Source organism: Seriola dumerili, unplaced genomic scaffold, assembly GCF_002260705.1.
Source record: "Seriola dumerili isolate Sdu_G_001 unplaced genomic scaffold, Sdu_1.0 BDQW01000161.1, whole genome shotgun sequence".
NCBI classification, from domain to species: domain Eukaryota; kingdom Metazoa; phylum Chordata; class Actinopteri; order Carangiformes; family Carangidae; genus Seriola; species Seriola dumerili.
This window is the reverse complement of record NW_019174416.1, coordinates 2,640,666-2,709,754: the sequence shown is the minus strand read 5'-3', so window position 1 is coordinate 2,709,754 and position 69,089 is coordinate 2,640,666. Positions and strand designations below refer to the sequence as shown.

The window sequence follows — 69,089 nt, the reverse complement described above, 5'->3', positions numbered from 1 at the left end:
TGTGTTTTTCTCTGAGTCAAACTCTGACTGCTGCCTTGCTTCGAGGACATCAAAGACTTGGCAGCTAGTCAGGGTTCAGAGTTTAAAGGTCAGAGGTGAGACCAGGGATAGAGAGGAGAACTGCAGTGCATTGTGGACCTACTTCAGAGCGTCACTCTCTACACCTGCCTCCAGCTCTGCTAGTTTTCTGTTCAAAGATGCAGCTGCTGCTGCTCCTCTCACGTCCTGTGCGGTTCAAAGGCTCTTGTGCCACACAGAGAGTGAGTTCAGGTTTCTCAAACAGGCTGATTGTCAGATCCTCTGACTCTTACTTTTCTAACAATATAATGTGTCACTGAATCACTTGTTCTACTCAGACAGTGAGATGTGACAAACAGATAAAGCAAACCTCAACCCTTATACATGTTTTTCACATAATCCATCAGTCACCACCTGCTCTCTCTTTGTCTTTCTCTCGAAATGCAAGTCGTGACAAAACCCCTCACTATTTTCTGTCTGACGTGGGATGATAGGTATCCAGCAACATGCACACAATCACACTGCTAAGATTAAGACAGTGAAAGCACGACGGAGTGTTTTATGAGCCTGAATGCATATCTGTGCATAGAGTGCATATCTGTTCGGGTTCATATGAGTCCATGTGTGTATTTGTATGCTGGCATGCAAACTTGTCAACTCTCACTCCTCTCCGGATGGGTAGAATAGATAAAAAGGACACTGATTCTCAGTGACGCTGATTTAGCTCACTACGTCCGCCTGTTTCTTTTTTTACTCTCTTGCTTGTAAAGCCACTTCTCTCATACTTTCACAGTACGCCTCACACTTTTGGGTCAAACAGGAGGTGGGGAACTTTGAGCCTCTGCTAACTGTGTCCTCTTCACCTCCAACACTTCCTCCTCCACCTCTTCACCCACCATCACAGTAAGTGTCTGTAGACATACTGAATTTAGTTCATGTATAAAGAAAATGTTGCTTTAGTGCTTTAATGCCTTTTTTAACAGGGTTAGGGTTAGCACACCATTTGTAGATTTCTACATCATATAGAGTGAATCAATTCTTACTTGCTGGGCCTTTTTGCATCCAAATAAAGTAGCTATAGTAGCTGTTCAATAGGGTTTCGAATTCAAAAGGATTTACAAACACTCAGAGAGAACAAATTATGGAAATAGTGAATTTATTTGAAGACAGCAGCACAATATTTCTGAACAGTAAAATATTTTTCACATTGTGAATATTACTTTGTCCCATCCAGTTAGCTGAATACATCGTATAAAATATCTGAGGAAGTCAACAGTTGCAAATAAATAAATAAATAATGAAATAAATATACATAAATAATACTAATAAATACATAGATGTCATTTTTGAAAAACGTGTGTTATTATTATGTTAAATATGTATTGAATACATTAATTTGTCATTTCATTATGTGAAAGCTACTGGAAATATCTCCAACTGTTATCAGCTTAAGCTGCACTGCAGAAAACAGGCGAGAGTCGAATCTTCATCTTTTACTTGACTTGTTTAGGTTCCTGAGGAACTGCAAGTACGGTTCGAAAACATCTGAATTGTTTTTGTTGTGTCTCATTTTGCATTTGTTGTTAACCTGGAAAAGGAACAGAGAGGGATTGGTATTATGTCCTATTTGGATACCTACTACTGATGCAACAGTCATAAAGTAGACAGTCAGAGCTCAGTGCCTTTTGAGAAATCACACAGTCGTAATTTTGTTGGCTTACCAGGTGGTGTTGTTCCAGAGCATTCACGTTTTTCTTAAGTGCTTTGAGAAAATTCTGATTGCCATGCATGTCCACCATCTTGAGCAGGCCATTCAGCGCCCTTTTAAATTCAGCTACACAGAAAAGCTGCAGTGCAAAAATGACAAAATTGTCAGGCAATCACATCAAACAACATACATGTCATCACGAATGAAGCTCAACATAAAGAAAAGAAACAAAGCTAAGTCAATATCAGGGCAGATGGTGTTAATATGATACTTACCGCATTTCTGCACATATATGTTGTTGGCACTTGCACTGTGTCTGTCTGTGGGAACAGAATATTCATTTTAATGTCATATTATGACATTAACTATCATTGAGAGTGAAGCAGACACATGAGAGTGTCAAACAAAAAAAACGTGTGATGATATCAACACATTATACTCACATATGTGATATTGACTTTGTTGAGTATGTAGAGTTCTCTCAGCTCCATCAGGCTGTCAATAATCTCATTGTTCAAGTTCGTGATACTGTAGCAGAGATGCAACAGGACAACAAGGGAAAATACGCACTTCATCATGCTGCAGCCTTGTTTTGCTCTTCCTTAACAGTTTCTTGTTCGACGTCTTAAGTGTGACTACTGATGTGATCGCTATCTTTATATAGGCCAAGAAAAAGGAAGTTACTGTCAGCATTACACCTACACCTATCACACATCTTTTTTTATGCAGTGTAATTTGCCAGTCGAGACAAATTAAGCCATTTTAAAAGATTTTTTTTTTAATATCTAGTTTTCCGCCTTTTCATCACCTCTTTTATGAGTGACTACTAACAAACTTGTTCTGTAACAAGTGAATCTTGAGATAGATAAGTAGTTTGTCCACAAGACAAAAGAAAGCATAATATTGAGGGAATGTGTGCCCAAATACAAATACAAGAGGCCTTTAAAACTCTGTATACAACATTCACAAATACACAATGTAACACACTTGCCATCATTGTGTTATTGTAGTAAATCTATGTTATTTTTGTCTTAATGACTCAGCATCTGTGGTCAGGGAAAAACTGTTCATGATTATGTATCACACTACAAAGTAACTGGCGGGGGATGACTTCATAGTTTCTGTTTAATCCCCTGAACAAAGTGAGGCCAGTGATGACATGTAGACTTGAGTTGTTCTCAACCAAAATGGTGACAACATAAAAGTTCCTGTCACTAAAAAAACACACCTAAAAAAACAATGAAATGAGTTTTTAAACATTGTCAATGTTTTTAAAGATCATTTTTATCATTTCATGATATGAAACATTTAAAAAAATTACGGCTGGTTCCCAACCTGTAGGCTGGGGCCCACCATAGAGCTGAAAAGGTATTGCAAGTGCGTGAATGGACCATAGCCTTAGGCCATCAACTAACAGGTATCAGACTATATCAGAGATAATCAAAGTGTGCACAGTGTAAAAGGGCTTTCAAGCAACCAGAACCACAATCTCACCTCCATTGACCTTAATGTGGAATTACCTTAGCCCTGGATAGACCATCGACCTCCACATCAGTCTTGGCTGACATGCATTTGACTTCAGTGACATAAGGCTGCCCCACATGAACTCTTGGAAGAGTATGCAACTGATCTTTGGTAACCATCCTCTCCAAGCAGGAGAGAGGACAGCTCTGACTTACACAACACACATCCACTGCAAGAGAAAATTGCAGACTCAAATCTGGAGTGTTACTAAAGGCTGGGGTATGCTCAAAGTAACTAGTTTTTACAACATCTGAAGGCTAAAGTGTTATAGCCACACTCAAAGTCGAGGTGAAAATCCTGCTGTCATAGAGAGACATGATAATTGCTCAGATATGAATAACAGTGCACACTTGTACAATTATTCCTCAAATGTATTCATGATTGAAGTAATTGTAGGGCTGCCTGAAATACCATTTACCATTATGTGTGACTGCTAACAATCTAGTCTCACTGCGTTCTGTAATGAGAAAACCTTAATCAGACAGCAGGGTGCTATATGTAACAGGGCAGACCATATGCAAAAAAATATCATATTGCAGATATTGTAATTACGATGAATCATGATTTTTGTGGGAACGGTAATTCTGCATTCTATTCAAAAAATGATGCGACCTGTCATTATCATTCAATCCCTATCAAAAAATTGCAACTCTTGCAACTTGGACATTGCACATTGTCATTTTGTGATGTCTATGATGTTTCCATTAATTCTTCATCCCTAATATATAAGTAGTTTCTAATCTTAAGTACCTTCTACAAGACAAAAGAAAATAAAAAGAAAGAACAACTTACAACTCATCAATATTATCATCATTACAGCACCCCTTTTTGCATTTGTTCTAAATTTGATGCTGTTTATCCGTAAATACTCAGCAACAGTGTCCAGTCAACAGGGCTGTTGACTGTTAAAACTTAGCAAGTAGATCAGTTTGCTGTGTTTTTAAACATAGATTGTGGTAAGAAAGTGAGTGCTCCCTCTGCTGACAATTTTATCAAGAAATGGTCATTGACCATATGAGATTTTCAAATTTCCTCTTATTTATAACTTAGTGCTGAGAGTCATCAAATTAGGTCAATAATGTCAGGTTTCACACCAGTTATTGTTTAATTATTATACATGTACGATTTACACAGTTAAGAATAAACTGAATGCAAAAGATACCTTCCCACTACTACAACTATTACGAGAATACCAGGGTAAACTGGTGTGCCCATGTACCAGGGGAAGCACCATCAAGAGCAAAACAAAATGGTTTGGTATGGTATAAGGAAGTCCTGAGATAGGCCCTCAACTCTTCTGCTTTTTCTCCTGTCCCTCCGCCTGAAAACAGCTCCATGATTCATGTTATGTTGTTTATCAGATTGCTATGTAATTATCGATTTCAGGCAACATGAATAGTTTCTGTTTCGTCACAGGCAAAATGTGCCAGTTGTAATTTTTTCTGAGCAACAGAGGTGGTAAAAAGTTTGGGGGGCATGCGGGGACCGAAGCCCCTGAAGGTATGTATGGTAGGTACAGTTGATGTTGGCACAGTTTCACTAATGAAGTACTTTGAAACTGGGGAATGGGTAATATTAAATATTTTGTTTTGCTTGAAAATCAGCAGTCACTTCCAAGCCATTTCAAAGCCGCCACTCTGCACTGCTAAAATTCAAATATTATAACTGTGACTTTGTCTGTCAAAATCACCTCATAAGTTAAAGTAGCAATTTGTACGTTTTGCTATTGCTACATAGCTTCGGTTATCATTAACATCTGTTTACTTATCAGTCTAGAAAAACTAGAATTCAGTATCAAGCTTCATTCCTCTTCTCGCTAAGAGCGGTCTCCTGCAGTGGAAAGCAATATTAACTCGTATCTATCACATATTTCTTCTGCTGAATTTAGCATGCTAACTAGCTAGCCCCACCCGGCGGAGAATCACGCTTGTGTGTTTACACTGGCTGCGTCTCTGCAGCATTGCTGCTGCTGCCAGCTCTATCTTTTTACATAGAGTTTACAGGTTACTGGAGTGTTGGATTTCTCTTCATTAAAAATTGATTTCTTATGTATTTTTTGACAGAAAACATCACTAAAATGCCACTGTCTCCACGTGCTGATGCTAAAATGTTTAAAAAAAATAGATTTACATTTTTTTCACTTCTGTGTCACATTCAGATTCAGCCTAGACAGAGACAAGGTGTCAGTTGTATGTAATGTTGCTGCTATGGTGTGAATATGATATCAGCAAGTCTTTTCTCTGTTTATTTTTGCTGAGACACGTGTGAAAATTATGCAAGTGTCTCTAGATCATGCCACACAGCCGAGACACATGAGACGCACATGTCACACAGCCAGTGTGTCCACCCTAACTCGTTAACATGTGCGCCAAAATGAAAATCAACACGTTCCGCAGCTGTTCATTCAGCATAGGGAGATGCTCACTGGGCAGTACTGAGTACTCTGTGGGAGGTAGCTAAGGCTAGTCACTGTTTTGAAAAAGATTCACTAAAGGGGTCTGAAAGGTGAATTTAGGTGCTAAGTCAGGAACCCTGCATTTGCTCCAAATGGGGAAACGACAGATGACAGATGTTAGGCCTTGTCGATCGTTTGTTCATCAGTTCATCTGGTTGCTGTTTCACTATCCATTAAGTGTAGTGATCGTGTACTGAAAATCTGATATTGTGAAAGTGCTACTTTGATGCTTCATGTTATTTGGGTCAGCGCTAAGTAATTGCGTGAAGACTGAAAAAGAAAAAGAGAGCTTGAGAGAGAACTTAAAGTTATGTCCGCTTTCTCACCTCCAGACCATGCAGCTGGCCAAACGTTGTCTGGTTCAGAAAGGTACAGAAATTGTTGCAGCCCCCTCAAATTTGACAGTGGAAAAGCATGGTGGGAGGGGGTTTTAGACGAAAAAACCCACACCAAGTACCAAACCCACGAAGTACTAAACTTACTTTAAGTACCAGGTAAGCTGTGTTTATGGGTATGTGGAGCATTTCTCATTTCTATTATTTGTCAATTTATTTTTTTACTTTTTGTCAATGTTGAACTTGTTGGACTCTCCCATATTTATGAGCAACTATTTTCTTTTTTCTTCTCTCTGCTACTATCTGTTCTCGGCACCATCTCATTGCTTTCACACAGGTATCACAGTGTTGCAGTAAGATCCCAATTACTGTACATATTTGGGAACCAAGCTAAACAAGTTCATCCCTAGGTGTCGGCAGGGTGTTATAGACCAATTAAATTTAGTCACCAAAATAATTTCACTGATGAGAGAAACCCAATTTTAGCAAATTTTTTTATGTGCATTTATTAAATCACAATGTTGTCCCACATTTATGTCCAGACCCTCAGGAAAAATTCCACGATTTACCCTGAAGAATAGCTAATTGTTTAAACATGTATTTATTCACTCCCTGGAAGTAGAGCAAAACAGATGAGGACGAAACTCAAAAATACTCATCTCAGTGAAAACACCAATGATGAAAGAGTCTTCTTTGTGCAATTTTGGGAGTCACGGTGAGTCATACAGAAAGCATACTGTCATTGAGATTCATTTCCAGACTTACAAAGTGCTGTTAATTGACCAAATTTTTGTCTTTTCTCATATTAAAACAAGCTTTATTCTGTGAATAACCTCACATTGTACTGAAAATGAGTTCAGGTTGGTGCTGCTGTCATGAGCAGAGAGAAAATAAACGTTATGATCACAAACAGGGACCACAGTGTAATTTGAATATCACACAATTTCTAAAAATATATTTTAAAAAAGTACATTTCTTCTAAAGAGTACCTCTAGTTCTTTTAGGAGCTGTTACTTCATGACTCACACTGTCTGGTGTGTATGTGGTTGCAACATATGTCATCATGGAAGTTACTGGGGTTCTTTTGTCTGTAACACCATCAGTGGATGAAGAATCAGATGAGTGTGTATGTGTGAATTTGTGGATGCTTGAGAGGAAAATTGTTGAGTGCACAGCAGGGGAATCTTTGCACAGAGGGAAAGTCGCAGAATGGCATCTTTTGGTCAGCTGTCACAATTCCAAGACCAAGTTCCACAGCTTCATTCAGAGATGCTGTTTTCTTTAGCTATGTTGACATTACCAGTGTTGATCAGAGACCTGATGAAGCTTGCAGCCAGCTGCTCAGGAATATCAGCGTTTGATTAATTGTTCAAGGGTGTGAACAGTCTATGCGGTGATGGACACCTGGGCACTGATGCCTCGAAGACCCCCTATCCTAAATAGCCTACCCCCCAGACAGACACAATTTATGAAGGGGTCACAATGGTTTCGTTGTTATGACGTCTTCAAAGTGAAGATGTTTTGCAAAATGAGTTTTGACTAAACCTTTCGACTCTCCACCATGCAGAGGCGCGGCTCTAGGGACATCCATGGCGATGCCTGTGGACAAAACCCAAATACATCAGTGGTGCTTGTTAACACTGACCAGTGACATCACCATCCCAACCTGATCGATTATGATTCATGCGGTTGGACTTTCTGCTCATATGGGGAATAAGTCACCTTACACCCATTGACAAAGGAACAGGCCTTTGCAGTGGTGTATCAGTATTGGCTCATGGAAATTTGTTGTGCTTCTGTGTGTCTGATCTCTCAGAGTAAATGTAAATGTAATGTGGGTGAACCTGAGACTGCTGACTGCTGAGTGCGGAAAAACTTTGGTCAACTCATGAAAGATCGTGTGTTGATAAAACATGAATCTTACATTTCCGTTGAGAAAACATTGAACCTTGAGCTTGGCACATTCAAAGCTTAACTTGTCCACATCATTACTGTATTTTAAAGCTATGTACCCAGAAACTGCGCAACCGTAAATGTGTTAATGGCAAAGCATGTATTCCTGTTAAGTCTTTTTCACACCTTACCTGTCATGACATATCAATAGTCTGAGTGCGTTTGTGCTGCAAAGGCAAACATTTTCTATTCACCATAATGTCGTTACAAGGTTATTTTTAAGGATAAGAGCTTCAAATGAAGGATTCTGTACTAATAAAGAGAGGGAGCACAATAGAATTAAAACAAAAAATTAAAACTATATTACATAAGTGATAACACACAATACTGTTTCTTTTATGGGCAAAGGGAGGCAGAAGCTACATTGTGCTAAGTTCGGTTTGTTTGTTCAGTTTATCTCATAGTTAGTTAGCACAGTGGAGGAGTTTTCTAGCAGCCACAGTGACAGATCACTATTTCCCTTTGAACATGGGCAAAAATGATCATGTTTTCAGAAAAAAAACAAATGAGTGAAACCCTTTTGTGTTAGTGATGTTAATTTTGTCGTTTGTTCCACATGACTGGACTGTGGTATCTGCTCAAATGCAGGGAGAAACGAGAGCATCCGGCTTAGGATTGTAAGGTTCCCGGTCCAGACCAGCAGGCGGAATCTGGAGGGAGAACGTAAGTACAACTGAGGTGCCCTTGAGCAAGGCTGTTAACCCCCAGTAGCCAGCAGGTCGGGTTGTACTGCGTTGTAATTGTGTGATTGTGATTAGGGCAAAATTTAAACATGAAAATTTTTTAAATATTCCCACTTTGCTGAATTGAGTTTTTCCAGCCATCGAATGTCACTTACTCATCATCACATCTCTAATAATCTGTTTGAACATAACATACAGAGAGATATAACAGGGCTTCGCAGATCTGCAATAATGATACATTTTTCTTTAAGTCTTCCGGAGATGTAGTTGCCCAGATATTTCAAACTATGACTCCATATATGATGGAATCTGGACTGGACATGCTCCAATCCATGCATTGTAAGATGTCATATCGAAAAATCTTCACATATGATCCAGATTCTTGCAAGAACCTAAAAAAAAAAATCTCCAGATTCTTGGGTTTTGGCGCAGTGATGGTTTCTTGCATCAATAAAATACATGAACAACACAATACCTACAATCCACAAGACACAAAAATGCAGCATCTCAGGCCAAAACAAACAAAAGTGTCAGATTTATTTTATTTTGTTGCTTTTAGACACACCTGTTTTGCCGTAGGTAGATTACTTATAGTTTAAAGTCTGATTTCCATTTTTATTTCAGTTTCTCAACATGCTTCTTATTATAGGTTTTTATCTTCATTTTTATTTTATTATATTTGAATTTATGGTGTGTTATCTAATATCTTTGTGGACAGCTGGATATACCACATACTTCCTTTGAACACATAACTGCATGCGTATTTAGCCTTTATCTCATTCTGAGCAAGAGATAAAAATGTAAATGTATAGCAACAATGTTGAGTGACAGCTCAGCCTGAAACTCAGGAAACTGCGAGAATACATACATTATAAAGCATATATAATCGATATGAAGAAAGCTGTGAATCCAATTTAAACAGTTGAACCCTCTAGTGGAGCTTTTCTATCATTTTTGAAAGTCATGATGTCATATCCAATCTTTACGGGTGCTATTTTTATTATAATAATTTCACAATGTCTCATGGTGTATAGTAAATGCACAGTAAGACAGGAAGCTCCCAAATGGTCTGCTTCCAGTTTTTTCTCCAACTGAGGCAGTAGGTTCAAACATATTCCTTTGTAACATCAAATGCACATGAACACTTAACAAACAGGCACTTGACAAGTGTTTTACAGTTCCAACTCCAGAGGTCACATGCGATGTACAGTTTTTGAGGCTGTAAAAGTATTTTTAGCCCTTTTCCTTCAATGCTTTCAGTGTAATGGTCAATCCTCCAGCATCACAGAGCTGAAACTCCTCCTCCAGGCCCTCATCATCATGTGGCTGCTGAAGAGCAGGAGAGTGGACTAAGTCTGCTTTATCCTCATCGTCTTCCCTCTCCTCATCTTCCTCAAAGTCATCTGGATAGTCAACTTGTTCTGAAATGTCAAGAACTTCTGGAAATACTGTAAGAGAGAAATAAGCTGTTGAGTGATTTGCCACAGTCGTACCTAAGAAAAGTTTATACCAGGATTGAAGGCTTTTGTTTTGATCATAAAACAACTTCTATATTTAGAAGATTTTATATTTTTGCATTGATTAATATGTGTTTAATTTTTTTGTTTTGTAGAAACTATGAATCAAAATCAGACTAAGAGGACAAAATAAGGATATTTTTAATAAAACCTTATTAGACCAGAGGACTGGTGTCCCAATGCATCAGAATTAGAGCTTCAAATTGCTTGTTTTGTCTGACCCACAGTCCCAGTTTCATTTCAAGGCTCAAAGAGATAAAATTATCCAATATTTCACAAACAAGCTAAGATTAGGGAAAAAGTCCTAAAAATAAAAAACAGTTTTGCATATAAGAACTTTGTGTATCATCTCACGACCTCCCAGGTTTATCATGTGACCCTTTGGAGGGGTCCGACCCAGGCTTGGGAACCACTAAACTAAAAACTACCTAACTGTGTGTAAAGTAGTTTTAACTAGCACCACTTTGACAAGCTACAACAGCAAAGTGATACTTACATATTGATGTGTTAGAAATAATAATATAATAATGTAATATATAATAAAATAACAGTGACAGGGGCCATTTTTCTGCAGAGTGAGTACTTTTACTTTTGATACTTTTAGTAGAATTTTGACTTTTAGTTAATGGCACTGGTACTTTCACTTAAAGTAAAGATCTCAGTGCCTCTTAAACCACTTTTAAGATGTTTCCTTTTATGTTCCCAGCTCTACATTACCAGTGTGCGCTGCAGAATCACTCCTCATCGGAGACCCAGAGTGTTCACTGTGTTCCTCTAGAGAGGACAAACTTTCATCCTCATCAAAGTCCTCAGGATAGTGGCAGTCACAGTGGATTTGTCCTCCAACACACAGAGCATCACAATCATCCTCCTCCTCATCGCTGAGACTGCCCTCCACAGAGTGTTTCTCTTCCCTTAAGTTGGATTGACTGAGATCATGTGGCTCAAGTGTGGTGTCAATGTCTGTATTGTTTGCTTCTATATTAATGTCACAGCTCTCCCCTTTAGATTCAGTCACAGGACCACAGTCAGTCTGTGTGTGTGTGACATTCTCGAGGTGATCCTGCATATAGGCACTGCTCAGTATACAGGCAGCACTTGGCCTGTCTTCTGGGTTGAGGCAGAGCATCCTCTTTATCGAAGAGGAGATGTTGTCCGAGTATGTGTTAGGCACGGGATCATACTCTCCTTTGGTGATCTTGTACAACAGACTCAGGAGGTTTGTGGCGGCAAACGGAGGTCTGAGAGCACAGATCTCATAAAGCAGACAGCCAAGAGCCCAGATGTCAGACTTGGAGCTGTATGGGACATCCTGGCAAAGCTCAGGACTTAGGTAGCTGGGTGTCCCAACACATGTGGAGGCCATATCAGCTGTGTTAGTCATTACTTTGGATATCCCAAAGTCCCCTAACTTTACCACACCTTGCTTTGTTAGCAGTACATTTGAAGTTTTGATGTCCCTGTGTAGTATTTTAGCCGTGTGTATATAATTCACAGCCACAGTCACCTGCACAAACCATCCCATCACAGTATCCTCTGTGAAAAACTCCCCTGGTTCCCTCTGTTTCACTTTGTCATCCAACGTCCCACCATCACAATAGTTCATCACAATGTAAATAAATCCGTCATCAGGGTTCACAAAGGCATCGCTACATGTCACTATGTGAGGGTGCTCCAGCCTCCTGATGATGTCAGCCTCTTGGAGAACAGCTCTGTGTGTTTTTGCTGCCCGTGTGTCCTCCACCTTCACCCGCTTCACAGCGTGCAGGCTCTTCCGCTCCACATGCCTCATCAGGAACACGTCTGCTGCTCCTCCCCGACCCAAACACAGCACCTTGTCGTACTTTTCCATGTACTTTTCCGACGAACAACGTCGTTTTCAAGAACTAGAAAGCACAGTATCGAGGTAAGACTGGGGTCACTAAACAACACAAGACAGCTGTCTATACACGCCACATGCTCCGTTTGTGTGCAATGTCGTCGCCATGGTAACCACCTTGCACTGACGCCGTGAAATTAGGAGGACTACCAGAGTTCAGACTGTACTTTACTTGTGTTACTAAATACTTATTTTCAGTTGTTCAATCTGTTTCAAAGTTTGTTGTTTTTTTGGTTAATAAAAAACACTGTGTGTGCGTGCGTGCGTGCGTGCGTGCGTGTGTGTCGATTTATTTTTCAGCAGGATTGCGCAAAAACCTGTTGTGACCGATTTGCACTTGTACTTACTACTTGGTGTTATTATTGCAAGTCTCCTTGTGTAAAGTGCTGGAAATGACTTTGAAATGATTCAACACCTTTCAGAGCTCATCTTTGTGACATGAGAAGATGGTGATGATTAGCCTGCAGCTGACTCACTTTCTGTAGGTGTTTCTCAGACTGAAGAGGGTTTATCAGCAAGATAAATATTTTAATATTACATACCACTGCATACCAATATTAAACCATTTTGAAATACTGCTACAAAGCTGTGTCCACAAGAAATTTTGTATCAGCTGCTTTCCTCATGAGTTTTATGTCTTGTATTGATAGCTTGTTTTTACTTTTTAAAAGAAGTTATATTATTTAGATACAAGAAATAGTCTGTCAGACTATTTATTCAACCAAAAGTAGGCTAATAGGCTTATTGTGCAAATTATGTAAAGATTTTGTTGTTTTAATTTCAGGCTTTGTGTGGGCCCTTCCCTTGTTGGGACCCAGGTAACTTAGTTTCACTTTTTCCCCCACTACAACAGACCTGGATAATTATCTTCTATTTCAGAAACAGTTCTTTTTAATGGTTAAAGTGACTACTACAGGGACGACAAATGAAAAAAATGCCTTTTTTGATGCTTTATTTTTTAAAGAAACATAAAACAACAAAACATAGTGGAACAAAGGGTTGGAAAATGCCCTTTTATTAACTGCAATGTTTATCAATGTCAAACAACACACACCAGACTTCAGAGAAAAAACAAACAAACAAACAAAAACCTCCTTGGCGTAGGTAAATATAAAATGCAATTTCTGATACAACACTAGGTGGCGGTATAGATATTATCTAGCTGCAGTCTACCAATAACTGGCTAAGGAAGAAGAGTCCTTTCGCGTCTCGGCGCAGGTTACTGCGCATGTTGATCTTAACAGAGCATGAGCGCATGCTAGTAGTTTTCCTTTCATTATTCTCCGAATTTCCGTATACTTTATTCTAAAATGCCACCAAAAGGTAAAGGTGGCAAGGGTGGTAAAGGTCAGTGGCCATTAGCTAAGTACTGTTTGTCATGTGTTGCGTATTTATAGCTTAAAGTCATCCATATTTACTTGGCTGTAGCACACAACTGCAGTAGCTTACATGTTTCTATGGTATGATGTATCCAATGATAATCGCTAAGTCGTGCAGTGCTGTTTGTTTTAACATTATTGTATGCTGCTGTTGTTGTGTTTTCATGGTGCTAAATGTGGGTGCTGTGTAGGAGCTGCTTCAGGAAGTGCAGACGCCGATAAGAAAGAAAAAGCACCTAAAGGAGGCACCGCTGTGAAGGTAATATATTCATGTTTACATTTTTATCCACAGTCGCATTGCAGCGGTCAAGTGTCATACAACAGTAGAAATTTGACTAAACGATGAGTGCCCTCGCCCTCTCCTCATACATCACATCGTTTCAGCAGGTTTGTCAGCTGCACATTCATGCTGACAATCTCTCACTACCACATCACAAAGGTGTTCTTCAGGATTCAGATCTAGTGACTGGGAAGGCCATTAAAAGCAACAACACTCTGATATGCTGTGACATTCAAAGCATGATTGATTGAAAGGGCCTAAAGTGTGCCAAGAAAACATTTCCCACATTGTTACACCACCACTAGCCTGGACTGTTGACACAAGGCACACTGGGTCCATTTGTGCCTCAGCAGAAATCCAGATTCATCAGACCAGGCTAAGTTTTTCCAGTCTTCATCTGTCCCGTTTAAGCGAGCCTGTGCCCACTGCAGCCTCAGATTTCTCTTCTTGGCTGACAGGCCGACGTGGTCTTCTGTTGTTACAACTCATCCATCTCAAGGTTCAACATAATGTGCATTCTGAGATGTTTTTCTGCTCACCACAGTTGTAAAGAGTGGTTATGTGAGTTACTGTAAGCCTGTCTGTCAGCTCCAACCAGCTTTATCAACAAGGCATTTCCATCCACATAACTGCTGCTTACTGAATGTTTTTTGTTTTTCACACCATTCTGTGTAAACTCTAGAGACTGTTTTGTGTGTAAATCCTAGGAGATCAGTAGTTATACTCAAACAAGCCTGTCTGGCACCAACAATCATGACATAGTCAAAGTCACTGAGCTCACATTATTTTTCCCATTCTGATGCTTGATGTGAACATTAATTGAAGCTCCTGGATCTGCATGATTTTATGCATTGCTCTGCTGGCACATGATTGCATGATTGGATGATTTCATGAATAAGCAGGTTCCTAATAAGTGTATAAAGAGTGTATAATTGCTAAACTAATCTACAGTGATATTATCCATTGTTTATTCCTGGAAGTCTAACTGTGCTTTCATGGTCTGTGTTTCCCAGGTTCGGCACATCCTCTGTGAAAAACATGGCAAATGCATGGAGGCAATGGAGAAACTGAAGGCTGGAGTCCGTTTCAGTGAAGTAGCGTCACAATACAGTGAAGACAAAGCTAGACAAGGAGTAAGAACATGTTCTCATATAGATATGGGAGGTAGATTTGATATGTAGTCTACATATACATACATAGATATGTGAAGTAATGGGGATACGCAGGCCTAAACCTCGCAATGAGTCCTCAAGGTGATGAATTCCAGACTGAATAATTACTGACAGAAATGTGTTATTGTTCCTGCTTATTCACACCTGCATCTCATGACAACACTTGTGTATTCTCAGCCAGTGGAAAACTTTAATGGGATTTAAGGGTAATTTCTGTACAGTTGAGCCAATGTTGCTCATGTTGAGTCACTTTCTCTTGGTGCATATTGTGACATTTTCTTCATGACTGTTATGTTGATCACAGGGTGATCTGGGGTGGATGACTCGGGGATCGATGGTTGGACCTTTCCAGGATGCAGCATTTGCCCTACCTATCAGTTCCATGGATAAACCTGTATACACAGACCCTCCTGTCAAGACCAAGTTTGGGTACCACATCATTATGGTGGAAGGGAAAAAGTGACATTGGATGGCTCAGCATTTGCTATATTGTGAAACTGATTTCCTAATTTCACTTCTTTTTGAAAGGCTAAGAGGTTAAGAACACGAAAAGGAAATGATTCTTGTGTGAAATACTCTCGGTTTGTCTTTGTTATACATACACTACCACAGTGACAATTCAACCAGCTTAATTTTTACATTCACATAATCACCTGGTTTTTCCTTTTCAGTTTGATAAGTTCTGTGTAAGTAAAACCACAAATGGCCAAATAAATTAATTTTCACCTATGTAGCACAAGATGTGTAAGGTTTATTTGTCTGTGTACTAAAGAGTGACAGAGTAAGAGTTGGTGGAGGAAGTGTTGGCCTCACTCTGACTAACTTCTGCTTTAAAGTCTTTTAGAAAGGGACATGTTACCATTACAGTGATATCTCATTATTCAGTGGCAAGACAAAGTAATTGAACTCTTTGGAATTACCTCCATTTATGAATAATTTTGTCTTAAAATATGGCCAGATCTTCATTCAAGTTATAATTATGAAGAAACACAGTCTGTTTTAACGAATAACACACAAATCATTGTACTGTTCTTGTCCATATTGATGAGATTCACAGTGTAGGCTGGAAAAACTTATCAAACCTGGAGTTGGATCAATGACACCAGATTGAAGGTGTAGGTTCATGCAACTTTGACTTAAAAAAAACACTTAAACATTTTGAGTTTGCTGTTGACTAGAAACATTTGCTATTGTGAACTATGCCTCACAAAAAACATCTCAGAAGACTACAGTTAAGAATTGTTGATTTGCATGAAGCTGAAAGGGTTACAAAGTCATCATATAGAGTTTAGACTTTCATCAGTCCACAGTTAGACAAACTGTCCATAAATGGGGACGATTTAGTTCTGTAGACAGTCTCTCTAGAAGTGATGGCTTAGCTGAGATTACTCAGAAAGCACAATGTAGAATGATCAGTAATAAAACAAAGAACATAGGATTAACAGCTGCAGGCTTGAATGAAGCATTGGAGCTTGATAACATCTCTGTTCATTAGTCTACAATACACAGTCATGGTGCATGGTTGCATAGAGCAGGAGGAAGCTGCTGCTCTCTAAAAGCATCATCACTGCACCCCTAAAGTTTACCAAAGAGCACGTTGACTCCACACTACTGGGAAAATGTTTTGTGGACTGATAAAACTAAGGTTGAACTGTTTGGGAAGAACATGCAGCGCTAGGTATGATGGTCACTGCACACCAACATGAAAACATCATCCCAGAGGTGAAGTTTGGTGGAGGGAGCATCATGATTTGGGGCTGCTTTGCAGCCTCTGAGCTTGGAAAGCACACCATCATAGAGAGGAAAATGAATTCCCAAGTTCATCAAGGTATCTTACAGGATAATGTAAGGGTGGCTGTCCACCTGCTGGAGCTCAACAGGACAATGACCCTAAACATTTAACAATGAAAGATGTAACAAATAAAGTAGTGTCACTGAGCAGGTTTGCAACCAATTATTCTCTGCATTATCAGCTAATCTGATGATAATTTTCTCAGTATCTCTTTCATTTGGTCTAAGAAACAGATGTGCAGTATTTTAAGGCACTGGCGTGGTGACATCCAGACAGCTAGGCGGCGGTAGCCCGAAGATTTGTAGCAGCACGGCCCGCACCGGGAAAAGGCAGTGGACGTTGTTACGCCTTGCTAGATGATTGGCGAGGTAAGATGGCGGCGCCAGAGGAGCCAGAATTATCCCAGGCGCAGACCGAAAAACTCCTCCAGTTTCAGGTCAGGGGACAGCCTTAATACAACATTAACATGTGTCCATTTGAAACCTCATATTCTTTTACGTTGTCGTTGATACTGACTCATTGTAAAAATGAGAAACCGTGCGTGTTGAAGCGCTTTTTGCACAGTCAACTTCGGTAACGTTACCCCCAGCCCCCTAATGTTACCCGTCAACTGGAGTCATAGCTAACGTTAGCAAAGCTAGCTAACATTAGCTAAGCTAACAAGTTAGCTCACTTTAAGGGCCATGGGTGGACTTTCATAGCTTAATGATTGTTATATTTCTCTCACAGGCATATACCCAGTCCAGCCTTGTTAATCATCATCACTCATGCTGCGTTTTCGATGTAATTTTTGACTTCACGTCAACTTGGCTAACGTTGGTTTCTACTGACGCTCCCTTAAACACTTGCGAATTAGCACAGCAGTCATGATCGAGCTGTCACTGAAGTTTCTCAGCGACACAACTGTTTGTAGCTATGCGAAATCAAGTCGTATCGCTTAGTTTTATGACAGTAAGACTGATACAGCTTTCCTCGCCCTTTAATTTACAGCCTGTTGTATAGTCTTAGTCTACAACTGAAAAGCTAGCCGCTTAAATGTTATCTTGATATTTTGGAAAGCTAGCTATCCCTTAACGTCAGCCTGCTTGGGGGTAAACGATCTTTTCTCTGTTTATGTTGACGTTAGGTAGCTGTGTAACTAAACTGTAGTTAATCAACTATAATGATAATGTAATTCTTACTCTATTGACAACCGAGGCGGTTTCTTTTAGTATGATTCTTGTTAACTTTTTTCACGAACAACTTGACACAGCTGAGCAGTAGCATAAGAGCTACAGGAGGAAGCCCTGACAATAGACGTATAAACGTACTTTTCTGCCTTTCTGATCAACTTAGGGCCTTCAGTCTGACTTTATTTCTTCAACAGGACCTAACTGGGTTGGAGTCTATGGACCAATGTCGTCGAACATTAGAGCAGCATAATTGGAACATAGAGGTAAAGTCGTTTTTGGCATCTCGGAGGATTTACAATAGAATTTTCATGACTCTTTTTATATTTTTTAATTCCTATACAGATTCTGTGAAATGCGCTGGCTTTCTCTGATTGAGTTGCCATTCCTTGAATTTATTGAAGGACTTGACTCAAGTATGATGGGCTTAACTCTGTGCGTTTCAGGCTGCAGTACAAGACAGACTTAATGAGCAGGAAGGAGTGCCCAGTGTGTTTAACCCTCCACCATCCAGACCATTACAGGTCAATACAGCAGACCATAGAGTATATAGCTACATCGTGTCAAGGCCACAACCCAGGGTAGGTCTGCAGGCTTTCATGTCTGTACTTTAGGATGATATCTCTGCATAGATGTAGAATATTTTCACCACATCAAATAATATACATGATTCCTGTTAAGTCCTAATGTTTTGTAACTATTGTTCATGCTTGACACATAGCCACATTCTACCTGTGCTTTCTTAATCTATGTTTATGTTGGTATGGTATCACTCAGATATTGTTATTACATAACAAGTTAGATGACTGTGTTGATTTTAAGCTTGTCCCTGAAGGAGTTTTTCTTCTAAGTGATTTCTTAATTTCTAATTGCTTTATTGCACAAAACACTGAAAATAATATATATCATATTATAAACTGCATTGGTTCTTCCTTTCAGGGATTACTAGGATGGAGTTACTACTTGATAATGCTACCATTCAGATTTACATATTACACACTCCTGGACATATTCAGGTAATTCAAGTACATTGATTTAAAATTGTAGCTGCTGTATAGAGGAATGTAATTGATAGCTACAATGTCTTCTTCGTCAAGGTTTGCCCTGCGGTTCATCAGGCCAGATCCTCGTGGTCGTGTGACAGACCCTGTCGGAGATGTTGTGTCCTTCATTCATAGTTTTGAGGAGAAGTATGGTCAGGCACACCCTGTATTTTACCAGGGAACATACAGCCAGGTAAATTCAGAGACATTGAGTGCAAATGTCCAATTAGAAACATACATTATTTTCTTCTCTGTAGAAGGTTCAGTCATTCAACAAAGGTAATCTGCATCCTTTATTGCTTTTGTTTACTATGACACATGTAGGCGCTGAATGATGCCAAACGGGAGCTCCGCTACCTATTAGTGTACCTTCATGGGGATGATCATCAAGACACTGACGAGTTTTGCCGGTATCATACTTGATTTTTATACCTTTGCCACCTGAGTGCCAGCCATCAGAATATGTTACATACTGTCTGTTGTCTGTTGAGTACAGTTGCTAGAATTTGTTTCCACTCAAAGTGAAGTCTGCTTGGTTTTTGCTACATTATTATGAAAACACATACACTATAGTATACTTATATTTTTATATAACCATGGCATTTTCTAACCATGTGCACATGAAAAAGATGTTGTCTTTTAAATTGTTTGTTTTGTGCTACTGATCTGTTACCTTATAGCTCCACGTTATGTACAGAAGAGGTCATAACTTTCCTCAACACACGAATGCTTTTTTGGGCATGCTCAACCAGCAAACCTGAGGGCTACAGAGGTATGCAAATTTATTATTGTTTAACTCATGATTTGTTGTGAATCATCAGTGAATCAGTAACATGGGTGACTGTGATCATGAAAAATATGTTAAGCAGCAATTGGACATGTGTAAAACCGAAACTTTTTGCATGCTAGCTACCACAGGGCTAACTGAGATATGGTTTGTTTTGTGTGTGTGTGTGTGTGTGTTTAGGTGTGTGTGTGCTTGGGTGAACTCTTCCTCTTAAGTAATAAAATGTGTTGTTGCAGCACTGTGTAAGCAATGAGATTTTACTGTATAATATTTGGGTGTGTTTCAGTGTCTCAGGCATTGCGGGAGAACACCTATCCATTCCTGGCCATGATAATGCTGAAGGACCGCAAGATGACTGTGGTGGGAAGGCTCGAGGGCCTGATTCAGCCAGAGGACCTCATCAATCAGCTCACCTTCATCATGGATGCCAACCAAACATATCTGATGTCAGAGCGCCTTGAACGGTATGAGAAATCAATAAATTCATAATAGATTGCTTTCCTTTCAGACATTTTATCTCACTTCACATAAGAAAAACTGGAAGTTATATGTTATCATGGTTTTGTTTGAAGTTCAAAAGTATGACTGTGATGACCAATCATTTCCTTCTCAGTCTCAAAGTTACAGTTGAAATACAGTCCTGTGTTAAATGCCACAATCTGCTAGTGTACCAGAATAGATTCTACCTATACCTATTCTGGTACACTAGCAGATTGCGGTAAAGGTAAAGAATAATATTTTTGTGTCAGGGAGGAGAGGAACCAGACCCAAGTGCTAAGGCAGCAGCAAGATGAGGCCTATCTGGCCTCCCTCCGTGCCGACCAGGAGAAGGACAGAAAGAAACGGGAGGAACAGGAGCAGCGCAGGCAAGAGGAGGAGAAGGTCCGACAGAGTGCTCTTGCTGAGGAGCGGAGACGAAGAGTGAGTCTCATTTTCCAATTATGTTGTAGATGCCAATTTACACATGGAGACCATAACTAATATTTTTCTAATACATAGAAGTCATTCTTTTTCTGATTCATGTTGTCACTGTTTGTTGTGTGACTCCAGACACTCGAGGAGGAGAAGGAGAGGAAGTCAGAATGTCTTCCTCCAGAGCCGCCTGCAGATGATCCAGAGAGTGTCAAAATAGTGTTTAAGCTGCCCAATGATACACGAGTAGAGAGACGATTCCTCTTTGGGCAGTCTCTGACGGTGAGTACCACAATTATCAAGACTGTTTACCTGGTTGATTAATCTTTTACAGAGATTTTCAGTAGGTTAGACAATGTAATTAAATTTTGTCAAAGCTAGAATAAATTTTAATCACTGGGTGTCAAACCATGTACAGCAAAGCAACAAGAGATTTTTATTCCAGCCAAACCCCACCACCCATGATAATGTTAGTCATTCAGAGCATGCTGTCCATGGCACAGGGTTTGACAACCATCATTTGAAGTATGTTGATCTAATACAGACTTGATCTACATGTGAATTAAATTTTTTTTTTTCAGATCCCATCATTCTCTTCACTGAATGCTCTCATTGCTTTAATAATTAATTAATAGCCCTTCCACTTGCCTGTTTTTTCTTCCACAGGTAATATACGACTTCCTTTTCTCTTTGAAAGAAACCCCAGAGAAGTTTCAGATAGTCACAAACTTCCCTCGCCGAGTCTTGCCCTGCCTCCCGACTGAAGAGCAGCCCAACCCACCCACACTGAAAGAGGCAGGACTCAGCCGCTCCGAGGTCCTTTTTGTTCAGGACCTTACGGACGATTAATAGATGACATACCTCCTCTACATGGAAACACATTTTCCCTTGACCCCCCCTCCCTTTTTTTTGTCCCTTTTCTTCTTTTGTTAAATGGCCATTATGCACAAGGGGATCATTGAGATAAAATCCTGACCTGGAAAAATTAAAACCACCTTGCATCCAGTCCTTGTTCAGTTGTGTTTACAGGGTTCCCAGTAGCCTGGAAAGTCTTGAATTTTATCAAATAAATATTTCTTGAAGTCCATCCTTGAACTCATCTTTGTATCAGTGTGGAGAAAGAAGTTTGTTTTCCATTGTCTGTACTAGTTACCAGTTAATTCTTGTCCTTCCTCACCAGTAATTGTTGCAGCAAAGGATTAATCATCTACTGAAATATATACTGAAACAGTAGCATAGCTTTTGTGCAAAACCAGAACCATATCCCAAATTAGTTCATGATAACTGGGCAACTGAGGAAGGCAGGTTGTATTAATAACTACTGATACAAACAGAAAGCAGCATGGAGACGTATGGATTTCTATGATGGTGTGAATGCCTTGCCTATTTTTTTTTTTTTGTCAGACTTGATGTTTGCTCCATTTGTCCTAATTCAACACCCTTTTTGCCTTAAGTTTACACATGCTTCCTCCACAGTGAGGGACAAGCACAGAAGTGGTCAAAGTTTGGTTTGGTGCTGCTGTTATTGTTCATCCATGTGGTGTGGAGAGCAAATGTACTACTTCAGGGAGCAGGTTGATGGATTTGGACAAAAAGGAAATATGGGAACCCTGTTATAAATGAGCCATGCCCTGTACATAAGTTAGATATTTAAAACCTTCAAATTTACCTGACTCTTTTTGTTTTGTTTTTTGACTCATCTGTGTCATAAAATGACCAAATGCAGGTTGGTTACTATGTAAAGCAGACTGCCTCAAGCTCATGAAGTTTAAAAAGACAATATTTAACAGAGGCCACAGCTTTTACCTGTGGCTTTATCTAGTATAGTACAAGTCTGCCCATAGTGTGCCTGTGGTTACTCATAGATGCCTGTTTTGCCTGTAACATCTAAATGGGCTCATGTAAAGATGTAATTTTCCAACTATAAATTAAAAACATTTTAAAAACGCGGGTTTATCGAGAATGTTCGACTTGCTTGTTGTGACAAAATGCATCAGATAAAAAGCTTTTTTTGTCTGTGCTATGATTTGAATGGGAAACTAAAAATATTTTAGGTAGTTTTGAGACTGAACTGTTTTCACTGACGTTTAAATTAGAGAAGTGGTATCAAAATTATTTAAAGTACTGCAGTGTTTAACCTTTCAACAGCTTGAAGTCAAATGCAACAAGTGTGATATTGGTATACATCATACATTTATTAGTGAACAACCCTCTCAGATCAGCCACAACAATAAAAAAAAAAAATATGATTGCACTACTTGGTAAAGCATAACTAGCAACTTTCATTTAAAAAAAGTACAAATCTTAAAAATTTCAAACAGTATACAGATGTATATATAATACACTAACTAGTTATGTTAAATGCTACAAACAATATGATTCCAATGGAATGAAAAATTATAACATTAATAAGAACCATTTCCTATATATAATATATATTAGTCGTTTTCTCCCCCACCCACCCCCCAATACAAACATGGAAAAAATGAGGTAACTGTAAATGTGCAAGTACCAAAGCAAAATATCTGCCTAACACAGAACACATGCCCCTGGCTCTGTTGGCGGGTGGGTAGTCTGGTGTTCAGGCAAGGACCCCTAGAGGCCAGGGAGAGTAAGAACAGTAAACCACTATCCCACCACAGCAAAAATCATTGGTAAACAATAAATGGCATCTACGGAGCAATCAATCACAAATCCTAAATAAATTTTAGCTGCTTATTGGAACACATTTTTGCACCACACAAGCTGTGAGATTATTCAATAACTCTTAACAGAAAGACTACAAGACTCTATTCTCAGTTGTCATTAAAAATTACCTCATTACCTAGGCCTTAATGGGAGTTTCTCTTTTTATTTAACAGGGTAGCTGGATATTGTCAATTAAATATTTACTCAAAAAATAATAGTGCTAACATCAACATGAATTAAGGTATCTATATGTGAACAATACATTTTAAGATATTGATACACTGAGAGGAAGAGCCTGATAGGCAGGTACAGTACTACACTGAAATAAGTATGACAACACTTTATTCTTTTTTTATAATCCCTTAAACTATATTGATTTTCACTGACATTGTTTTAGGGGTATTAGTATAACATGCTTTAAGAATACATGGGATCCATGACAAACTATTGCATTCACGCAAGTGAGTTTTCATACCTAAAAGCAGAACATCTAGCACCTTTTCACTATGGCTTTTGATAAACTACAGTAGTTTCAGAGCATGTTGTTTTCAGTCGTTAGGGCAATAACAGTAACACAATGTATGTAAGAATTTCTGGATTCAAGACCAGTTTTTTTTTTTTTCTATAAAATGAAGTTAGCGCAATAAAATCTTGTAGTCATTCAGTTCTATTACAAATGTGTGCAGTACAATGCATGGCAGTTATCAGCTGAGCGTTAAGATCCAAACCCCCAGAACCCAAAGCCAACTAGAGCTAAAAATCAGTTGGGATCTGGTTGACAAGCATGCATATTGTGCACCATTAAATAGGTCCCCACCAGATTTTGAGATATCCTCCACTATAACACACTTGTTTAACTTTTTTTTTTAAAAGTCATGCAAAACACCTCTGAAGTAGATTTGGGAGTGAATTAGGTAGGATAGTGTGCACTGCCGCACATTTAGAAATGGGATCACAACCGCCATGTCTCAACATATGGTTTGAGTACAAGAACAAAAACCAAACAGGTTTGAATAATACACTTGTAATGAGTTGCAGTGTACATTGCCTCTTTTCAGTGAATATTAATAACATATTTACTGATCTTTTTTTCTTGCATGCCTGTCTTTAAATGATGTAATATCTACTATTTCAGACAAAACAGAATATTATAATTGATTACATTAAATTATTTATGGTCTGAGGAAAACGACCAAACTAAATTCAGATATACCCTTTTCATGGCATCCTTTCCATTTGAAATGGACTGTTCTCCTTTATTTTTTATATACCGAGAGGCCCTGAGTGATTTTTTTTAACTTACAATATATGCCAGCGAATAGATATGTACACATAGGTTAATTCTCAGAGCTGTGGGTTTAACTCATTAAATGGCTTCTTTTTTTTCTCTTGAAGGTGGCACACACGTCAAAGACTCACATTCACTTAAGAAACAAAAGTAAAGAAAAAGGCAAGATCCCTTTACACATAAAAGCAAAGGTTACAACTGCCTGTTAGTGCTTACTGGGGCAGTTAAGAGACAAGAGTGAATCCAAAGCAAAAGTTCATTTGTTGCTCTTCTCCCTCCCACCCCAAATATATCCTGTTTTTTTAAGTGTGAACACAAGCAGGGAACTAGAAGTCTAACAGTGTTTCTACACTACTGAACACTCCAGCTCTGTGTCATTTGAAGGCCGTCTTGATCACTGTGGGATACAGACAGCTGGCATAACATGGAGTGTCACCAGTGACTTCTACAAGGGTTTTTCAACATTCTTCTGTCTTCAAACGTTTATCTAAAAGCATTCACACTGAAGCTATACATACAGTTGCTCTTTTACAACACCATTACCATGGCCTAAGACAATGACCTGACCAAGTTACCAGAATATAACACATACCATACACAAACATTGTTAGTGCTCCAACTGTTTCCTTCAATGTATTTTCTCTAGAAGATAAAACCAATAAATAAACCTTTTTTTTTTTTTTTTTTTAAAAACGGCATACTTTTAAAACAAGTGGAAATGACAAAGTATTTTCAGGATTAGTAATAGGTTTGTGCTTGTCAAGGTCATAAGAAGGCAGATCTGAAATCTTGAACAGTAGGCTATATCTGTATATTGGATTTGGCTCACAAACAAAGAAATAAAAAGCCCAGTCTTACTAAAAGGGCAAGAAAATGTTCATTTAAAACTCGCCACTCACTGCACATATTGCTTTCTGCACAGGCCTCCAGAGGTCTATGGCATCAGCATAGCCTTCAGACGAGGACTCCCATCCTTAAACGCAGTCTGGGTGGAACCACATGCTAGTCTTCCCTCATGGCGCTTTCTGAATAAGCAAGCAGTTCTTTTAGTATGCTTCTTTGTCTCTTCTTTTTCTTAAAATTTGATAATTTTGGTGGCAATGCTTGATTAAAATATTGCTAGTCTGAATCAACAGTTCATGCAAATCCTAGCATGCTGCCCTGTATCCAGTGGTTACACAATGCATTGGGTCTGTGAACAGGACAAACATACACACACAATATGCACACACGCGTACACACTTGCCAGAGGAACAATGCTGACGTGGAGGGTGGATGTAGCACTTGTGCAGTTATGCCAGATGACCTCGAAAAGATGCAGTCCATTAATCCATGACTGCTTTTGTACAGATCTGTGTTCCAGAGTGGATTATCTGGGGTAGAAGATACCCCACAGTTGCATGTCCCATAACCTCAGGCTTAACAGAATCTGCATTTAACCACAGCAAGTCACACTTTCACAATAGCATTGGCAAAATCTAAAACAAATAAGGGGTAAAACTGTTGAAATTATCAATACATTATTGCAGAACATACATTATTAACAAGTCACTTTGCCCAACACCTACACAAACATGCATCTATGATGGTCAGGCGTCGCCTCCAAACACAGATACCCATGTTGAAGTATTCCTATTATTTTTCTGCTAATTGCACAAGGTGTCCAGCCTATGATCCTCCAGGCTCCCAACTCACCTCTTCCAATGCAGGACGCGCATTATTCATGAACACCACAACCAAATCCATTAAAGAAAAATGAAACCCTGTAAACAAAAGCAGCAAATAATGCATTGTAGGGAAAATCTTTGGAATCTGCAACGAGGGGGCAGAGAAAGAACTGGCTGGCGATCCCAGAACTCTGGCTATAGGCTGCAATAGGCAGTGGGTTTCATGAGACTCAGACCATGAAGCACAGCAGAGGTACAACAGGCTCCAGAAACAATCCTGGATTGCTTATTATTTAGGAAGGGGGCAGAAGTAGTGGGTTGGTAAGCTATATTTACTGGAGGACGCAGGTTAGGTGGCAGGTGTCCCCAGCTTTGGGACAGACTCTGGTGTGTACAGCTTTCCAGTTCAGCACTCAGAGACAGTTCTCACTCCACCTCCCGGTGTACGTCCGAGGCATCGGCTCGGCAGATAGGACAAGTGCGATTGGTCTGGAAGTAAAGTGCAAACAACATGATGTATAAGAACATCAACCACTATAAATTACAGTACTCACACAAAATAATGAGAAAAAATTTTAATGGTTTAAGTCTTAAAACTAACATCAACTTACCTTTAACCATTTATCCACACACTTGGCATGGAATTCGTGGTTACAAGGTAATACCCGAAGTAGCTGCCTACACTCAAAGTCACTAAAGCACACAACACACCTGAGAGAAAGAAGGGGAAAAATGAGCTGGATGAAGATGCATTTATATGGACTGAATATAAGTGGTTGAGGAAAAGGCTTACAGCGTTTGCTCAGATAGATGATTCTCTGAGTTGAATCTGTAGGACGGAAGTTGCTCTATATCTGCTTTTGTGAGTCCTCGTGGTTTCGCTTCACCCAGCCTCTCTGCCAGATTCAGTAATGCCTACAGAGAGAGAGAGAGAGAGAGAGAGAGAGAGAGAATATCACACCTTTAACCTTTGAGATATAAAATAATGAAAAAAGGAAAGAGGTAACCTTCCTTTAGATAAGATGTCTGGTGTTATTTCTAGCGTTTACAATTTCTGACTAGATATAAAAATGAGAACTTTATGTGAATCCCTACACTTTTACACGAATTCTGCAAAATCAGAGGTCATATTCAATTAGCAAATAGTACATCTAGTGCCCTTAACTGTTCCAAAAACTTAAAACCAAGTTTAGACTAATGGACACTTAGTCATTCTCAGTGAAAAGCACTCCAACCCTTTGGTGTATATTAAGTTTTCCTCTCACCACCACACTAACCTCATAGTTCTCCATCTCCACATCATCCACATCCAGGTCTAGACTGATGGCTGGGCCCACTGCTGTTGGAGGCACAGGAAGCATTGACCTGAGCAGAGGAAGAGAGACATAACCTGCTGAGCAAACTTTCACTGTGATCATAAGCAGCACCAGTTCTTCAAATACCAGCAAAAAATGGTAACTACAGTTAATCACTGTTTCTGTCACTTTGTCATTAATTTCTGAATAGCTGAGATGAGAAACCTAAAGACAGCACACCGACTCAGCTTCAGTATTCTGACACAAATAGTAGACCCTGTGATCACTGAGGCCAGTAACTTAGTATTATTTGGCATTTTACATTCAAGTAAATAACCACAGGTACTCACAGGAAGTAAGGGAGGAAGCCTGGGTAATAAGATGGGGGAGGTGGAGGAGGGGGGAGAGGTTGCTGCAAGCGGTATCTCTGTCCGCTCACTCGCCGGGGCAACATGTGGGGATATGGCTGTGGAGAAACACAGATCAATGAAATTATGAAAATTACAAGTCTGTGATTAAAGTGAACGACCTCTATCTATGTAGTATCTTCAGTTTCCATAGTCTGACTGCAAAGTTAGTAAAAAAAAACCCTTAACAACAAGCGCAGCAATACAGTAATGTTATACTTTGTGACATTTGTTTTGGTAGCAAGTTGTGTATGGGATTACAATTACAAATTTCAGTGAGTATATTAAAGGTCCAAGTATAAACTATGACTGTTAAAAGTAGAAGACGAAACATGTGGTAGCTCTGGAGTTGCTGCATGTTTGACAGAGCTGTGCTGAGGAATAGCAGGTAATGTAATGAGTAATGTGACTACTTAATGCTACTGTTAAGCAAAGTAATATTGTACCCTTTTTAATTAGCAGGTCTTGCCACATTTTAGCTTTATTAATATATCCTAACACTTATTTTAATTTATTTACACTTTCCCCTGCACAAGATGAATAATCTATTCAAGCAACTACTGCAATGCAATGCAGCAACTAATGTTATTAGTTACATCTGTGTTTGACAAGTTATAATTTCTACTGAGAGAAATACAGCAGCGCATGTAACGTGGATAAGCAAGATAAAAACAGGATGGATGGAATAACCAATTAAAAATGATACATTAATTTAAATTCATTGAAGTTTTTATTAGAAATAAACACTTGCCCATTATGGGATGATGATCATCCTAGCTATTGTGGCTAGCAGTTTTGACATTGTTTGCTATTGATTTAATGGTGCTGATTGAACAAAAAAAGGATTTAGCAGGCTCCTGTGCACACAATACACTGTTTAAGCAATCCCACTTTTAGTTTACAAGTGTGTAACTTCTCCCAACAGCCCACAGTCAGATACATCTAACAACTAACATTACTGCCTATGGCTGGTAAGACAAACGGTATAAGATTTTTGTATCACAACTTTAAAAGTTTTTAATATATTAAAGTAAAATACTCTGAATTCAATTATTTTTAAGACTTGTCGAGGCCTGCAGATACCACGTGTACTGGACAGCCTCCATCTGTGAATGTTTTGATATGAACAGGTTAGGGGCAGGCCATGCTAAATAGAGTTTTAAGTGCACTGTCAATTTCTGTGAGAAATAATGGGCCAAAGATGCCTGAGAGGTGGTCTTACCACTCCGAAGGGAAGCTCCTGATGCAGAGGCTCTTGAGGAAGATACTGCAGGGGCAGAGAAGGAGGCAGCGCTGGTGGGTGATGAGAGGGAGGGTAGGAGAAGGTCCCTAATGGGTGCTGGTCCCCTCTTAGGTCAACTTCATTCTCTACCCTCTGTAGAGGCTGAGAGGATAGAGGAAATGCTGCTATTAGACTCAAAATATGTATGCAAATGAACAAACTAGTGATTCCATTCTACATGCACTGTACTGTCTTTTCACTGATAAACGTGTACAATGTTAACTACTCACCATGCGTGGGTGCTGAGGCTGTAAAGGGACAAACTGGCTCAAAGGAGTAAGGTGCGGCGGCTGGTGGGGGGGTACAGATGGGGTTGGGTGCAATACAAAATGTTCGCTGGAGATCAGGGGTGGAAAGGCTTGATAAGACACTGGCATATGCTGCATGGTACATGCCTGTATGAGCTGAAGAGAGAGAAAAAAACACAAGGGACATACATTTACGTAAGTCCATTTTCTTTAAGGATTTATGTTTATATCAACACTTTGAAGCAGCCTCCACCTAACCAAAGTAAATGAGCTCCTCATATTCACAGTAAGGCAGTTACAATGAAAGCATGTTGTAAGCGTGTAGTGAACAGAGGCGATGCATTACATAAAACCAGAGCACTGACAGTATTTCCACAACACCACACTAGTTATTTTTCTGAAGTCTGTTTTGTTTTCGCAAATAACAAACTAAATGTACAACAGAATCATATTTTTGTGGCATAATTGTGCCAACATCAAGACTACATTACAAAGCCTACATAGTAACAGCAGCAGCTTATTTGTTAGTCATGAACAGTGACAGATTGCATGGCTGGTATGATGTGCTACATGGATGCCACTGACATTTGGGCTCTTCCTTTTTAAACTCACAGGAGGAGGAAGGCAGCAGAGCAGAGAGAGCTGTCCGCTGAACATTACCGAGCATGCTGGGAGCTGCTGAGTGTTGCACCCTGGAAGGGGCTGCCCGGTGTGGATGGGAAATCCGTGGGTCGTCACCGTCGTAACAGTGTATGATATTGGAACTGATCCCTGGTGCATCTTTTAAGAAAAAAAGTGGGGAGGGAGGGGAGATAGGGTGACTCCACAATCTGCCTAAAACAGAAACCTGTCTGCCAGAAAGAACTCATTATATACAACTACACCACACCCTGTATGTTTCATATTAAATCTTCATATTACTACTACATCTGGTCGGGCAAGACAGCAAATCATACTCAATAAATATTATAACTTCTTTTCTTCTTCTTTTCTAACTTCTGTTCTGGTTCTTTTACCTGGTCATGTAGATCCACCATGATGGGGCTCTGCTGGGGCAGGTGAGCAGCAGGGTGAAGCATGCGTGGTGGTGTGCTGGTGTGGCTGTATTGTCTGGACTCATCTAAAGGAACCTGTTGGTGATGCTGGGAGAAAAGCAGATGATGGAAGTTCTCATCCTGGACCAGGGAAGTGTGCAGTACAGGTCTGTCTCGTCTCCCCCACTGGCGTCTGACTGGTGGGCTGTAAGATCATATAGAAATAAATGAATGATTGCCACATTTCAATACATCATCCCTATAAATCCTCTAAACTTCTCAGGTAAATGGACAGCATTTTGTTCCCTCATTGCCTTAATCTCTGTGCACCTCTGCTTTTCTACATTAATCATTTAAACGTCATTTAACATCATTTAACACTGCAAATTAATCAGAGTCACAACATTGATGTTTTTCCATCTAAAAATGAATGAAACTGTATCAATGTGCCACTGATTAATAGCATACTATTGATACACAATGTAGCAATATTTTTGCTTTGAAATTTTATGTATTTTGTGGATAAACGTGTCATATTTTTGAGTGCTGGGTAAGGTACAGAGTCCCACACAAAAGTATGTTTTGAAAGTATCTCAATCTCAATTGTTGGATACAACAAAATAAATAAAACTATCTTTAAAAGAAACAATGACTTAAGGAAAGACAGGGCAGAGATTTTACCTTCTCCTGAGATGCACTGGCGCGTTGCAGGGCTCTCCAAGGAACCTCCTCGGGTTTAAGGGGGCTGTTGGTGGCAGCCTATTTACTGCTATTTCCCATGGTCGCATTGGTGACGTCGTGCAGACGAGTCACACTCTGGGAAAGGAAACGGTACAGTGGAGGCACTTGTATATTGCCTCTGATTGTCTTAACCCTGTAAAAAAAAAAAAAAACAAAATTACAAAATCCTATTTACTGCTATTTCCCATGGTCGCATTGGTGACGTCGTGCAGACGAGTCACACTCTGGGAAAGGAAACGGTACAGTGGAGGCACTTGTATATTGCCTCTGATTGTCTTAACCCTGAAAAAAAAAACACAACAAATTGACAAATTAACAATTTTGCTTCTTATGCTTAAGAGCTTACCATTTCCTTTAGCTATCCACTGAGCACACAGTCTAGTCATTACATAATAGTAAGTAAAAAAATAATTAAAAATCATGGTTTTCCAATAGTAATTTGCGAGATAACAAGCACAATGTGTACAGTGCCAATCAGATTTAGGGACCCTGTAACAAAAATCCTGAATTTCAGATGTTATACCACACACCCCAGTGGGAATAGAAATGATGATGTAAAATATAATCATATAATTACATGCTAATGAAATAGGGGTTGAAAAAATAGTAAAATTAAATTATTGTTCATTTGAGGACCATTGAGGTATCTGGACTTCAATTTGAATCCGATCCAACATTAAATCGGTTGTGCTCTAAAGAGAAAATGTATGTGACCTCAAATTTCACTAAAGCAAAAGCATGTGGGCACTTGCTTTTGTTCAGGGAAAATTATATTCATTGAATCATACATTTCACTTCTACATTTCAGTTTCACTGACCTTATTCAGGCTTCTTATATTCTATTGAAAATTGCCTACATAACAAACACTGTACTATTGCATGGTGACAGTTAATTGCACTCTTTACATGGATTAACATACGGTTGGTCTGCAAGACCAGTTCACTACCATTTCTAGATGCCTTTTGACAGTGAAAGCTACATGTTCAAAAATACTCCCAAGTCCTGTGGTAATTTCTCTGGATAATATATAATTCTACATTGCCTCCCATGATGACTGTTGTTTCACTAAAATATTTGTCTTCTGAATTAGTGCTTTATTAATGGAAAAAACAAGGTTCATACACCTAAACAATGTTATAACCAATTCTGAGACAAATAACGGCATGCTGTCAGCTACAGGTGTGTAATCAGGATGAAGATCTAGGCCATTTATAGCTAAATTCATGTCATGTCTAATGAAGAAAAACGCATCACACACGTATCTCTGTTCAGCTATAAACATTCAGTAGTTACATCTTTAATTTTAGGGTGTTGAGCTTAACCAAAAGGCTAAAATATAGTGTATTCAGAAGTATTCAAGTGGCAGTGTAATTAACACGGCGTAATCGGGGACAGAATAAATAGGGGTCGCTGTAGCCTGCCTGAACAAAAACATGGAAAGCCATGTGCTCAAAAGACAAAGCAACAACAAAAGATGTAGTAGGCAAGCAGACCATACGCATGCAGTTTGGGAGGCTACTGTGCCAATACACCCTTTCTTGCGAGTATTATGCAACGCCCTGCATACATGGCTGCGGAAATGAGAAACATTATCGTTGTTGCAGCCGCTGGTTCCTCTCTACCAGAGGAAATTCGACGTCCCCTGTTGAAGGGGAGCTGCTAACTTTAGCCAGGCTAGGCTAACGCTTTGTCCAAACATAGCAGGGCTCAGCTGCAGATGTGTAGCAGGCTACTTAGCCAACATGCTAAATATGGCTAGGACATTTTTTTAGCTATCACTGTGTATTCTCGCCATGTAGCCAAGATCTTACACCACACACAGAGACCAGCATTGTATGGACACGTTTAGCTATGTAAGTTGGCCAACAACACAGCCCACAGCTTACTTTCTTAGCTAGTTTGCTTGCTCGGTGAGAAGGGGAGATGGCAGGTGTTTCAGTCTCCGATACGTCGTGTCCCATGAAGTTATCCTTGCATGTAACCGACCACCATCACCCTGTAGAAACTGACGTTAACTGACTATCAATCGACTGCTGTTTCCTCCGACAGATTTTTGACAATGTCCCCGACGGAGCTGCTATTAGCTTGCTAACGCTAACCAGCTAACACAACACTTCCAACTGCTGCATAGGGAATCCGTTTTCTCCAGAAACCACAAAACGTCCTTCCGTTAACGGCAACGTTTACTTGAGCAGGGAGATACCGTTAAACGAGTGAAACGACAAGGTTAGCGACACAGAGACAGAAAACATTCCTTGGCGCGTGTATGTTCCTTGAAATGCATTGTTATGACGAAACCACGCCTCCTTTCCTCAGCGACCAATCGGCGCGCAGCAAACACAGACAGCAGACATCCAGACGGTCTTGGCTACAATGTATCTAAACAAGCAGTTCCTCTTTTTATTTGTAGTTTATAAACAATGAGCCTCTGAGAGATTACATGGTCAAAAACTAGTTAAAACATTATCTAATTAAATGTCGATACACTAATGCTAAGCCCAATGAAACAATAAGTACTCTGACCTGATGTTTTTTATTCTGTCCTTACTGTATCTTGTCACCTACAGCATAGACAGCCATACAGTGCTTTTAGAAATAATAGTCATCAGAGGGGGGAAGTAAATACGTACATTTACTCAAGTACTGTTTTAAAAGTGCAATTTTGAGGTACGTCACGTGAGTCATTGCATTAAGCCTACTTCTATTTCATTATGTCTGAGGGGAATCCTGTACTTTTCATTCCACTACATTAACTAAGCAGCTAGTTACCTTTCTAGTTAATTTTTTTATTTAATATACTAAATCATTTTATAAAATACCATGCATTGTTATAGATGGAATGAACGAATAGTTAATTAAATTACAGCTCCACCTCAAAACATATACATTAGTAATAATAACAGTAATAATAATAGTGATAATTATCCAGCATTATTAAGTAACACTGAGAGAATACGTTCTGTACAATGAATACTTTAACTTTTGAAACTTCAGGTGCATTTTGTTGATAACATTTCCGTACTTTTATCTGAATAAAAGTTTGAAGATAGGACTTTGACTTTTGATGTTGTATCTTTATAGTGAGGTAATTTTATTTAATAACTGATGTGCAGTTATTCCACCACTGACTGTCATTAAAAGTAAAAATAAAATCTTATCTGAATAGGTGTCCATTGGTCAAACTGTTTGTAAATAAAGAACCTGGTCTAATATCTAGCCTTCTGAGCATCATCTACCAGAAAAGTGTGGGAATTTGCCATCTCTCTTGTGGCAACACTTCAAGAACAAAATCATTAGTGATCAATTGAAACCAAAAGTAAAATTGCACTTTAATGCATTTGATTCAGCCCATATACCCCAACTGTTTATTTGTAGAATAAACTGCTTTACTGTAGTTCTGTAACTCTAAAGTGGCCTACAGTGTGTTTTGACTCCCACTGGAGGCCACAGTGTCCTACTGTAGACTACCCAGTCGGTTATGTAATATTGCACTTGCATGATCAAGTGAGAAACACCCCCCATCAGCTATTATACGAAATTCTTCATTTATGGCTTTGTAGGACAGCGAATGCAGCTACAAAAGATTAGATGTGATCTTGCACTTGAGATTTACCAAGCTTTATTAGGCCTTGTAGGCTACCTATCAGGCCCAGTTTGTCCAGTAAGAGTTAATAAATAATGTCTTCGTCTGTTTTGACTGCTTCACTGCAAAGCACTGGAGCACATCTAGTCTTCTGAATGGATCCAAAAGTAAGCACCAAATGAAAAGCTGACTAAGGAGAGGAGCTGGGGTATGCAACACAGACTAAATGTAAACATTACAACATCGCACTCGGTAGCAGCAAAACAAGGAGGGGCTGGAGGTTGAGCAGGATGACAGCCCTAATAACCCGTCTAACCATCTCCCGTAAACACGCACCGTATATCTCCAAAATTCAACCGAGACGAAGCAATAACAAGAGGAGCAGTGTAGTTACCTGATTGTTAATATGCAAGCATCTGATCATTGATATTTTCCTTGTAATGTTCACATCTCGTTAGGCTAAGTGCGGCATCCTATGGTCAGCTGTTCCCGTGTGGAACATTCCGTGGATTTCACCACTGCTGCAAAAAAGGTGCTAAACATTAGACTTTCGTGTTATCACCACATGCTGTCTGAATATTGCGCGAGTTTGTGGCTTTACAACCCCCGATATTACTTCCGTAATCGCCGCTATTTTGTTTTGAAAATGGTTATCCAGCCCCACTGTTGTTTTGGGTTTCTGCAGTTCCCTGTTACACCCCCATTTCTGCGTATTTCCAGAGCGGAGAGCATACGCTGTGCTGCCATTTTTACCGTAATGGACAGAAAAAAGTGTGTCGGTCTGACTCGAAAGTTCATTGTCGCCTTTGAAAAGCGCTCATTTGTATCCCGAGAAGAGGCACTCAAGAAGCTTGAACTAAAAGTAGGCTAGTAGTAATGTGCCACAGTGTAAAATACTCTGTTACAAGTAAAGTCACGCATTCAAATTTTTACTTAAAGAAAAGTACAGAACCTGTTACCAGCAACATTTGCTTAAAGTATCGAAGGTAAAATTGCATATGATATATTATTGTTTTATTATAATCATACATTTTGAAAAAAAAAGAACAAACAGTATTAGTCTATGATGTTGTAGGTCGAGGTAAAGTTAGTTTTATGATTTATAGTATGTTTTGTAAGTATAATCTTCAAAGCAACTACTAAGTAGCCTATTGTAGTGTAGTACAAGTATAAAGTAGCAGAATATGTAGGTATGTATGTACCTCTGTACAGGCTGGAGTAATTAGTTACTTTCCCCCACTGCTCCTTAGTAATGTTTGTGTAATATATTGTTGATTATGTCGTGATACCATAATATGAAAAGTTCTTTTTTGGAAAGATCTGTTGGAAACTACCAAGTCTTCTATAAATTAATAAACATTATCTCTCTTTATGACTCTTTTTATGTGTGCCAGGGATGCTACAGATGCTTTTTTATTCAACTTTTAGGAGTTCCTTTATTGCTCAAAACAAATTATTTTACAGTGTATGTTATGATTTTCTGTTCTTTTGATTGTGTGGGGAACTAATTTAGTGATAACAGTTTTCACAAGAGGTTAGTTTAACCTATGTTAGATCTTAATGACTCTAATTCATTTAAATGTTTTGTGATCTGTTAATTATTACATCTGGTATTAATAAACAAGTTAAAAAAATATGTACACAGAGACTCAATTATTTACCCCTAAAAAGCAAAGTCCTCAGTGCCAAGGAAGTGAATAAAACAACACATCAGTAGTGTAATATAGTTCCTCCACAAGGAAAACAAAAATTATACTTTTATGTACTGAAAGGAAAAAAAAGTCCCAAAGAAAAGGAATAAAGAAAAAAGAAGAGAAATGTGTGCATCATTACTTATCAGGACTTATTTTATCATGTTGTCTATGTGGAGAGACAACACCCTGAGATGATTCAAGTTAAAGTTAGATTATTTTAAAACTTAGATTCTGTTTATTGCTTAAGCAGTGTTTTATTATGTTCCCACCCATTTCCATTGCCCGGTCAGCAGTGGCAGTGTTATGTTCAATACTGTAAGTCATAAACCAAAGTCTAATTGGATAAGATTAAGGAACAGATTTCTGGGATATCTGTCATCAATATTCAAAGTGAGTAAGCTTTGAATGATAATATTTTTGTGGTTTTCAGCACATTTGTTTTGGCTGTTTACCTCTTCATAGTTTGTTAAACTAACTAAATGATTTCCCAGTCACACACACAAACCATTATCTCTAGAAGTGATTAAAAAAGCCTACTTTTCACCAAACTGACCAACTTTGATATTTTTCCAACCTTTGACACATTTAGGTAAATTGAACAAATCAGCATCATTATCCTGTTTTTATGGACAAAAGGGACATGACTTCTATTTAATTCACATTTAGTAGCCTGGAAACCAGACCAATCAGCGAGCTCATATGTCTTTGGTGATCCCCTGACTTTAGGCAACCATGAGGTTCACATTTGTTATTTTGAGTGAAATATAGCTATTGAATGAATTAAAAGTTGGTTCAGACATTCATGTCCCTCTCAGGATGAACTGTAATATATTTGGTGATCCCCTGACTTTTCTTGTGGCACTACATTCAGGTCAAGATTCCCATTTCTGAGCCACATATTTGAAAAAAAAACCTGATACCATTCCTCAGTTGTACTTTGTGTTTAATGCTAATTAGAAAAAGTTAGTATGCTAACGCGCTAAACTGAGATGGTAACCTTGGTAAACATTACACCATCAGCACGTTAGCTTAGCAGCCTACAGCTTCTCAGAGCCTCTAGTGTGACTGTGACAAAACATTTGTAGCCTATCTCTATTGAAATGTCAATTCTCTCAAATATTTCACAATGAATAGCAACAGCCACATTTTTCAGCAGAAAGAATCATTTACTGTAAATGTAGCCTAAATGTTAGGGTTTCCAAGTATGTTTTCATGTGTATGCTCATTCTATAAAACCCATTTAAAACATGAGAAATGAAAAACACCAGTCAGAGTAAATAGGTTTAGTGTTGTGCTTTTGTTTTGAGGCAAATGTCTGATTATGAATGAAGCCAGTGGGTACGAGAGAAGATAATCCTTTGTGCCCTTTAATTAGGAGGACAGGCGGGGGTTTTATTGGGAAGAGCTCATTAGGGGGGTGCATAAATCTGTGCTTTCTGAAAAAGGCATGGGTCCAATGATTGCTTCTGAGGAGACACGGTTTAGAAAGGCCCCTGGTCACATCAGGGTTTCTCAATGGAAGCAATGAGACTGTTGTTGTTGCCATGACAACAGAAGCACCCATTCAGACAAAAGAGTGGTTCACATGCTTCTGTGGTTTGGGTATGGACACTGGTGACCCAGCATGGCACAATGCCATGTATTCCTGATGACAGGGCTGGCCAGCCAATGCTGGGGTGAGTAGATTGCTGCATGGGACCTGTCTCTCATTACTACCACGGCTTAAACAGCCATAATGTAGCCATGTGGGAGGGCAAACAACAGGTGGGCATTTTGAAAAGTGGATCTATTTAACCTTTTGTAGTCAGTAAGATGCTTTTGGGTGTTTTGTCTAACACACAAAGGGAGGAGCTAGGAGGAGGTTAAGTGCTGTGTTATGTTTATATATGTGTTAATCATTCATATTTACAACTGTGTGACGGTAATCACTTAGACGAACAAGAGCCAAAGGTCTCATCCAGACGTCAGTAAAGGAGAAGCTTGCCTGTGAATGTTGTCTGGTAAGTCTAACTTCTGCATTGTAAATTACTTTTATGCTTTTTAAATGTTACTGCGTTGCTTTTAATGACTGTATAACTCGGATAAGATTACAAAATGAACAAAATTATTCTCTATATTATGTGTTTAATGTGCTGAAATTGTGTCTCTTTGATCTAGTGTGGTAAAAATGGTGTAACTGTTGATTACAGTTACAGTTTATACTTATTTTTTGAGCGTTACATTTTAAAATGGAATGATTCAGAGAAGCAAGGTTATACCAGGTGATTCATCCTCAGAAATCACAGCATTAAAAACCTGTTTATTCTCATATTGATTATGATTTTATCATCGCTTATAACATCCAAAACCTGCAACAAGGCAGATATGAACTTTATATTAGTCCAAGTAGAAACAGTGGAACTAATGGCAAAACCCTTAAAGCTGAAAAAAGCCTCAGTCATTCACATAATGGGGGTCCATTCAATCCTTCAAGGACGATTCCCTAAATAAAGCATAATTAAAATGTTCTAACTGAATGATGACTGTAAAATCAAACAAATTTACAACTTGATTTTGGTCTGTTAAAGATTAGCTTCAGCTGTGCTTCTCTCATAATGTTCCTCTAAGTTTATTTGTATTAAAGAGGAAATCACACAGGGCAGACCCCTTCTCTGCTTTTCTCTGTAAATGAAACTTTCCAACATGTTATAGCTCGCCACTCAGTAATGTTATATTGTAGCAGGTGTTTACACCACTGCCGGTGAGTACAATGTGGAAATAAACATATAAACAAAAATAACAATTTTGATTTAGATCAGAAAAAAGCCCCAAAGATTCACATTTGAGAAGTTGGATGGATCTAAGTTGATAGCAGTTGTTGGTCTGTCAGTCTCAACAACTATGGGATAGATGAATTTCTTTACAGCGTTTTTTTCTTTAGCATAAATCCTTGTGACTTTGGTGATCCTCAGACTTTTCATCTAACGCCACCAGCAGGTTGATATGTTTGGTTTCACCAAATGTGTGCAAGGACTGACATTCCCATCAGCCTCAGCTGTTCTGAAAGGGGATTATTATTATGCTCATATCCAGCTCTATATTTTTATATATGTATTAGTGCTAATTAGCAAATATTGGCATGCTAACATGCTAAACTAAGATGGTGAACATGGTGATCATGGCAAACATTATACTGACTAAACAGCAGCATATTAGCTTTGCCATGGTGTCCACCTTAGAGTGCAGCTCACTGGGTCTACTGTCTAACCATCTTGCTTATAAGATTTCTCTTTCTTTTCATTTACAGACATGGAGGGGATCACAGGAAGTATTCTACTGTTGTGCCTCATCGGCTTAACTAATGGTGAGTATTCAGTTGATTTTACTTAATTATTGCCAACAATTTTGTCATTATGTCTTTACTTCACCAGCTAATACTTAAATACTGTGTGTTTTGGCAGCAAATACCAGTCCTGCAATCCAGACTTTCCTTTACAATTTGTGTGAAGACATCCCCATAGGTATGCATGTGTGTGAAATATTAAATGTTTTTATTCCACTTGTGATATTATGCCTGCACACCTTTTTATTGCATGTTCCACTGATGTTTTTACAGGTGGCTATGCGTTTACTATAAACGCAAGTGACGCAGAAGGTGACGCACTAACCTATACGCTCACTGGGCCCAATGCTGTTTACTTCACTGTTGGCAGGAACACTGGGGTTGTAACAGTCAATAGGGCCCTAGATAGAGAGGTATGGTGGGGTAGAAGAGGAGACCAACAACTTCCTTTTGGTTATTTGTGTTTGTATTTTATAAATTTATTTATTTGTCTTTATTTCTTTTTTCATTATAGAGTGGTGACTTAATGAAGCTTGAAGTTGAAGTCTCTGATGGTCCCAATAATGTAAGTAACATGTAATTTAGTGTTAACCACCCATTTCATATCAGTCTGTTCATCATATTGATATAGTGCATCATGCAATGTCTTTCAGACACCAGGACAATTAAATCTAGTATTATTAGAGGCCAACGACAACAAACCCATATTTCAGGAGTCTTCATATGATGTTCAGATCCCAGAAGTAAGTCAGTCATATCTCAGTTAATAACCTTTTTGTTAATCAGTTTTCCTACTTCAGCATGTTATGTTGTTCACGTCTGTTTTACCATGTACACCAAGACTGTGAGAGAAAAGCATCAAGTTCCCAATCCATCATGATGTCAGCATCAACTTGTTAATGCTGAGAGACATATCTGTGTTTAATCTTCGGGTTCTTTTTTCTTTTATCCCCATCCAATTAATCAGAATACCAGTGTAGGTACAACTCTGTTTAGAGTGCAGGCCACTGATGCAGACACTGGAACTGCTGGTGTTGTTCAGTACAGCATTGATGAAGTAAGCTTCCTCAATAAATCCATTCATTGATATTATATTGTGATGTTCCATAAATATTATTAAAGCTTCAACTTCACTCTGTTCTCTAGGTTACTCCAAATGAGGGATTCGGTTTGTTCAGCATCGTAAGCACAACTGGTGAAGTCAAGTTAAACGGACTTCTGAATTATACTGCACTGAGCACTTTCTATCGGCTTAAGATTAACGCAACTGTAAGTATTATGCTTCTAGTTGAGTTTGGGTGTTATGTATTAGCCCTAATTTGACACAAATCATGATTAAGGAAAAGTGGAACTAATGGCAAAGCATCTCTTAAAACTTAATATGCCCTAATCATCTATCCAAACACCTCTTAATATAGTCTCATGCTTCACTGACTCCTCAAAGCAATAATAATAATAATTTATATTTTTAAAGACTGGAAACAGTGGGAAACAGCCAGTGTGGGAGAGAAATCTTCACCAGGGCCAGATGGGTTCAGAGCCTCCACCACACGATTTGAAGTCTCAATTGAAACACAAACAGTCCTTCTGAGTTCAATGTGATGTTAGGTTTATTGCAAAAAAAGTCAACCAGTGCAATGAACTGGTTTCGTCCAAGGAGTAAACTAGATTGTCTCATCTGTGCATCAACTCTTATACTCTGACTCACCCCTATCGTGGGTCCATGTCTGGGTGCCCACCTATTGTTATGCCCTCCTGTCCAACATAATCCAACATTATAAATGACTTTAATCAAATAATGAATTATATGATAATACATGATTAATTCACTGGCATATTTAATAATATACCAGTGAATTAATCATGTATTATCATGTATTATCATGTATAATCATATATATATATATATGTACATTATTTGATGCAATGAATGCAAATGCAATGTAAAAACAATTTTCAAGTGTTTGATTTTTAAATCTTACTTTTTGTTATTGTTTGTTATTATTGCTGTTGAGTGCTTTGGACATGCTTTCATGCATAGATTTCAATAAGTTAGAATTTAAATATCGTGTTTATTAGTAATTAAAAATCATTATCTTCTCATCGATCTTTTAATGAATCAATAATAATCACTTAATGAGTCTATAATTATTATTGTGGCAAACACATTCTTCTATTACAAGCTGCCTAATGGGTTTGAATTTCAACAACTTTGTGTGTCTCATAACAGGATGGTGGAGGCCGGTGTCATTTTAAAGAAAATAAGTTCTTCTCAAGTATTGCATTTTCCTTCATTACGGTTGTGGATGTCCCAGACCTGGACCCACAGTTCATCAGTCTTCCCTACATAGCGAGAGTTGCGGAGGATTCCCCTCTGGTGAGTGCTGATGGATTTCATTCAGGATGCTGCATCAGAAAATGTGCTTAACAGTTTATTTTCAAAGACTGACTAAAAAGGAAATAAACCTTTTACCATCAATATTTCATCCGGTGTATTCCACCATCCAGTTAAAACAGTATATTACGCATTTTCACATTTCTTTGTGTGACATCTGCGCTTTATTCTAATTTACATACAGCTACAGTTGTGTGAAAAAGTGTTTGCCCCCTTCCTGATTTCTTATTTTTTTGCATGTTTGTCACACTTAAATGTTTCAGACCATCAAACAAATTTAAATATTAGACAAAGATAAGACAAGTAAATACAAAATGCAGTTTTTAAATGAAGGTTTTTATTATGAAGGGGAAAAAAAATCCAAACCTACATGGCCCTGTGTGAAAAAGTGATTGCCCCCCCCCCCCTGTTAAAACATAAATTAACTGTGGTTTATCACATCTTTGGAAAGCTGAGTTCAATTTCTCTAGCCACACCCAGGCCTGACTACTGCAACAGCTGTTCTCAATCAAGAAATCACTTAAATAGGACCTGCCTGACAAAGTGAAGTAGACCAAAAGATCCTCAAAAGCTAGACATCATGCTGCGATCCAAAGAAATTCAGGAACAAATGAGAAACAAAGTAATTGAGATCTATCAGTCTGGAAAAGGTTACAAAGCCATTTCTAAAGCTTTGGGACTCCAGCGAACCACAGTGAGAGCCATTATCCACAAATGGCGAAAACATGAAACAGTGGTGAACCTTCCCAGGATTGGCCGGCCGACCAAAATTACCCCAAGAGCGCAGTGACGACTCATCCAAGAGGTCACAAAAGACCCCAGAACAACATCCAAAGAACTGCAGGCCTCACTTGCCTCAATTAAGTTCAGTGTTCATGACTCCACCATAAGAAAGAGACTGGGCAAAAATGGCCTGCATGGCAGAGTTCCAAGACAAAAACCACTGCTGAGCAAAAAGAACATAGAGGCTTATCTCAGTTTTGCCAGAAAACATCTTGATGATCCCCAAGACTTTTGGGAAAATACTCTGTGAACTGACGAGACAAAAGTTGAACTTTTTGGAAGGTGTATGTCCCATTACATCTGGCGTAAAAGTAACACGGTATTTCAGAAAAGGAACATCATACCAACAGTAAAATATGGTGGTGGTAGTGTGATGGTCTGGGGCTGTTTTGCTGCTTCAGGACCTGGAAGACTTGCTGTGGTAAATGGAACCATGAATTCTGCTGTCTACCAAAAAATCCTGAAGGAGAATGTCCGGCCATCTGTTCGTGACCTCAAGCTGAAGCGCACTTGGGTTCTGCAGCAGGACAATGATCCATAACACACCAGCAAGTCCACCTCTGAATGGCTTAGGAAAAACAAAATGAAGACTTTGGAGTGGCCTAGTCAAAGTCCCAACCTGAATCCGATTGAGATGCTGTGGCATGACCTTAAAAAGGCGGTTCATGCTCAAACCCTCCAATGTGGCTGAATTACAACAATTCTGCAAAGATGAGTGGGCCAAAATTCCTCCACAGCGCTGTAAAAGACTCATTGCCAGTTATCGCAAACGCTTGATTGCAGTTGTTGCTGCTAAGGGTGGCCCAACCAGTTATTAGGTTTAGGGGGCAATCACTTTTTCACACAGGGCCATGTAGGTTTGGATTTTTTTCCCCTTTATAAAAACCTTCATTTAAAAACTGCATTTTGTGTTTACTTGTGTTATCTTTGTCTAATATTTAAATTTTGTTTGATCTGAAACAATTGTGACAAGTGTGACAAACATGCAAAAAAATAAGAAATCAGGAAGGGGGCAAACACTTTTTCACACAACTGTATGTGACCTGTAATGTATATCTCTGTCCATTTTATGTGGCAAAGCTGCTGTAAATCATGGTGTGATATGACACAAATCTACAGGCACTAAGTCTGCAGTGAGTTTCCATACTGTTTGTGTGTAAATGAGGAGACTCTCAGGAACTTCAGGTTTCAGAAACTTTTATTTTTTCTTTGCCAGGACTCGTCTGTGTTCAAAGTGACTGCCATAGACCAAGACACAGGAGTCAATGATGAGATCATCTATAGCATTGAAGGTCAGCCTCAACAACTTGAAGACTCATAAGTTTGGACAACTTGTTTGTCAGTGAGCAAGTGAGAACTGTTTCTGTTTTTTCCACATCGTTCGACAGACTCGACAGAAGGTGGCCTGTTCGGGATCTCGAGAGATGGTGGCGTCATAAAAGTGTTGTCAGCAATTGACAGAGAAGTTATTGGTGATACTGTTACCCTGACTGTAAAGGTAAAGTTGCTTTTTCCCCATTTCTAACAAATGACAATGTTGTAAGTATTGCAGTGAGTGTAATACAGTTCACTGGTGACAAAAGCTTTACTATTTTATCTCACCTTTTCTGTCCATTTAAGTTTAGGTTTTACACACACACGCACACACACATATATATTTCACTGATATGAGTGTGATATTGATCTTCTTATGTATCTCAAAAAAACAATCAAATGTATATCCCAAAATGTTGAACTATTAGCATAGCTGAACATAAAGACCAGAAGCATGGGGAAACAGGTATCTTGGCTCTGTCCCAAGTTTAAATGCATAGACACTAGAAGGAAGCACGATCTTACCTCCTGAACCTAAGTCTTCCTGAGTTTTGAGAACCTGTTTAATTGGCAACATTTATTTTAGTAAAATGTTGAAACAGTAAAATGATTCTACTCTGTCGTATTTAAGGCCACCGAGTCTAAACCAAACATCCACGGGTTACAAGCCACCGCCACGGCAGCTGTACTTATCAACATTAATGACATCAATGACAACAAGCCGGAGTTTTACAAGTGTGAAGAGTCAGGAGCCTGTGTGATGAAGACTCACTTCACAGGAGACGTCTTGGAGCACTCGCTGGGGTCTGTTCCCATCAACATGACGGTCAAAGATCCTGATAAGGTAAAAAAACAGACAACAGACATTTATCAACTAAAAGATGAGATTTTCCTGTATAAGTTACAAACTCTGAGTGACATTAATAATCAAGCATGATTCATTGTTGCTGTATTTTGACAGATTTCCAAAACTAAACTAAGCCTGGAGGGAGCTGACAAGGACGTGTTTTCTGTGGAGCCTCAATTTACCACATCAGATAGCCTCGTTCAGCTTCTGGTCAAGCAGCCGCAAAAACTAGACTTTGAAGAAAAACAGCAAATGGTTCTGCAGGTAAAAAAAACCCAATAAAAACGTGCCTTGAGTTAGTGATAATAATATTAATGACGTCTTGGTTATTGTAGTTATGATTTTTCTAAGCGCCTTACCAGTCTGAGGTGTTTCCTGTCCTTGTGCCACGGTGCAGGTGGTCGCCATAGATGAAGAAAACCCCAGCTTCCACTCCACTGCTACAGTTACTATTAACATCAATGACGCCAATGACAACAGCCCCACGTTCCCAGAGGACACATATAAGCTGAATGTGACTGAGCACTCTGATGTTGGGACAGAAGTGGCCAGAATTACTGTGAGTCCTAGACTATCTTTTTTCTTAATCAGACAGTTTGAGCTTACATGTCAGAAACTCTTGAATGGCACTCTTACCGGCTCATATTATTATTTTTCCCCCAGGCAGAGGATCCTGACACGATGGATCAAGGCTTCATCACCTACAGACTTCTTCCAGACAGCATGTGTGTCCACACTTAACCTAAACTACAGTTGTTCTGGTTATTTGATTGTAGCCACTGTGTGCTTTATACTGTCATGCTAACTAAGACAACACCACTGTGTTTCCAGCCTACCATATTTTGACGTGCAGCCAAATACGGGGATCATTTATGTGAAAAACCAAACTCTGTTGGATCGTGAGGTCAGATCTGTGTATTCAGCGACCCTGCTGGCCAAAGACAAAGACGAGAAACCCGGCTCCACAGTGCTGGAGATCACTGTGACTGACATCAACGACCAGCATCCAGTCATCAACAGAGAATCTTACCTGGTGTTTGTGGAAGAGGGTGGACAGTTTGAAGTTAAGATAGAGGTAAATGTAAAAGTAAATATTTCCATCTCATAGGTGTTGATGTTGTATTTAAGGGTTAGAGTTAGGATTCCTGATTCATCATGAAAATGTGTTTCATGGATTGAGCTAAAGGGCCCTATTTACATCTAAGCAAAAAGAGTACTGAACATATTTAGCATAGCACTCTTGTAACACTGTTGGGCTCATGAAGGACAGTTTATAAAAAAAAAAAAAAAAAGATCAAAATGATTCCATGTACTATTCTTAATTGCAACGCCTTGGCGACAGTGTGGGGAGATCCATTTCCTGTTTCAACATGACAACGCCCCTGAGCAGGCGAACTGACTATGCTTCCACATGAATGATCACCCAACCTTTGGCACATTTTTACTGTAAAATTAAAACTGTCCTGTACAAAATCCTGAACTCAACCCTATCCAACACCTTTAGGGTGAACTGGAAGAAGCAAGTACCAGGCCTTATTGCCCAACAGCAGCGCCCTGCTTCACTAATGCTCTTGTGGCTAAATGGGAGCAAATGCCTGCAGCCTCAGCCAGTTTCCAAAATCTTGTGGAAAGCTTTTAAAGCATACGGGCATATTAATACCCATAGTTTTGAAATTAAATGTTTACCAATCACATGTAGGAGTCCTTTCGGGATGTCCGCATGCATATGACACTGTAGTGTTCTTGTAATATTTACTTATACTGTTTCTCATTTGGACAGGCTACTGATGCAGATGACCCTGATACAGCAAACAGCCAAATCGTGTATGGAATCATGCCAAGCATGTACAGCGGGAACTTCACCATCGACCCAAACACCGGTGTGTTGAGGAACAACGGGATCCTGGATCGTGAGGCCCTGGACCCGCTGCTGAATGGAAGGATCGAACTCAACATAACTGCTACTGACAAGGGAGATACTCCATTGTCCACTGTGGTTCCAGTTTTTATCACTGTTGAGGTAAGACTTTAGTGATAAAGTCATCAGTGCTGTGTTGCGACTGATGCTGCTATTCCTGGTGGGGACGATAACTGTCAATGTTTCCTTTTTGATGCAGGATATCAATGACAATATGCCACACTTTGAAGCCTCGTCTTACAAATTCAGTGTTAAAGAAGGAGAAAAAGGTCAGTGTTTAACCTCGCAAATGGCTGTCAAGTGTTCAGAACTGTGTGGCTGGATTTTAATTTTATTTTTCCATCGAAATCAGGTGCATATGTGGGTTCTGTTTTCGCGGAGGATTTGGACCAAACGACAGACTTTAACCGCATCTCTTTCAGCATCATCGATGGAAGCTTCGGCAGCTTCATCATTCGCACATTTGCAGACAAGTTGGGTTACAGGGGAAACATCACTGTGGACCCTGACATTGAGTTGGACTACGAAAGCACTCGCAAGCAGTTCAACCTGCGGGTAGAGGCGACAGATCTGGAGCAGAAAAAAGCTGAAGTGACAGTGGTGGTGGACGTGGTGGACAGGAACGACGAGAGGCCCGAGTTCAAGCCGACAGGGCCCGTGACAGTGAAGGAGAACACCAACAACAGTGAGGCTATTGGGAGTTTCACCGGGCTGGACAAAGACGGAAACCACTCGCTGGTGTACGAGCTGGAATCCCTCAAGTGCAGATGCAACGGTTCCCTGACAACCTGCAGCTGGTTTATCCTCGATCCATCAGGGGAAGTCAGAGTGAACCCGGAGGACACGGTGGACTACGAACAATGTGATCAGGCGCTGATGGAGGCTCGGGTGGTGGACGAGTACACAGAGAAGGGAGAGAACAGCAGCATTACAACAGGTCAGAACTGGGTTGTTTACAGATAACAAAATTATAAATAAATCAAATAAATCAAATAAAAAAATAAAAGCACCATCAAATGCACACAAGTCACACACAAGTCGGTTCACTGTCTTTTTCTTCCATCTCTTTCAGCACAATTGGTGATCAACATTGAAGACATGAACGACAACACTCCAGAATTCATTCCCTCAGATTCTGTGTTTGGTGAGTGAATGTCCGAATGTCTTTTTTTTTCTTGTGACACCTTAAACTTAAAGCTGTCTACTCAAGATCCATTGTCACGGCTTGCAAGCGTGTGAAGTCAAAAAAAAGAAATCACCACTCATGGTTAACTTAGAAGCTTTTGTTTTCCCCAGAGCTTTAAACTATATCACATGGCCTTTCTTAGTGGACAGAGTTTGCTCTGTTGTCAGTAGAAGTTCAGTAGCTGTTATGATTTCGTCCATAGCGCTCTTATTTTGAGAAACATCTGAGAAAATATATTATTATTATCATTATTCATAGTATGTTTACATATAGATAATTTTCTTTAGATTTTTATTTTTCTGTCGACCCCTTACATCTATCATTGGATCATGTGCCCTGATGGCCAGTTTAGGAAACACTGATTTAAAGGGACATCGTCCTGCTCCCAGCTCAGTCATTTATACCAATAAACTTTTTTTTCTTTGAACTAGTATAAAACTTGTTAATACATAACTTTGAGGCTAAATTGATCTGTTTTGTAAGCGACATTAATCAAAGATTGCTTGTCATTCTGTGAGTTTAATACTGATTTTCTGTCTGTGTACTTCAGTTGTGGTGTCAGAGGGTGCAAGTAAAGGGACATCAGTTGCAGGAGTCACAGTGAGTATGAAAGAAAAAAAAAATTGACATGATTTCATCTTGTTAACAAGATATGTGACAGACGTTCGTGCTTGTATCTCATGCTGCTCTCAGGCTACTGATGCTGACTCTGGAGTAAACAGGCAGATTGACTTTAAAGTAACCGGAGTGAAATTTCAAGACACCAGCAATCACACAAATGAGATGAGGATGTTGTTTGAGGCCGTCACCACACAGCAAAAGGACATTTATGTTGGGATTATACAGTGAGTACAAAGTCGTCTGTCAGCATCATACGAGTATGCATCCTTCAGCTCTAAACGTGCGTTTGGAAAGAAACACAGGTCAACAACAGAGAAACAAAGCAACCAAGAGACACAGAAAAAAATTTGTAGCTGAAAAAGACACTAAACCACTAGGAAGTGACACTAAATGACCACAAAGAGACAAAAAATCACAAACGTGACTACAAACAGACTGAAAACAACGATGAAGACATGCCACACCCTCACAAAGAGACACAAAATGACCACAAAGACCTGCGCTGATTATCTGTACCTGTTGTCTCAGGACACGCCCACGGCTGCTCTCATGATTTCTTCAACTTTCCACAGAACTACCGAAGGGCTTGAAATGTCACTGAAGGGGAAATATTTGGTAACAGTAACTGCAACTGATACCGGCGGCCTCTCCAGCAACACCGTACTGGAAGTGAGTGACTGAGGTCATGCAGCTGAATTTACATTTAAGTGTCTTTGTAAACACCGGAGGGACAGTAAAGACTCCGGCCTTTGTTAACACTGTTCTTTGTACATATTACAGATTTTCACAGTGGATGAAACATATAAGGTTGAACTTCAGTTTACAAAAAGCGTTGCTGACGTTGAACTGAGTCGTGATAAAATCATCAGGTATACATTTCTCCAGGCTACACTGTGTTTTAGTAAAGTCTGAATCTGTCGACAGAGAACTGAAGCATTTTTCTACGGAGCCCTTTTCTCATTGAGGTCTCATTGAGTTTTTTTTCTCTGATCTTGACATTTCCAGGTCACTTACTGCTGCCACCAAGGCTGCTGTTGAAGTTGTTGCTATCAAGGCTGACACTGCTGAAACATCAAGGTAAGCTCCTCTGAAATCAGCTTACATCAAAATATATTACACAGATCATGAATCATTGACTGGTGTTGACAGAAACTCCAAAATAATCTTTAGCTTTTCACTTACCACACTAACTGTTTCTGTCCACTAGGTGGCGCAGCGTACCTGTGAACTATCATACTGTTGAGGACAACTTATTTGATGATAATAGTTGCTGATAATTGCAGCAACATAAGATGATTTTTAGATTTATAAGCTAAGATTGTTGATTTGGTTTCATTATATTAAGTGTTTGAGTGCTTTATATTCTTCTCTCAGGGCATCAGACATCACTGTCATGGTGGCATATTTTGTCTACTCCAACGGGACAGCTCTGACCTCTAATGACGTGGAGAAGATGGTCTCTGATCCTGAGCATTATCCTGTGCTGGCAGACCTTGGCCTCATGTACATTGTAAGTACCAGCAGGTTTAAAACTGAATCCTCTGTCATGTTATACTTCCTTTACTTTACATTATCAACTTACAATTACAGCAACTTTATGTTCCTCATGTGAATTTTTGGAGTAGTTTTCCATCACGTCTTCCTCCACTGCTGTTAATGCAGAATCTTCCACCGTACTGGGAGACATTTTTTTCTCTCTGGGACAGTGAGTCCTGGAAAAAGAGATGAGTCAAACTAAATCGGAGCAAGAAGCACATCAGTAACAGTACAGTACCGATCACTGCAGCAGTTTCCTGTTGTTTTTCTCTTTGTTCACTGATCCAAGTGCATTAGAAAAACTGTGAAAAAAGCAATGACCCAGTAGAAATGTTTGTTGTGGGACACAAATGATTAAAATCTGTTTCTTTGACAGATTAACACATTGTTTATCTCGAGAGACAACTCAACTGCTGCTATGATTCAGCAACATCCACAAAACTGTTGATGGACCATTCATCATTTCCCCACTTATTTGCCTCATGTAACCATAATTCATTGTATAGGATTACTACAACTGAACAATTGATTATCATAATTCACTCTGTTTCATTAAATATTACAAACATAATCAGAATTTAGTGATGGTGGAGTTTATTGAAGAAGTGCAAGACATCAGATAACTCTTTATGTTTTAAATAAAATATAAAAATAAAGTGAGTCGATCATTCACAAGTGAAGATGAAACTAATAATAATTATAGTATTTTTATTTTACTTATATTTTAGGATACTTTAATGATGCTTGCAAAAGTGTAAATGTGTAAATGAATCTTTTTTAGGTCTACAGATAACATTACACTAAAGAAATATTTCTTCTGTTTCAGGGGAAGGCTGCTGTGATCGAACCAAATGTAGATCCTCTAAACTACATCCTGCTGGGGATGGTGGGAGGCCTCATCATCGTGCTGGCTGTCCTCACCACCTCTCTGTTGTGCACTCGCAGAAAGTAAGAAAAGGGGATTTGGAATAAAGTTGACAAAAACATACTGTCTATCCCAGTAAAGACACACGCCCCAGGTTCAAAAGTACCATTGATCTCAAAACGTCTGAGAGGTATTGTGTCTTTGCACTCATCAACTCACTTCATACTACAGCTACAGGAGGAAGCTGAAGGCAGCTAAAGCCATGAACTCTGCATCCATGGTGACTTCTGACAACCAGAAAAGTGGTCCTGTGGTACCTGGAACCAACAAGTACACCATGGAGGGGTGAGGAGACAGCAGCATCTGCTTTAACAAAGGAATCCAAGGTAATGAATGAACAATAGGAAATATGGCTTATTTTCTGACTGGGTGTATGTCATTATTCTCTGACAGGGCTAATCCTGTTCTCAACCTCAACATCGACACAGCCATGGTCCTGGACTTGGACGAGGAGAATTCAGATGTGGACAAAATCAGGTAAGGACAACCTCTCCGACTAGCATGACTCTCTCCACCATCTTCTGACAGCAGCTATATGCCCCGTCACCACTGTTTAACGAGGCGGTGGCTCACAGTGACGTGCGACCTCATGCTCCACTCTGTAGCAGTGCTCGTTAATAAACTGGGATGGTGTCCAGGTGGACATTTTGTCACAGTGTGCTCACTACAGCATGTTGTGACAGAGAGCTGGCTTTCAGCTCCCATCGGTGCCGTGTCACCTTTATTTCAATCGAAAGCCTAAACTCTGATTTAAGAAACAAGACTGTGTTTTTAATGATAAACTCTGCATATTAGGATTAGTTTGGTCCTTCTTTTTATTTTTCACTGAAGCCTCAACTCGCTGGACTACAGTGATGAAATGACCATGAGTGGAAAGGGCACAAAACTTAACATGGTGAGTTTCCATTTTAAAATCCATCCACTTTCTAAAAAAAACTTTTTTATTAGAATATGGTCTAATTTCAAAACTTGCCTGCTCCTCATTAGCAGATGATCCAGGAGGAAGAGGAGGACGATAGCAGGCCACCAGAGTACATTGAGCCTCTTGGTGCAGCGCTGGCCCAGCGGGGACAGAGGAAAGAAAACCCTCTTATGGGTTTTAGTAACCCTGCATTCAGCACTACAGACCTGTGATGGAAACAATGAAGAGACAGTGACCGAGCTCAGGCCTCAGATGGACATATGTTGCTCCTCTGTAATCAGGCTGACCAAATCACAAATCAAACATAATTATGCATGAAGGCCTTGTCTTCAAATAATCTTCTGTTCTGACCAATAGTAAAATATTATTGAAATTCTACTATGAGTTTTGCACAAGACCTAACGCATCTAAAGCGATGAGTTTGCCCGATGAAAACCTTATAATGATATCATTATACTATTACTTTGGTTGCTTTCTTTTTCTAAAAATTTCTTTCTTTCTATTAATTGCTCGCTTGCAGAAAGTTAGATAAGTACATTCATGCCACTTCATATCAGTTCATTAAATATGACACTACAACTATTACATGTAACCTGGTTCTGTCCAAAAATCAGCCTTCCAGCACCTCGAGAACTCACTAAGAAACACATAAAAACATGCTATATCCACACAAGAACAGATTTTCTAAACTTTGGAGAGTCCAGTTGGCTGTTTCCCTCGGTTTCCAGTCTTTATGGTAAGCTAGGCTAAGCGCTAAACTAAGCTCAGATAATCGTAGCTTCACCTTTGCTGTACAGAGATGAGTGATATTGATCCTCTCATCTAACTCCCTCAAGGAAGCAAAGAGCAAACTTCCCAAAATGCCAATGGCTCGTCCTTTAAAACTGTCTTTACAAAAATATCTAGATAATGAAAATCTATGGAAAAGCAAACAAAACAATTGTTTGTTGCACATGTGAATCACTTTATTTTGTTCATATATTAAGCAATGGTTTAAAAAGTGTTTGGTTTGCTTTGAAATAAACTGTATTATAAGTTATGCCAACACACAATGCTATTTTTTGTTGCAGCTGATGCTACTAGAAAGAAAATCAAAAAAGAGGAGAATATTGCATAATGTTGGTGTATGAATGAAAACATTATTTATAACTGCATGTCAGCCTGAAGGTTTAACCTAATGCATGTTTCATTCGTCAGTGTTTGCTTGGGGTTTGAGATACTTGCTGCTGAAATAAAACCTCATGCAGTGTGACGTTGTGACGTCCTACAAGCAGCAGATGCAAAAAACTATTTCACTGTTTACTGACATCTAAATGAATGTATTACAAGTGCAATCTGTGAATAAAATAATTGTCTTCAAATGTGGATTTTAGCCCACTTTTATGAAGTTAATGTGTGAACACCAACATCACCGACACTGTAACAACCTCTGAATTAAAACATTTAAAGTAAGTTTCATCACATAACTTACAACTGAATTACTTATCATGGCATTAAAATACAAATACATAAAAACAGCAATGACAGGAGTCATTACTTCTCTAAAATAATCATGATTGTGCTTGTCATCAGTACATTTTTATAGTTTTTCACAATACAAACAAGTCATTGTGCCAAATCTAAAAGCAGAATATAAGACATACAAAAAGCCTGCACTAATGGTAGGGACTCCTCTCACACACTGATCAAGGCAACATTTAGATCAATTCAAATTTCCATACATCTGAAACAATATGACCCTCAGATTGTACTGACAAACCACGAGGTCATAAATCATAACCAAAAACTGTCACTCTGCTGTCATCTCTCCCGGTCAAAGCTGTTCATTGTTAAGCTTGTTTGAAACAAGAAGGATAGTTGGTTGCCATGGCTTCATCTTGTCTGAGGTGCATAAAATAAAAAATAAAAAAAGCATCAACAGCTAGAATGATTCATTGGACAGTTGAATGGCCTGGGTGAAAAACATTAAAGGAGAAGAGCTAAAAATGACATTGATATATTACCCTCATTTTTCCAAACAGAGAGTCCATTAATCTGTCGGCCTGTACAGCGAGAAGTCCCAGGAGATTTGTGAAAAACAGGAATCCAAGAAAAAAAGAAAGAAACAAAAAAAAAAAATCTTATATGGCTGATTCTCAGTCACGAACGCTCCACCATAGAAACCGTACAATAAATGCTTTTGTGCTTTTTTGTCTCGTGTGAGGAGGTGATTTGCTTCTCTCACTGTCAAGACACTGTCACATTGAAGTGAATCAGTGAGCATCACAGCCACATACATCAGATCTCGTGTGACTTTGACAGATGTTTTTTACCTGCGGCCAGCTGTTGCTTTATTCTTGTGTCACTCGGTGGTATGAGCTCTGGAGCAACAATGTGGCTGCTGCATGTTCTCCATTAGCAGGCGGAACGGGTTTCTTCTGCGTCGGCTCACCTTCCCATCCTCCTCCCCTCTCTTCCCGGCCCGGCCTTTACCCGACCCTGAACCCCCCTGGGCGGACTCTGAGGTGAGGGGTATGGCCGAGGGGTTGAGCGGAGGAGGGGGAGGCATGGAGGGCTGCCTCTTCTGCTTCTTCACCTGTTTCTCAAGGTGTTTCTGGATGGCTGAGCCCAGCACGGCCACTTCCACCACCGCCCCGTACACCTCCCACGTCATTCCTTTCTCGTCCCAGCTCACCTCCTGCACCGGCTCCTCACATTTCTCCTCACCTTTCTCATTACAATGTATTGCCTCCTCTTTGTCCTCTTCAGCTGCCTCCACTTTTTTCTCTTTGGTTACTCTCTCCTCCTCTTTAAGTGCTTCCTCCTCATCCTCCTCCTTTTTATCTTCTTCCTCCTCCACTATCTTCTCCTCTATACTAGCCTCCTTCCTGATCTCAGGAAAAGTCGTGGTGGTGGGCGTCCTTGGCGTCATGGGCGCTGTGGCGACAGAGCGAAACTCCACCTGTTGACCCACCTGCAGCTCAGCGTCTTTAGTCTCCGCACCCACAGCTCCACATCTCCCAAAGGAGCTTGGGAAGTAGAAAGCTTGGTCCCCCTCAGGAGGAGTCATAGGGCTGGTAGCCACAGACTGACACTGCACCACCTCCAGGCTCACCTGTGTGCGGATGTTGTGGCAGCCGAAGGGAGCTGGAGATTCGGGGACAGGAGGTTTTGTCACGGAAACATCTTTTACCTCTTCACGTGTGTCTTTGATCTCAGCTTTTGGTTGGTCGCTAGCAGGAACAGATGATTCTTCAATTTTGGTTTGTGGGGGGTTTGTATTTGAGGTGTCCTGTGCCTGATCAGGAGCAGCAGTTTCCTTCCCATCACTCTTGTTTTCACTGAGCTCCTCATATTCGTCTATCTTGACCATCTCTGGCTCAATGGAATAAAAAGATAACTCAGCCTTCTCTTCCCCTTCCTCCTCACCATTGCTATAGTGGGTCACCAGGATTGTAATGTCCTGATCCATACTTCCCATCCTCTGCTGCTTACACTGCTGATTACTATCCTCCCGAGTTACTTGTGACTCCATTAACCCAGCAGCTGGGCAGCTGGCAGAGCTCTCTGGAGATGCATTTGAGCTGAAGCCTTCGGTCAGCTCCTTTGAAGTGGTGAATTTCATAGCTCCAGTTATCTCTGACTCAGCTTCTGCCAGACTCTTTGTCACAGGGAAACTCTCGTGCTGGCCACTCTCTCTCTGATCCTCACTCTTTTTCACTTTCTCCTCCTTCTGCACCGTCTCCCTCCCGATAAGCTCTGGGAAAGCAGTGGTCGAAGGCGTTTTTGGGGTCATGGGGGAGGTGGCAACAGAGCAGAACTCCACCTGCTGACCCACCTGTAGCTCAGCATCTTTAGTGTCAGAGCCCACACCTTCGGATCTTCCAAAAGAGCTTGGGAAGAAGTAGGAATGGCCGCCCTCGGGAGGAGTCATGGGGCTGGTGGCTGCAGAGCAACACTGGACCACCTCCAGGCTCACCTGCGTGCGCATGTGCTGCTGTCCCAAAGGAGCTGGGGAACGTGGGTCGGGGGAACGTGGGTCGGAAGGGTTTGGGGTTGATGGCACAGGCACCAAGATACTCTCAATTTCTGCCTCTTTCTCTCTGTCCTGACCCACGCTTTTATCCTGAGACTCTTCCCTCTGAATTTCAGCATCTCCTTCACCATCATTCAGGAGCTTATTAGAGATTGTCATGTTGTTGTGTACAGCTGTCGTCGTACTATCAGCTTCAGGTTGTTGTATCAGAGGGATGGCATCAGTCTGCGTATGGTCTTTAACACCTATAGAGTCAGTGTTGTCTCTATCCCCTCCTGAGAGCACTGGATCTTTGGATATTGGATTATTGCCTCCCTCCTCAGTGTGGCTGGCATTCGTGTGTAGTTTTGGCTGATAGTCCCCTTGAGTTGTTGACTCTTGACTCGTGTTTATCTGAGGTCCCTCAGGCACAGAGCTGCCATTTGAGCCGCCTGGATGCTCTCCATCATCTGTCTTCTCACGAGGCTGGTGGTCCTCTCTGAGACCTCTCATCTCGTCCTTAATACTTCCCATTCTGCCTCTATATTAAAGTGGTACAAGTACCTGCAGGGCATAACACAGCGATGACACACTGTTTGTGCAATTTGTAATCAGTAACTACAACGACGAACCGCAGCACGAGCCGAGAATAAAACGACAGTTTGCTTTTGTGATAAAAATATTCTGTCATACGATACTGATGTCAAGTATCCAGATGCTGCCATGTTACACAAGTTACATCACTGCTACTACTGGATGGAAATTATTCACATGTATTTTCGCAGCCTATCCCACTGTAATCTGGGATATCTACCATTATTAAACACGTCATTAAACTGCACATTATACTTTACATTTTTTGGAATATTTTACTACTTGATTATGACTCAGATCTTTCTATCCTAAAAATACATTCACATAGCACACATTTAAATCCCTTTTTAGTCATCAACCACAAATCAAATCCAGAAGCATGCACAGGAATCCAGAGTAGTTGTTCAATTTTTAACTATGAAAACAAACAGGATCAAACAAGCTGCAGGAAATCACGAGTGAAAGACATACCTCAGCAGGTCAAACATCGCAAATCTCAGCGTTTATGGAGACCCACATCTGTCCGCACATCTCCTCTGTTTATTGATAGTGATTGCAGAGGCTACAGGTTTGTCTCTAGAAGAATCTATCTTAGGCAATCCTCGCTCTTTAAGCTGTGGCTGTGTCTGTTGAAAAGCTTCACATTCACAGTTTCCCTGGAAACCACGGTCGGGTTCTGGCAGTGAGTGGTATAATGTAATGACAAAATCTCTGTTCAGCTCTCTAATCATCAGTAAATCATAGTAATTAACTCCAGGTTCTCATAGCAACATAAAGGCAACTGTGTACAGAGATAAACCTGTGAATTGGCTTGGCTGGAGAGATTTTTAGAAGATGCATTAATAGGTGATAAAAGCTTTCAAGTGAGTACAGGTGATCACTTGTGAGGGCTTCTGAAGGGAGGGTGAAGTGTGCTGAAGAGGGATTTCTCTTCTTAAAAATGGTTTTTATATAAGACAGCAATGTGTGCGTCTATGAAGGCCACATTTGTGTGACCACTCTTGGTTTAAAGAAATCAGTGATCAAACTGTAGTAAAACGCTGTCTAGATAAAAAAACAAAAAAACAAAAAAACAAAACACTTCCTCTAATCCACATTTAGTTTTGTGGAGGCAGATCATCACAGGCTCATTACAGGACCAGAAAGGTAATGCAAACTCAGGACTTGTGGAGGAAATTTGTGTAATATTTAGTATTGCTGCAACAGTGAGAGAACATGAAAGACAACAGGGGTTAACAGCTGAAGAAGCCTGGAGGAAGCAGAGCTGCACCTCCCACACAAATAAACACTTGTAAACCACCATGTCTTTCATACTCAGTCCTCCCTCCAACCTCTCCGCTTTGCGACACGCATTTTTCACGCATTTCTCTAGAGCTTCAGTAATTCTGCTCGCCTCGAGTAATTGTGTGGGACCGAGGATGTTTCGTTTATTTCTTTTATTTTTCAGAATCTTCCCCGTCTTGGTTCTACTGTAGCGGTGGGCTGCAGCTTGGCCAGAACACCGTGTACTGACAGAAGTATTCTCACCATTAATTCAGAGGCCTCCACCAATCCCTGGCTGCCACAGAGTTCTGTTGCCTAGCAACCATGTAGCCTGATGGAGGGAGGTGTGCTGCTGAGGGCCAAGGTAGACAGCTCTGATCATATTCTCATCAGGAACTATCAGCCTGCCAAAGGCCATCTTCTCAGCAATGTGTTGGTAATAATGACGGTGGTGATTCATTGATGAGCGCTCTCCACAACAGGATGCATCACAGACACAGTGCTTCCACTGCTACTAACAGTGTTATTCCTACTGTATGTGGCAGGGTATCACATTTTACGAACCTGAGAAACACGTTGGTATCTGTTTTTATTGCCCAAAACAGTCACATATAATGAAATGTATAATAAGCAAGAAACACAAATGGAAAAAGGTGAGGGGAAAATTTAAAAAAAGACAATTTGGAATGTTAGCTGTGTGGAGATATATAACTTATATAACTTATTTTCTGGTTTTCTGATGCCAACATACTTCCATTCCAACATTACTACTGGTCTATAACCCATGGATGATCAGACAAGTTGGCTCGAGTGTTTCAGCTAGAATTGTTCATATTTTAGGGATCATTTGGTCTCCAATTTCTGTCCAAACTCCTTGATGGTGTCCGTGGCCTTGTCCGCAGCTTTCCCTATGGCTGCTTGAGTCTGTTTGCCGGCTTCTTGAGTAGCTTTAAAGAGTCAGAGTGAAGCAGAAGAGATATAATCACTATTAGGCTGTAGAAAGTTGTTTAGATAGTAGAGTTTGATTAAGACCATCAAACTTTTGTTATCACCTCACATGCACTATGATGGGAGTAAGATGATGTAAGTATATGTTTATGTGTCTGTAAAAAGCTCATATCCAAAATATTCAATTTAGACTGTCACTCTACTGCAAGAGTTTGAAGGTCTCTAAAACACCTTCATCCAAGTAAAATTTGAGCTCACTTTTATTCCTTTAGTGCTGAGTTTTATGTAAGTTGAATAATAGGCTTATGGTAATTCCAGGTGCACTTGCACATCGTCCCATGTTTCCAGCTCTTAGAGATGAGTGGAGTTTTTGGATCATTATTCATGCCCTTTTAGGAACTCATCTTTCATCGACCATTAAACACATAATTTGGGAGCAAAGTTTTTTCATCCTCTGACAGCCCGACTCTGCCCTTTAGCCCTTATCTGCTCAAAATGACACGTCCCACTGTCACATTATGAGGCTTCAAAGACAGAGGAGCGAACACGTTACCTGTGTTGGCTGTTTCTTTGGAGGAGTCTGCCACCTGCTGCACAGCATCTTGAGCTGCCTGCACTGAAAACACATCACAAGGACTTACAGTGACTGACCTCAGGAGCAGCTGACAGCTTTTTGCTTTTTTTTAAGTTTTCAACTCCAACTTTTTAAACAGTTGTAAAAGATAAAAATAAAATGATTTCGACAAATGACAAATCTTTGTCAAGGTTTTTCTCTGTCTACCAGACCTCACACACACCCTGTGTCATCTTATAGCTGTAGTTCTGTACCTGCAGTGTCTGTGACTCCTTTCGCAGCCGATTGGCTCGTGCTTTTCAGGCCCTCAAAGGACTTCTTGAATGAGGCCATGGCTCCTGTCTTTGTTCCTGCAGTGTCCACACATCCGTCTGAGCCGGCAGCGGCAGGAGTGGCTGTTTAATACCCTCTGTTTGAGCCCGACACCACCAAGCCTGCACGTTCCAGCCGGATTAACCCAAACAAAACCAGCCAAAAAAGGCACGATCAGACAGGCATCCCAAATATGGCAGCGTCCTGCCAAGAGCCAGAGCCCGCTCAGCAGATTCTACACATCCTGTAATCAAACCCCCAGACAAGAGTGAGCAAAAAGGGAAGCGTTTGAGGACGATGCATAAAAAATCCTTATTTCGATCAACAGGCGGAAAAACAGAACCAGTTACAAGAGCTTTAAAATCTAATGAGTGATCAATGCCAAACGTCAATTTAAACATTATCGAACAACACTAACAAATGGTTTCTTTTTTACTTTTTATTTACAGAGGATTTGTATGTCTGGCTTAACACATAAACCTTAATATTGACAAGTCCTGCAATTTAAAGCACATATTGATATGACAACCATTATGATTTCAAGACATAATATATTGATTTGTTAAAATCTTCAGTACACACAAACACACACGCACACACAAACATGTATACTCTGTCCATTTCTAACAGATAGTTTACTGGAATGATTTCACAAGCAACTATAAAGATACAATGTAAAAAACTCTTACTTCAAAAACGTTCAAATAAATTTCCAAAGAAATGCAAAAAGAAAACAAAAAAACCCACAAACAGGCATTGTCGACACTTAAGGGAATATTATTGTATTCATATCTGCTTGCAACCGGACATTAATTTTTTCAACTCCCAATTTCTCATTGGAAGATGATGAACATCTATTGCACGTTTCTAAATACAGATACACACAAGTACAAAGTCACAAGCCCCGGCTCTAGTCTCATTTCATTGGGAGGGAATCAAGGAAATGAGACTGAGAGGACAAATCCTACACCTCAATAAATACCTACACCCAACACATTACATTAATAACATGACATTTACAATATATAATAATAAAAGATTTGTCTTGAAGGAAGAACATTTTTCAGTGGGAATGCTTTTTTGTTGTTTTTTGCAACGGGAGTATAATTGTAATAGTTTCAGCATTTGTCCTTTTTATTATTAGAAATATTATTGTGCTGCTGGTTGGATGGTGGCTTGGAATGATGCTTTTACGCTTCTGGCTCGTAATCCTGGCTCTCCTGGGAAAAGAAGAACAGATTATAAGTGACAAGAAGGTCACATGTCCTCCAGATAAAATTCATCACTAAGACTTTAATTAAAACTTAATCACATGCAATTCTTAAAAACTTAAATCAGTTTAAGAAGAATATATATGACAGAGAGCTTATGGTAACACATGATAGCGCTCTGCTGAAGATAATGATGTCACTCCATCGCAGCTGAGCTCCTCTGCTGGTTCAGTGACTCTCTGCAGCCTGCAGAGGGCAGCACAAGCCTGCACCACCTTCAAGGGCGAGTCGTGAGCACATTCCCATCATCCTTGTAACCCTGCACACGCCTCCTCCTCGCACATGATCACAAAAAATAAATAAATAAATAAAATAACACAGCCTCCAGGAGTGTGCAATAGTCTTAGGTCATCTGATGCAGTCACAAAACCAAGTACAATACTGGCTGGGATGGATTTTTATCTCCAAACCCTCCCTGAGAAGCTCTGCAGCACTTAGACTCCATATTTACAGCAATGCAGGGAGACCCTGACATTACCCACAATGCATGGAGGCAGAGAGCGTCACCACCACACCCATTCAGACAGAACTCGCACATCGCTGGTGTAGCAAAGGATGGGGGAGGGGAAAGAGATGCGGAGGAGTGGGAGAGAGATGGAGGAGGACATGGATGATACAAGCTACTGCCTCTGAGAAATTCACTTTTAATTTAAATCTCAGGAAATATCTCCATTTTATTCCTTCAACTGATTAATGCAATAATCCACTGATGGAGGCTGTAAGTGGGAATGAAGAGAAAATCCGAGCAAATGCACTGGATAAATTCAACATTATCACAGATCATGTAAAATCTCATATTAAATTTTCCTTCAGCTGAAGCTGATTCAGAAAATTTTAATATGAGCCATGAATGTAACAGGTTTCTGGCTAAAATCATAACTGGTGCAGTGCTTTAAATCACTATACACACACATATATATATATATATATATATGAGTATAATGATCCTTTTCAACATTATGTGCATTCAGGGATATTTTTACATACTATTAGAGCTATTTAAAATCTCTTTTCAAAGCAATAGGTTCTGCACAGTTTGTCTCGCCCCTGACAGCCAAATTCCAAAAATAACTATCTGTGTCAGACTCGCATCCCTCCTCCACGCACACACCGACACACACCCAACACTCTGTGTAGGTAGGTGGTGCTATATTCACTGTACTCGCTGTGTGGCAATTGGCTCGTTAAACCCTGTTTTCATATCTAGAGACAAGAAGAATTACCTCAGCATGAGCTGTAGTGTTTGTGCAGGGCAGAAGTGGAGGGCAAGTATGGAGTGCTATTGAAATGCAATACAGCTAAAATGTGTAACCATGCAGAGCTGGTGAATACAGATGAGTCTCCATCTACTGTGAGTGAATGGACGCGTCCCTGCCTGCCGTGAGCAGCTTTACAGTTTTTTTCAAACAAGCTTTTCGCATGACATACAAATCGCTATTTATCATCATATAGTTAAATTCAAACACTGAGACATGAGATACAGAGCATAGAGCAGACGTGTGCGCTTTGTGTCGTGTAGGCTGATTACCTGCTGGGTCTCATCATATGTCTCCCCTTCTGGCTCCAGCATTGCCTCTCCCTGGCCCTCCATGGCCTCCTGCCCATACTCCTCAGGCTGCAGAGAGAGAGAGGGAATGTGATGAAGAAAGGAAAGATCCATAGTAACAGAAGCACCTCTAGATATTTCTGGTTAATTGTACATTTTAAACCTGTTTCTTAAATTGTGACTATATTTCCTCTCCAGGACGCACCAGACATGACATGACAAATATTTGCACGCTACCATGATAAACTAAGATGGTGAACGTGGAAAACATTAAACTTGCTAAGCATCAGCATGTTAGCATGCTCATGTTAGCATATAGCGCCAAGCTTCACTGTGCTAAGTAGAGCTACACCAGAGCTCACCAGACCACACCAGAGTCTTAGCCCTGTTCAAAGATCGCTGGATATTTCAGAATATGCTTAGCTCTTTGACTTGAATGTAATGGTAACAGATAAGAGGAAAAATGAGAAAGGATGGGCTAGATGGGCTAGAAAAGATGAAAACAAACACATGGGTTTTAACTGAACTTAAAAATGTCTGACAAATATATAGTTTTATTTTCAAAAAAAGGATCAATGTTCTGCTAAAACTGCTGGACACTGTAGTTGTTTGCTCTTCCAACAGAAGTACTGTATATTGTATATAGTATTTGTTACTGTGGCTGGTATCGTTTCACCTTGTGAGTCTGTGTGTGTGTTATCATGGCAAAATGTGGTCCTGGACACATCTGCTGCAGCAGGAACTACCACAGAGACAGTCCACAACTGTGCAAGAAACTTTACAGGTGTGTCGTTGAGATTAAAACAAAGGCAGGGTCAACATGTTGATGGGCGTTGCGGCTGGTGTGGTCTCATCAGAAGATGGTCTGTAATTGGGGACTATTTTCAGCTCCAGATTATCACACGTTTTGATAGCCTAGTGAGTATTTATTTAGACTAGTGGGATGTTATTTGTGGGATTGACTCAAAATAAAATACAGTGTGTGTTCATGGTAATGAACGAACACACTGTACTGATGTGTTTTCAATAGTTTCTGGACAGGATTGATGCGCTATGACACAAACTAATGAGCTTCATCAGCCTTTGGATACACAGACAATACTTGTTATCAGATCAATTCATGGTTGGTTTTGGTCTTTTTTTTGACTATAAGTAAAATATTGACTATTACCAGCCTTATCTTTTAATATCTAATGTGACACTGAAAATATAATAGCTTGATATCTTGACAATGTAAGCCTTAACCGTACTGCATCTCCTTCTGAGAGCTGTCCGAGGCAGACAGTGCTCCATCATTGCTGCACCTGCTACTATGAGCCCTGAAAACAAAGCTAGTGGGTCACCACACATTTATTTTTAAACCCAGCACTAATCAAGTCAATTAGGTCAGAGAAGAACAGACCATAATCCTGTGTGCTGTATCAAGCTGGTGTTATTGCTGTAAGCCCACCAACACGATTAGCATGGCCTTAAATGCTACACAGTGGGAAACCACCACAGAGACCCCTAATCAGACTGATCATTGCCTGAGAAAAAGTGAACATGTAAAATGGCTGTTTATGTGATCATAACAGAGGGGACACAGAAGTTGTGTTTCTGATTGGTCACACATTTGAATTCCATTGAGACTCAGTTCAGTCTGTGCAGGACAAATCTCTATAGAATAATATTTTATATTCTGTTTTAAAGCACTCTCAGTCTAATATCTTATTGTATTAACGTAAGTGCAATTTTAAGGTGCAAAATACTGGCTATTTTTTTCTTTAAAATGATCTGCAGGATAGAGTTAAACAGAGTGGACAGCACAAGCTAAAACTGAAGCAAAAAGTAGCTTCGCACATGTGATAACTATGTCAGCAGTTGAGTTCTGTGGTGTTGAATTGAGTAGTTTTATCACTCAGACAGTGCCTTCCAGAAGCCTATTAGAGCGGGCTGTCAGATTTACGAGATTAGCGAGTCAGTGGAGAGGGTCCAACTCTGAAGGATGAAGGCTTAGGACAGGACGAGGACCTCCCTGTTTCACTGACAGTCTGACAGAGATAGACGAAATGTCAACATGCTGACAGCACAGGTCAAGAGTGGGTCATTTACACTGAAGAACACATTTTATTCTCATTAAACCATCTGTGAATAAAATGTGCATCAATCAGAATTATATGTTGGTTTTTCCCCGTTATACGTTTGTGAAAAGTCGAATCTGTTCCACCATCTTCCCTCGCATCTCCAGGATAATGGCGCGCATGAACTGACGTGAGCAGTGACATTAGCAGAGGTCAACAGGAGGGCACGGTATAGTGGAAAAGCTGCGTGTTGAAGACAGCTGATAGTCCCACAGAGAGACTGTTCAGGCACCTGAATATTGAAACAGGCTGAAGCTTTATTAGAGAGTGAAGGCAGCCATGAGTATACTGCAGACTGTGTGGAATAACCATTCATGCTCAAGAACGCTTAGCTTCCTCCAAAAACACCAAGTGTAAAACAAGGCCTTAATATATTTTCATTAAACATGAAAGGAGGATTTATTGTGTCCAATTTTATCTGTTTAAAAGCTGTCAATCAGAAGTCTACTTAATTCAAATTTTTCTAAAATAACCACGGCCGTGTTTCCTCAGGTAAGAGGAATTCAGCTAAACGAGTGTGCTGACAGCTGAGGAATAAAATAGATGAAATGCAGACTAGTAACTCTGTTTTGGAGCGTCATGCAGATTTATCTGCCGTATAAATCTGGCTCTGCTACAACCACCATCCTGTCCAGACTTTAATGAGCACAACTTACAAGAAGTTGCCAACTGTAAGCGAGCCTTGGATCTGGAACAGAGGGTTCTTTCTCTCTTGTTCTCAGGCTCGTGTCCACAATCGCAAATAAGCTCAATCCAGAATAACAGTGAGATGCTGCATTGTTACCATGCATGTACCGGCCAGTTTCTGTAGTCACTCCACTGATTTTACACATGAAGTTTAAGTTATTTTGTCATAAGGAATACCATGGTTTCTTCTGTGGCTCTGGGGGAATTTTTTGTTTGAAGAAGTAACCCTGATGATGTCATCTATAACCCCGATGATGTCATGATCATGTCAACTCGGCCTCTGGGGAACACAGGTTTTAACTATTCTTTTGCCCCTTTTTTCATTTTTAAACACAAAGTATTTATTTCAAATGCATTTTGAAGTTGTACTTCATATATCTGCACCTCGACGACACATGGTTTAGTAAAGCTGAAAAAGCATTATTGTGCTGTATATTGCAGAATCCTACACTCTTAGAGGGTTGAACATATTGAAGCTGTCACTGAAACAATTACTCAACTGAATTGATTAGCTGATCACCAAAAACATTTCAACAATTTGAGAGCCATTTATCAAGCAAAACAGCCAAAGAGTCATTGGTTCCATCTTCTACTTTAGTATTTTTCATATATTATAAAAATAATACTTGATAGATTAATCAGTAATGAAAAACAATATGTTGTTGCTGCTCTGGTTGTATATACTCAACTACTACGTAAAAGAAATGTTACACATTAGAAAGTATACTAAAAGTAGACCTCTATGAAAGTATACTGACCACTTTTTAAATATTTCAGTTTTACCAGTCTGTGTTTTTCAGAACAACACAGACGCAGCATGTAAAACACCAACATGGCTTCACAGTCCAGACCCAACACATTGCGATACTTTGTCTGACACAGAAAATGAAATCGTGCGTAACAGGTCAGAGTTAATCATGTTGATGACTGTAATGTCGTACATACATTCATGTCAGTGGGGAACTCGTCCTTCTTCACTAGGCCAGTGGCAGCAGCGATGTTCCCCATAGCCCCAGTGGTCTTCTCAGCCACTAGAGTCAGACACAACATAGCATGTACACACACACACATACACGCACACATGCAGTGTAACATTATCTCAACAGATTCTGCGACCAGATTAAAAGCATGCACATGATCTTAGCTCATTAGCTTCATTGTAGCTTGTTTCCCACTTGATTATTGTACATAATAACAACTTACACATTTGCCCCCTGGAACAATGAACCATTATAAATTTGCCATTTTCCAGTTAGAGGTTTCTTGTCACTGTAATGAAACTCAGCTTCTTACTGCAACAGTAATGATGTTAATGTTTGACAAACAGAGTTAAAAACTCACCTGAGCCCACGCTGTCTTTGGCCTTGCTACCTGAATTAACAAAAAACATGAAATGAGTTAGAAAATGTTCAGATTCTTTTGCAAATCAAGTAACACTTTGCATGTCAAGATTAGTTTTCTTGTGTGTGTGTGTGTGTGTGAGTGTGAGTGTGAGTGTGTGTGTGTGTGTAGATAGACTAACCACCAAAGCACTACTACCATCAGTCAAAGTGAAATAAACAAAAGGTCCATGATTTGACAAGTCAGTTGTCAGTTGGCATCTCCCTGACACTGTGATTCATGACATATTGATACAGTTGGCCAACACGACGGACAGCAGTATTAACTCAACGTTACAGCACTGCAGCCTCCTGTTCATAACTCCTAACATTATAAACTGGGAAATGAAACTGCCATAATTAACTTTGAACTCTGCAGACCAATTACTCTTTATAAAAGTCCAGAAAACAAGTCACAACTTGTGGAACTCTTGACCACTCTACGTGACCACAATGTAAGCTGCAGCCTCTCATTTTGAATTCATAGCTTGCCACAGCTTTGCTGGCACAACAGAACAGTCATAGTTTCTGCACTGGGCTCTCTTGGTACTTTTATTGAGAGGAGTTATTAAACTTTGAAGCTCATTTAAAGCACAACCAGGACATTGTTCAGTTCTCTGACTTTTGGCAGATCTCATCCATCTACACCGTACTCCATCGAGCTATCTGGGCAATCTGTGCGCCCACTGGTCCTGATCACTCAGGCCTTGTCATCCTCCCTACTGTGCACCAGTCACATGCCTTATTGGTCCCTGAGGGCCTTTAAAAGCCAACTGAGGAGAGATGAAATGATGATGAAGTACAGAACCTTCTCTACAAACGGCAAGCCTCAAAGCAAAACATACATCTAAGAAATCCATCCATTTAAGCATCGGCTGTGCTGCGACACCAATGGATGGTAGCTATAGCTGTTATACATTAGTAGTATAACTAGTACAAATGACTATTGATCTTTTCAAGCGTCCCCAGAAAAACAACCTTTGACAAATTGTTGTCTGTGACATTTTCCTTTAATGAACAAAAACAGTAGATTTAATGATAATTTTTGAGAAGTGTGTTTAAAGTCATTGAAGTATTTACATAAAAACAAAAGGATTGGCAACATTTCAAAAAGTTTAATCTGTTGCAATAGAAAAGTCTAGTTCTTGGGTGGGACTTTTCTGACATGTTGAAAGTTAATGATTAATTTCCTTGCTGGCACATGCTATTCATCACTTTTAGTGGTATGTATGTAAATGTAAATTCACTCTTGAACATATGAAATTATTATCCCCTAAACATGATAATAAACATTAGCATCAAAGTAATGATATATGTTTACAGATGTTAACAGATGACTAAGACTGTCTTATTTTGTAACATAATTTGAGGCTGTTGCTATTGTTTAGATAATATTAGTAACAGTGATTATTGCCTGAATTAAACTGCAGAAATGAGCTGCCATATACTGACACTGATACGGTGTGACTGCACGGTTTCACAAAACTAATTACACTGATTTTAAAATAAATAAATACTCCACCGTGTCATAGTAGGGTACGTACATGCTGTATGAATGAGACTGTTGAGTGACATTAAATGGCATCTAGTGCAGCAGGCCTTTCTAATTTCCGCCTCTCCTTCTTGACTTACTCAGGCTGGCTGCTCAGCTCAGCTGGGTGGGCGGTCTGCAGCAGCAGCAGCAGCTGTCAAAAGGTGGGCCACAGACCTATCAGATCACTCTTACCCCTCCTCCAAGAGGGGCCTTCAAGCAAATCATACGCAGCTTTCTAGGGCACCACCATGCTCAACAAGCAGCACGCAGAAGCACACGGATGCCACAGAAATACTTTCTCTTTCTGTGTGCAACGGGCAAAAAGGCAAAAGAATGAGGCGTAACACACAGAGGATGAAAACAAGCCTGCACATGTTGTGACATGTTTAGCTGTGCTGATGACTGACAGCGGCATGGTGCTAAATAACTAGGGTAATTGGATTCCATCTCCTTGCAGACACATTTGACAACTTCTCTTGGAAAACCCTACATACAGTCACCGAATCAACGCTACGAGCCGGTGACTGTGGAGCCACCAGCAGGGGGTGTCACTGGAAATCTGGG

The 69,089-nt window shown here is 39.8% G+C and overlaps 7 protein-coding genes across 11 annotated transcripts in view; 3 read left to right on the top strand and 4 right to left on the bottom strand.

Moving 5' to 3' along the window:
* Nucleotides 1–9,909: 9,909 nt before the first annotated feature.
* Nucleotides 9,910–12,198, bottom strand: LOC111226765 (serine/threonine-protein kinase Nek6-like). The gene is made up of 2 exons (XM_022752075.1): nucleotides 10,911–12,198; nucleotides 9,910–10,124 (listed from the first exon to the last, which is right to left on the bottom strand). The coding sequence occupies exons 1-2, from the start codon at nucleotides 12,043–12,045 to the stop codon at nucleotides 9,910–9,912; spliced, it is 1,350 nt and encodes a 449-aa protein (XP_022607796.1). The 5' UTR covers nucleotides 12,046–12,198.
* A 1,066-nt stretch (nucleotides 12,199–13,264) lies between these two features.
* On the top strand, nucleotides 13,265–15,636 carry pin4 (peptidylprolyl cis/trans isomerase, NIMA-interacting 4). Its single transcript, XM_022751958.1, has 4 exons — nucleotides 13,265–13,419; nucleotides 13,643–13,710; nucleotides 14,745–14,864; nucleotides 15,208–15,636. The coding sequence occupies exons 1-4, from the start codon at nucleotides 13,383–13,385 to the stop codon at nucleotides 15,364–15,366; spliced, it is 384 nt and encodes a 127-aa protein (XP_022607679.1). The 5' UTR covers nucleotides 13,265–13,382; the 3' UTR covers nucleotides 15,367–15,636.
* A 1,419-nt stretch (nucleotides 15,637–17,055) lies between these two features.
* Nucleotides 17,056–22,554, top strand: faf2 (Fas associated factor family member 2). 2 transcript variants are annotated; one of them, XM_022752106.1, is made up of 11 exons: nucleotides 17,056–17,131; nucleotides 18,062–18,130; nucleotides 18,311–18,445; nucleotides 18,804–18,880; nucleotides 18,962–19,100; nucleotides 19,232–19,317; nucleotides 19,588–19,679; nucleotides 19,981–20,158; nucleotides 20,444–20,615; nucleotides 20,745–20,888; nucleotides 21,273–22,554. In XM_022752106.1, the coding sequence occupies exons 1-11, from the start codon at nucleotides 17,069–17,071 to the stop codon at nucleotides 21,453–21,455; spliced, it is 1,338 nt and encodes a 445-aa protein (XP_022607827.1). In that variant the 5' UTR covers nucleotides 17,056–17,068; the 3' UTR covers nucleotides 21,456–22,554. The 2 variants fall into 2 exon arrangements, with proteins under 2 accessions (XP_022607827.1, XP_022607829.1); XM_022752108.1 differs by lacking the exon at nucleotides 17,056–17,131 and adding an exon at nucleotides 17,546–17,646.
* A 238-nt stretch (nucleotides 22,555–22,792) lies between these two features.
* Nucleotides 22,793–31,371, bottom strand: rnf44 (ring finger protein 44). 2 transcript variants are annotated; one of them, XM_022751960.1, is made up of 10 exons: nucleotides 31,197–31,371; nucleotides 30,498–30,720; nucleotides 30,094–30,261; nucleotides 29,464–29,637; nucleotides 29,174–29,335; nucleotides 27,895–28,010; nucleotides 27,527–27,614; nucleotides 27,043–27,164; nucleotides 26,861–26,960; nucleotides 22,793–26,738 (listed from the first exon to the last, which is right to left on the bottom strand). In XM_022751960.1, the coding sequence occupies exons 1-10, from the start codon at nucleotides 31,301–31,303 to the stop codon at nucleotides 26,676–26,678; spliced, it is 1,323 nt and encodes a 440-aa protein (XP_022607681.1). In that variant the 5' UTR covers nucleotides 31,304–31,371; the 3' UTR covers nucleotides 22,793–26,675. The 2 variants fall into 2 exon arrangements, with proteins under 2 accessions (XP_022607681.1, XP_022607682.1); XM_022751961.1 differs by having other exon boundaries at nucleotides 30,142–30,261.
* A 7,130-nt stretch (nucleotides 31,372–38,501) lies between these two features.
* On the top strand, nucleotides 38,502–53,664 carry cdhr2 (cadherin related family member 2). 2 transcript variants are annotated; one of them, XM_022752000.1, is made up of 31 exons: nucleotides 38,502–38,534; nucleotides 39,821–39,877; nucleotides 39,975–40,034; nucleotides 40,130–40,269; nucleotides 40,371–40,421; nucleotides 40,510–40,599; nucleotides 40,824–40,913; nucleotides 41,003–41,125; nucleotides 42,087–42,233; nucleotides 44,251–44,326; nucleotides 44,423–44,532; nucleotides 44,980–45,192; nucleotides 45,310–45,459; nucleotides 45,593–45,754; nucleotides 45,859–45,920; nucleotides 46,027–46,270; nucleotides 46,976–47,215; nucleotides 47,313–47,382; nucleotides 47,466–48,050; nucleotides 48,186–48,257; nucleotides 48,850–48,899; nucleotides 48,993–49,144; nucleotides 49,493–49,589; nucleotides 49,701–49,789; nucleotides 49,926–49,997; nucleotides 50,295–50,430; nucleotides 51,283–51,404; nucleotides 51,553–51,666; nucleotides 51,775–51,858; nucleotides 52,213–52,276; nucleotides 52,369–53,664. In XM_022752000.1, the coding sequence occupies exons 1-31, from the start codon at nucleotides 38,525–38,527 to the stop codon at nucleotides 52,513–52,515; spliced, it is 3,879 nt and encodes a 1,292-aa protein (XP_022607721.1). In that variant the 5' UTR covers nucleotides 38,502–38,524; the 3' UTR covers nucleotides 52,516–53,664. The 2 variants fall into 2 exon arrangements, with proteins under 2 accessions (XP_022607721.1, XP_022607722.1); XM_022752001.1 differs by lacking the exons at nucleotides 38,502–38,534; nucleotides 39,821–39,877; nucleotides 40,130–40,269.
* Nucleotides 53,665–54,644: 980 nt separating this feature from the next.
* Nucleotides 54,645–56,810, bottom strand: gprin1 (G protein regulated inducer of neurite outgrowth 1). The gene is made up of 2 exons (XM_022752074.1): nucleotides 55,160–56,810; nucleotides 54,645–55,009 (listed from the first exon to the last, which is right to left on the bottom strand). Exons 1-2 carry the CDS (start codon nucleotides 56,808–56,810, stop codon nucleotides 54,645–54,647), a joined length of 2,016 nt encoding a protein of 671 aa, XP_022607795.1.
* Nucleotides 56,811–60,412: 3,602 nt separating this feature from the next.
* Nucleotides 60,413–69,089, bottom strand: part of sncb (synuclein beta) — an 11,825-nt gene continuing 3,148 nt past the window's right edge. For both annotated transcript variants that reach the window (XM_022751894.1, XM_022751895.1), the window contains exons 3-6: nucleotides 66,954–66,983; nucleotides 66,558–66,643; nucleotides 62,788–62,874; nucleotides 60,413–61,208 (exon numbers count right to left, since the gene is read on the bottom strand). In XM_022751894.1, coding sequence (XP_022607615.1) covers nucleotides 61,179–61,208; nucleotides 62,788–62,874; nucleotides 66,558–66,643; nucleotides 66,954–66,983 — 233 coding nt within the window. In that variant the 3' untranslated portion in view covers nucleotides 60,413–61,178. The remainder of the gene's footprint in view (nucleotides 61,209–62,787; nucleotides 62,875–66,557; nucleotides 66,644–66,953; nucleotides 66,984–69,089) is intronic.

Bases quoted from the DNA above. Each gene is read 5' to 3' on its own strand.
- LOC111226765 (XM_022752075.1), bottom strand. From the start codon at position 12,045: ATGGAAAAGTACGACAAGGTGCTGTGTTTGGGTCGGGGAGGAGCAGCA. The intron at 10,125-10,910 runs GTAATGTAGAGC...TCTCTCTTACAG, and splicing joins TGATTCTGCAGCGCACACTG to TATTTCCAGAAGTTCTTGAC.
- pin4 (XM_022751958.1), top strand. From the start codon at position 13,383: ATGCCACCAAAAGGTAAAGGTGGCAAGGGTGGTAAAG. The intron at 13,420-13,642 runs GTCAGTGGCCAT...GGTGCTGTGTAG, and splicing joins AGGTGGCAAGGGTGGTAAAG to GAGCTGCTTCAGGAAGTGCA. The intron at 14,865-15,207 runs GTAAGAACATGT...TGTTGATCACAG, and splicing joins AAGACAAAGCTAGACAAGGA to GGTGATCTGGGGTGGATGAC.
- faf2 (XM_022752106.1), top strand. From the start codon at position 17,069: ATGGCGGCGCCAGAGGAGCCAGAATTATCCCAGGCGCAGACCGAAAAA. The intron at 18,446-18,803 runs GTAGGTCTGCAG...TCTTCCTTTCAG, and splicing joins TGTCAAGGCCACAACCCAGG to GGATTACTAGGATGGAGTTA. The intron at 19,318-19,587 runs GTATCATACTTG...GTTACCTTATAG, and splicing joins GACACTGACGAGTTTTGCCG to CTCCACGTTATGTACAGAAG.
- rnf44 (XM_022751960.1), bottom strand. From the start codon at position 31,303: ATGCGACCATGGGAAATAGCAGTAAATAGGCTGCCACCAACAGCCCCC. The intron at 29,336-29,463 runs GTGAGTAGTTAA...CTATCCTCTCAG, and splicing joins AGCCTCAGCACCCACGCATG to CCTCTACAGAGGGTAGAGAA. The intron at 26,961-27,042 runs GTAAGCCTTTTC...TCTTTCTCTCAG, and splicing joins CATCTATCTGAGCAAACGCT to GTGTGTTGTGTGCTTTAGTG.
- cdhr2 (XM_022752000.1), top strand. The intron at 46,271-46,975 runs GTAAATGTAAAA...TCATTTGGACAG, and splicing joins AGTTTGAAGTTAAGATAGAG to GCTACTGATGCAGATGACCC. The intron at 48,900-48,992 runs GTGAGTATGAAA...TGCTGCTCTCAG, and splicing joins CATCAGTTGCAGGAGTCACA to GCTACTGATGCTGACTCTGG.
- gprin1 (XM_022752074.1), bottom strand. From the start codon at position 56,810: ATGAGAGGTCTCAGAGAGGACCACCAGCCTCGTGAGAAGACAGATGAT. The intron at 55,010-55,159 runs GTATAGAGGAGA...GTAATGAGAAAG, and splicing joins TGAGATCAGGAAGGAGGCTA to GTGAGGAGAAATGTGAGGAG.